The following is a 63,015-nucleotide window of genomic DNA, read 5'->3' on the forward strand; positions in this document are numbered from 1 at the left end:
CAAAATGATTTAGCCCTAAAATTTACACATGCTTGCAGCATAAAACACATTTGTTGTGCAGTTTCTCTTCAGTATGGTAATAGCCCAAGTGTGGATGGAAACCTGTTTACACATCAAAACAATGCAGTTGAGATGAAGTTTCAACTTCAAAATGTGAACACACCCTGACTGTTAATGTTATTCTGGTTTCACAAACAATCACCTTTTCACTGTGCAGATCACTGTTCTGTTAGAAGCCGACCCTACTGCAGCCACTCATAAAACCTATTGCACTGATGAAGATGGCCACCTACCAGGTAAGTATAATGCACTTGGGGGTCTCCTTCTCCAGTGTTTTTACATTACACTGACTGTGCTATCACTACAGTCATGGCCATAAGTTTTGAGAATGATACAAATGTTAATTTTTACAAAGACTACTGCATCAGGTTTTATAATGGCAATTTGCATATACTCCAGAATGTTATAAAGAGTGATCAGCTTAAAGGAAACCTACCACCACAAATCTACCTATAAAGGTAGATCGGGTGGTAGGTGAATCAATGGGACGTGAGGATAGCCCTTTTAACCCCTTAATGACCTTTCTACGGCGCCGCGTCAGAAGAAGATTTCGGGACATCGGGTCAGTTTAGTGCCGGTGTCGGGCTGTGATATCACAGCCCAGACCCGGCACTAACACCCGGGATCGGAAAAACTCCGATCTCGGGTGTTTAACCCCTTACACGCCGCGGTCAAGCATGACCGCGGCGTGTAAGCGTGTCCCCCGTGGATCGGACCCCCTCGGTGTGCTTACCGGGGGATCCGATCCCTCCTGCCGCTGCCCCGGGTCCCGACGAGTGACCCGAGGCTGTCGGCTCCTCTTCTTGCCGGGTCCTGCCTTCCTGGCAGGACCCGGCTGTAAGTAACTGAGCATGCGCAGCATGCTCAGTTACTTACACTTTACACTGCAATACAAGTGTATTGCAGTGTAGAGGCTTGAATAAGTGATCGGATGATCGCTTATTCAAGCCAAAATGTGGAAAATATGTGAAAGTAAAAAAAAAAAAAGATTAAATCATTTTATAATAATAATTAAATAAATAAAATAAAGTCCCATAATCTCCCCAGTTACACATATAATGCAAATACAGTATATAAAACACAAAAACACACGAAAAATGTACATATTTGGTATCACCGCGTCCGTATTAATCTGTACAATAAATCTAAATCAATATTGAACCCGCTCGGTGAACGATGGAAAAAAAAAACTACGAAAAACTTCCCGTAATATACAATTTTTCATCAAACACCATCACAAAAAATGTTCTAAAAAGTGATAAAAAAAATCTACGTTCCCTAATATGATACGACTGAAAAGAACAACTCTTTTCGCAAAAAATAAGCCCTCAACCAGATCTGACAACAGAAAAATGCAGAAGTTATGGCCCTAAAAAGTTGTCAATAGTAAAAACAATGCGATATTCTCCAATATTGGTTTTGCTCAGGAAAATTGAGCAAAGATAAGAAAAACTATATAAATGAGGTATCACCGCAATCGTAGTGAACCAGAGAATAAAGATAAAATATTATTTTTACATTACGGTGAGCGGGGGAAAAAAATGCTAAAAATCCAAAATAAAAATTGATGATTTTGTTTATGTCCCCCTTGAAATAGTTAATAAAATCTCATGAATAAGCCCCTAAATGAATTATCTATACATTGTATCTCATTCCGTAAATAATAAGCCCTCATATGTTTGCATTACCAAAAAAAATAAAAATGTATAGGTCGTACAATGTGACAATACAAATCTGCTGTACATGGCGCCTCCATTCATTCTATACTCGGCCGTGCGCCCGTACAGAAGTTTACCGCCACATATGGGGTATCGCTACACTCTGGAGGAATTGGGCATCAAACGTTGCAGTGCGTTTCATCATTTAATTTATTCTGAAACTGTCAGTTTGGCCTAAATGAATGTATTTTCCATAGTTTCTAAATCGCAGGTCCATATTGTTTTAACCCATGTGAAACACTTGAAGGGTTAATGGACTTAATAGAAGTTGTTTTACATACGTTGAGGGGTGAAGTTTCTATAGTGGGGTAATTTATGGGGTTTTACTATTATTTAGGCCTCTCAAAGTCACTTGGAAGCGGAGTTGTCCCTCAAAATGTGAGTTTTGGGGATTTTCATGAAAATGAAAAAAATGGCACCTAAAGTTCTGCGCCTCATAAAATCCTAGAAAAGTGAGAGGACGCATAAAATATCATCCCAACATAAAGCAGACATTCCGTAAATGTAATTTATCAAGCTTTTTGGGTAGTTTTACTTCCTGTCTGGAAAGCAGAACATTTCAAACTTGCAAAATAACGAATTTTTACAAACTTTTGCCAAATTTTCACTTTTTTTCAGAACGAAACTCAAAACTTATCACTTAAATTTTATAACTAACATGAAGTACAAAGTGTCACGAGAAAACATTCTCAAAATCACCGGGATATGTTAAAGCGTTCCGAAGTTATAACCAATTATCGCGAGACATGTCAGATTTGAAAAATCGAGTCTGGTCATTGAGCTGAAAACTACTGTCGGTGATAAGGGGTTAAGGGCTAATCCTCACGTCCCCGCACTGTTTTGCAAACTTTTATTACCCTAATATGTTAATTTACTTATGCAGCTACTGGGGCGTGGAGTAGCCGCATCTGAGGTTACACGAGGCGGCTACTCCACGCCCCGGTAGCCACTTTACCCCTCCTACTCACCATGTTCGGCGCGCAGCTGCTCGTAGCTGCGCGCCCTCGTCCGCCGATCCTGCCGTCTGCGCATGCGCAGAACAGCAGGCCCGCGTCTGTGCAGCCCCGGCTTCGGAGCAGTGACCGCGCAGGCGCGGGCCTGCTGTTCTGCGCTTGCGCGGACGGCAGGATTGGCGGACGAGGGCGCGCAGCTACGAGCAGCTGCGCGCCGAACATGGTGAGTAGGAGGGGTAAAGTGGCTACCGGGGCGTGGAGTAGCCGCCTCGTGTAACCTCAGATGCGGCTACTCCACGCCCCAGTAGCCGCATAAGTAAATTAACATATTAGGGTAATAAAAGTTTACAAAACAGTGCGGGGACGTGAGGATTAGCCCTTAAAAGGGCTATCCTCACGTCCCATTGATTCACCTACCACCCGATCTACCTTTATAGGTAGATTTGTGGTGGTAGGTGCCCTTTAACAGCAATTAATTGCAAAGTCAGTATTTGCCTAGAAAACTAACTTTTTCCCTCAAAACACATTTCAACTTCATTGCAGGCCTGCCTTAAAAGGAGCATCTAACAATATTTCAGTGATTGATCTCCAGCCCTGTCCTCATCAACACCCACACCTGTGTTACTGGAGCAATCTGTTATGATTAAGTAAGAATCACATCACTGGACACTTTAACCCCTAGGCGCACCAGGACGTTATAGTACGTCCCCGGGGCTAGATGCTTAGGATCCGATCCTCTTCTGGGCAGCTCCGAGGACTGGCATGTGCCCCGGAGCTGCCCGGTCTCCATGGCAGTCAGACCCCTTCCGGGTCGGACTGTAAACTGTCTGAGCATGCGCAAGCTTGCTCAGACAGTTTACACTGCTCTACAATAAAATAGTATTGTAGAGCAGTGTATTGAACTTAAACCAGTGATCAGAGCATCACTGTTTCAAGTTCTAGTATGTATAAGTAAAAATATGCAAAAACACTTAACACTACACATTATAATAAATAAAAAATAAATACATAAAAATATAAGCCCCTAAAATGTCACTTTCCCATAAAAACACTTAATAAAGTATAAAAACACAAAAACACAAAAAACCCCGCATATTTGGTATTGCCGCGTCCGTAACAAACTGTATAATAAAACAGAATTGTTACTGGACCCGCACGGTACACGCCGTAGAAAAAAAAACGCAAAAACGTTCCGAAAAAAGATAATTTTTTAATTAATACCCTATAAAAAAATGCTCTAAAAGTAATTTAAAAAATGTTATGCACTCCAAAATAAGCCCACTAAAAAGAACAACTCTTCTCGCAAAAAATAAGCCCCTAACCAGATTTGTCAGCCGAAAAATAAAAAAGTTATGCATATGAAAAGATGGTGATGCTAAAATGAACAAGATTTTCTCCAAATTGGTTTTTATTCAGTACAATTGAATAAAATACACAAAACCCCCACATATTTGGTATCCCTGCGTCCGTAACAATCTGCATAATAAAACAGAATCGTTATTAGATCCGCAAAGTGAACCCCGTAAAAAACAAAACAAAAAAAAGCTCCAGAAAAAAGATCATTTTCAATTAATACCCTATAAAAATGCTCTAAAAAGGGATTTAAAAAATGTTATGCACTCTAAAATAAGACCACTAAAAAGAACAATCCTTCTCGCAAAAAATAAGTCCTTAAACAGATTTGTGAGGCGAAAAATAAAAAAGTTATGCATATGAAAGACGGTGATGCTAAAATTAACAACATTTTTGCCAAATTACTTTTTATGCAGTAAAAATGGGAAAAAAATAAAAAATCTATATAAATGAGGTCTTTTTGTAATCGTGGCGACCCATAGAATAAAATATACTATTTTTATGGTATGGTAAACAGCCAAAAAAAAAAAAACCCATAAAAATCTTCCTGAAAAGTGATGATTTTCATTTCCTCCACCAACAAAGAGTTAATAAAATCTCACCAATTAGCCTATAGATTCCCCCAAATTACGTACCAGAAAAGTGCATCTCATGTGGCAAAAGAAATAAGCCCCTATAGGTCCACATTAAAAAAAAGAAAACAATTATAGCCTGTACAATGTGACATAGCAGATCTGCTCTGGATGGCCCCCTATAAAACACGTAAAGCGTTAACAAACTTCTTAAAAGTGGTTTTTCATACGTTGAGGTGTGTAGTTTCCACAATGGGGTAATTTACGAGTCTCACTATTATTTAGGCCTCTCAGTGTCAATTAGAAGATGAGCAGGTCCATCTAAATACAGGATTTGGTGATTTTACAAAAAATGTGAAAAATGATACCTAAATTCTGAGCCTCATAACATTCTAGTAAAATATGTGGAATCTTAAAAAACCATGCCAACATAAAGCAGACATTTGGGAAATGTAAGTTATGAATTTATTTGGGAGCTATGACTATCTGCATCAAAAGTAGAGAATTTAGAACGTTGAAAATAAAGAATTTTTCCAAATTTTTGCCAAATTTAGTTTTTTTTCATAACTAAACACAAAAGATATCATCCAAATTTTTAAACTAATTTGAAGTACAATGTGTCACGAGAAAACAATCTCAAAATCCCCTGGATATCTCATAGCGTTCCAAAACTATAACCACTTATAGTGACACAGGTCAGATTTGAAGAATGGGGCCGCGTCCTTAAGGCCAAAAGAGGCCGAGTCCCGTAGGGGTTAAAAGGAGGCTGGTGCTTGGCATCATTGTTTTTCTTCTGTGAACCATGGTTATCTCGAAAGAAACACGTGCAGTCATCATTGCACTGCTCAAAACTGGCCTAACAGGGAAGAGTATTGCTGCTAGAAAGATTGCACCTCAGTCAACAATCTATCCCATCATCAACGAGAGAGGTTGTTGCCAAAAAGGCTCCAGGGCGACCAAGAAGGACCAGCAAGCGCCAGGACCGTCTCTTAAAAGTGTTTCAGATTCGGGATCGGGCTACCAGCAGTGCAGAGCTTGCTCAGGAATGGCAGCAGGCAGGTGTGAGTGCATCTGCATGCACTGTGAAGCGGAGACTCTTGGAGCAAGGCCTGGTGTCAAGGAGAGCAGCAGAGAAGCCACTTCTCTCCTGAAAAAACATCAGGGACAGACTCATATTCTGCAAAAAGTACAGGGAGTGGACTGCTGAGGACTGGGGTAAAGTCATTTTCTCTGATGAATCCCCTTTCCGATTGTTTGGAACATCTGGAAAACAGCTTGTTCGGAGAAGACAAGGTGAGCGATACCACCAGTCTTGTCTCATGCCAACTGTAAAGCATCCTGCAATCATTCATGTGTGGGGTTGTTTCTCAACCAATCAGCTCTCTCACAGTCTTGCCTAAAACCACATCCATGAATAAAGAATGGGACCAGAATGTCCTCCATGAGCAACTTCTCCCAACCTTCCAAGAGAAGTTTGGTGATCAACAATGCCTTTTCCAGCATGATGGAGCACCTTGCCATAAAGCAAAGATGATAACTAAATGGCTCAGGGAACAAAACAGAGATTTTGGGTCCATGGCCTGGAAACTCCACAGATCTTAAAGGAAACCTACCAGTTAGAATGGCAGGGGTAAGCAGTAAGTACCGAGCACCAGCTCAGGGTGAGCTGGTGCCGGTACTTACTTTCGTTAGTGTTAATAACCGCTGTATTGCGGTTTTAACACTTTTTAAACTTTCGAGCAGAAGAGGCTTCGGCGCTGCGTGCGCACGATCTTGCGCGATCGCGATACAGCGCTTAATAACACTAACGAAAGTAAGTACCGCCACCAGCTCACCCTGAGCTGTTGCTCGGTACTTACTGCTTAACCCTGCCATTCTAACTGGTAGGTTTCCTTTAATCCCATTGAGAACTTGTGGTCAATCATCAAGAGACGGGTGGACAAACAAAAACCAACAAATTGTGACAAAATGCAAGCATTGATTGTGCAAGAATGGACTGCTATCAGTCAGGATTTGGTCCAGTAGTTGATTGAGAGCTGCCAGGGAGAATTGCAGAGGTCCTGAAGAAGAAGGGTCAACACTGCAAATATTGACTTGCTGCAATATCTCATTCTAACTGCCAATAAAAACTTTTGTTACTCAGAATATGATTGCACCTGTACATAAAAACCAGAGGGCAACAGATCATGCGAAAATAATATTTGTGTCATTCTCAAAACTTATGGCCTTGACTGTATACAGAGTGACCGGTGACATTACACTGCCTGTGATATCACTACGCTGTGTGGCCGGGGACATTACACTACCTGTGCCATCACTACATTGTGTGACCGGGGACTGACCATTACACTGCCCGCTGTGTGCCCTCCCCGTGTCTCCTCTAGCATGCATCCTCCTGAGGCCCGCGGACAGCTGTGATAGACCGAGAGACACGAGCGCTATCCGGCACCGCAGCCTCACATCCGGCCACTAATCCCAGGACAGGCGCTCAGCGCTCTCGTCCGGCCTGGGCTCCGCTCTCCTTTCTTATAGCAGGTAAACACCACCCGGGGGCGTGCCTCTCAGGGAGGGGCGTGTTCTCCGCCGTTCCTCTTCTTCTGGGTAACTTTCCCCGCCCACCTACCCTGTAGACAACCACTAGCATTGGGAGTGGGCGTCCGTTATAAGTGATAGAATAGGCGTGGCTTTTCTTTTCATTCCATTGACGGCCATTTTCCTCCCGCGCCTGCTCCATAGAGCCGATGCTGGGGCGGGGCTTGTCTCGCAGGCTACACCCACAGTCGCTGGGCGCTTTGCCTCGATTAGGGATTGGTTTCTGGTTTTGATGGGCGTCTGTGGGTAACCAATAAGCTGTCGCGCACGGTGGCGCCCTGTGCTGGGTGTCGGAGGCGGGATTTCCCCCGTGACAGAGAGAAACGGGTGGACGTTTACCGGAGCCCGGAACCGAGAGGATAATCGTAGAGCGAGGTAAGAAGCGGTGTGCGGGCTGCTGTGAGGAGGGCAGAGCAGGTGAAGGGCGGCTCCGGGATGTGTGGAGAGGCGCTGGGCACACTCCTGGGGTCTGGAAGGTGGCAAATGCCCGGCTGGTAGTGGCGGAGGCGCCGAGCCGTGCAGAGCCGGGGGGAGGTGCGGGAGCTGTGACCGGGCTGTGGGATGAGAACACGGCGGCGCGATACTAAATGGAGTGAAAAAGGGGGCGGGCAGCGGGGATGATGCGGCGGAGGGTGACCGGGGACAGCTGCCCTCTCCGCTCCCGGTATGAGCCGCACATGGGCGCAGGCCCCTCCATATGCTGCGGGCACTGGATTATGACGGGACTGGAGGACGGACGTGCGCCGTGATAAGAGATGGAAGCGCCCTACATATCGGGGCGACCCTGGGCGCCACATGTCCTGACAGGCGGATCATCCCCCGCGCCGGGCGCCCGAGCAGCCGAGGATTATGGGCGCTGTGCTGGGGGTGTCCTCGTACACAGAGCGCCGCTGCCTCATCTCTGAGAGGGATTTGTGGTCTGCGCCGAGGAGAATCTCCTCTTATCCCCTCGCATCGCCCTCGTCCTACTGGGACAGCGCTGCCTCCCCGGAGTGCGGCGAGGAGCACAGTACATGCACGGCCAGTGAGAGCACGCTCGCTCTCTGCCGCCACCATAACCACCCACTGCTGCTCTCCGGCCTGGACTCCCTATTTTACCATGTAAACACGACATAAGGAGGCGTGTCCTGCCTAGAGGGGCGTGGTTCTCTTCTGCTCGCTCGTACACAGCTGCAGTCCGTGCCCAGCTCTGTGCATGGCAACCAATACCAAATATAGGGGCGTGGTTACAGCTTTGATTGACGTTGGACGGGGAGGGATATTGCTTTTTATTCCATTGACGGCCATTTTCCGTTCGCGCTTGCCCGGTAGTGCCTGGGATCGGGGGGTGTGGCCTTTGTCTCCACCCCTTTTACTTCCAAAGTGGCTTTGCCTCGGCAGTCTATTGGTTATCTCTGGTGATGGACGTCGGTCACTGTCCAATAAGGTGTCGCGCCCAGTACGAGCAGTCGGAGGCGGGATTTCCCCCTGTGACAGAGAAGAACGGGTGGACGCTCACCGGAGACCGGAACAGCGCGGCTGATCCTGGGGTTAGGTACAATCGCTGTAGGCAGAGACTGTATGAGTGCTGCTAGTAGTAACTAAGCGTGCGGAGAGACCAAGTCCGGGGTCTGACATGCCCTTTCGTGGAGAGATGGCAGCACTTATGTCATCAGCCCGCACCCCTCCGCTACTGGCCCTGGGGATGGGAGCCTTCAGTAGCCCTGCTACCAGGGTCACCAGCACTGGGTTATGGAGGGTCTTCTGCAGAGAACCAACTTGTCTCTTCCAGTGTTGTGCCCCCCATGCGTGCCATGTCCTCCCCTCTGAGACATCCCCCCCCCCAAGAGGTGTAATCTGCTAAAAACAAACTTGTCCCCTCTGGCCCAGTGTGGTGCCCCTCATGCATGTGAGGTCCTCCCCTCTGGCCCAGTGTGGTGCCCCCCTGATATGTGTGAGGTCCTCCCCTCTGGCCCAGTGTGGTGCCCCCCTGATATGTGTGAGGTCCTCCCCTCTGGCCCAGTGTGGTGCCCCCCCTGATATGTGTGAGGTCCTCCCCTCTGGCCCAGTGTGGTGCCCCCCTGATATGTGTGAGGTCCTCCCCTCTGGCCCAGTGTGGTGCCCCCCTGATATGTGTGAGGTCCTCCCCTCTGGCCCAGTGTGGTGCCCCCCTGATATGTGTGAGGTCCTCCCCTCTGGCCCAGTGTGGTGCCCCCCTGATATGTGTGAGGTCCTCCCCTCTGGCCCAGTGTGGTGCACCCCTGATATGTGTGAGGTCCTCCCCTCTGGCCCAGTGTGGTGCCCCCCTGATATGTGTGAGGTCCTCCCCTCTGGCCCAGTGTGGTGCCCCCCTGATATGTGTGAGGTCCTCCCCTCTGGCCCAGTGTGGTGCCCTCATGATATGTGTGAGGTCCTCCCCTCTGGCCCAGTGTGGTGCCCTCATGATATGTGTGAGGTCCTCCCCTCTGGCCCAGCGTGGTGCCCCCCCTGATATGTGTGAGGTCCTCTCCTCTGGCCCAGCGTGGTGCCCCCCTGATATGTGTGAGGTCCTCCCCTCTGGCTCAGTGTGGTGCACCTCATGTGTGCTAGGTCCTCTCTTCTGGCCCCGTTTGGTGCCCCCTTATGTGTGTGAGGTCCTCCCCTCTGGACCAGTGTTGCACCCCTCCCCTCTGGCCCAGTGTGGTGCCTGCCCCATGCGTGTGAGGTCCTCCCCTGTGGCCCAGTGTGGAGCCTCTAATGTGTGAGGTCCTCCCCTCTGTTGTGCCCCCCCCTCCCCCATGCGTGCCAGGTCCTCCCCTCTGGCCCAGTGTGGTACTCCCCCATGCGTGCCAGGTCCTCCCCTCTGGCCCAGTGTGGTACTCCCCCATGCGTGCCAGGTCCTCCCCTCTGGCCCAGTGTGGTACTCCCCCATGCGTGCCAGGTCCTCCCCTCTGGCCCAGTGTGGTACTCCCCCATGCGTGCCAGGTCCTCCCCTCTGGCCCAGTGTGGTACTCCCCCATGCGTGCCAGGTCCTCCCCTCTGGCCCAGTGTGGTACTCCCCCATGCGTGCCAGGTCCTCCCCTCTGGCCCAGTGTGGTACTCCCCCATGCGTGCCAGGTCCTCCCCTCTGGCCCAGTGTGGTACTCCCCCATGCGTGCCAGGTCCTCCCCTCTGGCCCAGTGTGGTACTCCCCCATGCGTGCCAGGTCCTCCCCTCTGGCCCAGTGTGGTGCCCCCCCCCCCATGCGTGTGAGGTCCACCCCTCTGTTGCGCCCCCCTCCACCATGCGTGCCAGGTCCTTGTTAAAGTTTTTGAATCTGATGTACTCAGCCATCAGGACAGTGTTGGGTTGTGCCATATATAAGCCATGATGTACCCCTTCTGGAGGTGTAGGGGACACATACTGATGTGATGAGGGGAGATGGTTTACGAGCTCTATCTGTTTTATGTTCTGACATGTGCTGAACTGGCGCTTTGAAGAGAAGACCTGTTATAGCACAGAGCTGGATATGCTAATTATATTGGGGTTTATGTCATGGTCTCCAGGTAAATATATAGTTACAATCCAGTAGTACCGAACCGTGTTCATCACTGAAGCACTTGGGTCTAGATAGAAATGTATTATACACAGTCTCTGTACATACTCTTCATATGGGACATTCCAGGCTAATTGGATTCTTCGGATGCAGCGCTATCACCACGGAACCATCCGGATCTGTTTGTCATATTCAGGATATTTTCCTGTGACAGAGCAGAAAAAAAGGACCCAGCTGTAAACAGTCTGAGTTCAATTCCCTTTACATGGCTACTAACATCTAGTACAGGGGAACACATTAAAAGCACATAACAAAATAACTTTTTAATCTGTTTATTATTTTGATTTGCTTTACAGCAGCCCCATTACCATTGGCAGCAATAAACTGGAGGCGACTCATTGAGGTCTATGCTGAGTATACTAGGCAGATGGGTGTAACTAAGCTGTGACATCATTTATCTGTAGTGGAGGTGCAGATGTGTCATCTTCTGTTGATTTCCTGTCTGTGATGTAAATGTGATGGATGCTGCCTAGAAAACCCCTACAGAATTAGCATGTGGTACCGACCAAGTATTGCATGATATGGAATTACTTTTTTTTTTTTTTTAACGAAGTAGTCAAAAGATTTAAAAAAAACAAAAAAGAGCGTTAGCGTAAAAACTTTTTTTGGAAAAGAAGGGTTTTTAAGATTTTTTTTTTTCCCTACAAACTGTCTGGAACTACAAGTTTAGATAACCAATGTTTCAAATGAAAATCTTTGTCTTATCCTGCATTCAGGCTCTAGAACTTGCTGCACAGGATTTTGCCATGGGAAACTTTTCATGAAAGAAAATCCACCATTTGATTCTATGCATTATTAACCAAACATACCTTTAGAATGCTGTAGCTACACGGATGCAGAAACATATCTTGTTTAATCCCTGAATTGAGTGGTTTTGTAAAAAAAAAAAAAAAAAAAGTTATAATATGACGATGGGGTGAGGAGAATTGCCAAGCCAGCCACAGGAGCGCAATCTAATTATGCACTACTCCAGTCTAAGCCGAGAATACGTAGTCTCTGTGTTGTTGCCGACAGGCAGAAGTAAACAGTCGCTGCACCATCCTCCAGCTTCTGTGTGTGAGTTATCCAGCTCAGGTTGATTAGTCCTGTCTGGACAGTTCAAGTAGCTCTGTGTAATGTGTTTATGTAGGCACCCAGCTTTCCAAGGTCCTGAATTTTGTAATAGTTTTTTGAGCAGAACCACTCGGATCACAGATTTAAAAGATGTTCCTGCATTAGTGTAGCTACAGCATGCTCAAGGTATGATTGGTTCATATTGCAAACATGGTTCACACTGGCATACATATTCACGGTCCGTGTATCATCAGTGTGTGAAGTTCTTGCAGGTGATGCCAAGAAATGCTGTTGAAGCCGCAAACTTGGGCAGGAACAGCACCAGCCACAGTGCGGAAGCCAAGACTAATCACAGAGATAAAATCATATGGGTGTCAGCCCTGTCCCAGGGGGAAGAGGAGACTTCATGCATCATATATCACTATGATCCTTAGGGTGATGCCGAACATGGCGTTTTTAATTCGGTTTTAAAGCGTGCGTCCTGAAAATGCATCAGGTTTTTGACCGGTTACCATGCCTTTGTCTGCTTACAACCTATTTATCTAATAAGATAATTGGGGAAATACTGACAAACACATGCGTAATAACGGACTAAAAACTCCGTGTGTGGCATCACCCTCTGTCCCATGTTGCATTTTGGCGTTTCCATAGAAACGCTGATGCGATCGAGCCACGACCAGCCCCAGTGGGTGCTGTTTTGTTTGCGTTTGCAAACGCAGCCAAAACGCAACGCGGGACAGCGCCCTTATGGTGCTACCACATGTTCAGTTTTTCAGATGCAGTTTTTGATGCTCAAACCAAATGTAGTAAAAGTAGGAGGGGAAGTAGAACCTTTTAATTATTAGTCTCAACCAATTATCATTTTAAAACACGTTACAACAGTTGAGGAGAGGTTATTTGCCAAATTACATTACTGTTAACATTTGTATTTACAAAATGCGTTGTATACGCATGCGTTAACACAAGCATTTTGTTAGCGCATGCGTTAACACCGTTAACAAATGCACGTATAATTATTAACAAATACATAAATGTACACGTGGCGTTTTTGGTCTGTTTTTAAGAATCCAGTTTTAGACAGTTTAAAAAGGCACAAGTTTGTGTACTTAGAACCTGTTTATCTATTAAACAGGCATCTTGGATTTGATCACCGATCCCCCGAATGTCATTGGGGGGCGGTGTTCGGTTGCCATAACAGCCTCCGGTCTTCGTCAGACACGTGGCTGGTTTCTGAAGATTCGTTTTAATGAGCCAGTGGCTCATTGTAATGTATACTGTGCAGAAATGCCATATACTGCAATACAGCAGTTTTGCAGTATTTGGTAGGAACGATCAAGGTTGTAAAAAAAAAAAAGTTCAAAAATAACGTAAAAAAACTTAAGTTCAAATCATCCCCCCTTTCCCTGGAACTGATATAAAATGTAATAAACATTAAAAATCGCATACACGCCGGCCACATCCCAAAATGCCCGATTTCTCAAAATATAATATTTATCAACGGTTATTGCCGGGGGTGATCCACACAACGGAAAATAGCGACAAAATGTCTGAAACAGGACTTTTGCATCATTTCACATCTATTAAAAAGTGACCAAAATGTCGCCCAGGCCTCAAAATGGTATATGACCTAAAAAACGTATATAAATTTGATATCGCCATAATTGTACCGAACCAAACAATAAAGTAGACATGTTATTTGGAGCACACAGTGAAAGTCGTAAAAACTGAACCCACTAGAACAGTGATGGTGAACCTTTTAGAGATCGAGTGCCCAAAATGAGACCCAAAAACCATTAGCTTTTCCCAAAGTGCCAACACGGTAATTTAGGCAGTAACAAACCTATTGCCACCAGAATCTTTGAGCTCCAATCCGACACCTTCTCACTCTTCGGACAGGACGAAGCAGCACAGGATGGGTCACTTTAAAATAGCAGGGCACTACTTGGACTGCCTGAGACTGCAGGAAGATGCCATGTATGGCAAACTCTGTTCCTGGGAGACAGCCGTGTGCCCACAGAGATGCCTTCGAGTGCCATCTCTGGCACCAGTGCCATAGGTTCGCCACCACTGCACTAGAACCCACAAGCACATGCTTTTCTTTCCTTTTTTTTTTTTTTTTTTTTCTTCTATTTTTCCACATTTGGAATTTTTTCCAGCTTCCCAGTACACTGCATGGAATAATACATGTGACGGAGAAGTAAAATTTGTTACGCACAAAATAAGACCTCACACAGTTCTAGCTGGAGAGCTAGAAATGAGCAAAAAAAACCTGCGTCCTCAAGGGGTTAAAAGGATTGAAAAAGCATTCTTTAAAACGGGCAAAAAGGGTGGTTTCACAGGTGGCGTTTTGAAACAGTTTTTAGTCAGTTTTTATTCTTGCGTTTTTAGTCCGTTAAAACGCATTAAAACGCATCCGTTTTTTTCCGGTTTTCCCAATTACCTTGACGCACAAAAACGTATGTGTTTTCAAAAGAATGCATGTGTTTTTAAAACTTATGCGTTTTTTTTTAAGAACCGCATGACTTAAAACGGGTCAAAATGTCACCCTTGGGGCGATGCAACACATTCAGTTTTTTATATGCAGATTCAGATGTCCATAACAGAAGTGGGATAAAAAAAGGAGAGGAGCAGCTTCTCTCTATGATATGTTCTCATTCATTAAAATCCACACCTGCTTTTGGCTTTGAAAACTGCATCTGAAATGCTGAACGTCTGAACGCACCCTTAAAGTCCAGGCATATTCACTGTGGTTGATCCGTCATTGACCCTGTTGTGTGCTGCTGGCATAAGAGTGGCAGGTAAAGCATCTATGTCCAGTGAGGGTCTTGTCGTCGTCTCTTTAAAAAAAAAATCTACCATCAAAATCCATCTTGATAAACCAAGGACACTTATACATGGCTCCAGGTACTGTGACACTGGCAATCTTTTTTTTGTTTTCCATGGCTAAAAACAAGATATCATTAATATAAGCTCCTGGTTTGGGCATCAAAAACTGCATCTGAAAAATTGAACGTATGAACACACCCTAAATCTTTGTGAGTGTCTGATAAGGCAAGCGATAGCTTGCAGGTGGGGGGGCCATTGAGGTTCACAGCAGTTAATGTTCCTCAGGTGAGCTGGTAGCTAGTTGGGCATTGGCTGCTCTCCTAACAATGACTATTCTTTATCTGTAGGGGCATTGCTGGCACCCGACTATGTTTTCAGGATGAAGCGGAGACTGGATGACCCAGAGCCAGCAGCCTACCCACCCCAGCCAAGGCGCATCACTGAACCATTTGCCCATCAACATCGTGTCCTTGCTCCAGCCCCTCCTGCTTATGAGTCGCCGTCTGAGGCCATGCAGCCCGCAGCGGGCATCCAGTACTCTGTGACACCTGGTTATCAGGTAAAACATTTCAATGTTAAAGTACTATTTTTAATTTTTTTTTTTTTAGGTAGGGTGCAGAGGTATTTCATCTTTAAATTACATAATAATTTTGAATCTTTAGACAATTTGCCTATGGATTCCTCCTCTCCCTTCCCCCAAGAATTTGATTTATTTTCTTTGTACTGTAAAAAAAGAAACCCTCACAATAACAAGACAAAGCCTCTGACATGTGATTTGTACAATGCACTTTCCATGTTATGTAGCAGTTCAAAAGTTTATAACCATTTTTAGTTTACACCTGTCACAATTTAAAAAAAAAAAAAAAAAAAAAAGCACATAGTGGACTCAAGTGACTCCATGCTCTCTGCTATCCTGCAGATATTCTAATTCTTCATCCATTTCAATGAACATTCATTTCTTTTCAGGTTTCAACAGTGCCTCAAAGCTCCGGCAGCCATGGGCAAGCAGCTCTGGCAGCAGTACATGGGGCTCATCATCACAGCAATCCTGTGCCAGGTCATGGGGGACCGGGAGTTCAAAGTCATCCACATTCAACCCCGCCAGCTGCACCTGCTCAGGGTCAGCAATTTCAGAGACTAAAGGTACAGGAGTGAAAAATAGTGATATCATGTGTGACCGCATTGGTGGAAATTGGTGATGTTTGCTGTGTGGAACAGAAAAATAAAGCTTAAAATTTCACTTTTTTCAGGTGGAAGATGCACTTTCTTACCTGGATCAGGTTAAGCTGCAATTTGGCAGCCAGCCCCAGGTTTACAATGATTTCCTTGACATCATGAAGGAGTTCAAATCTCAGAGGTAAATAGGGCATGGATACATATTTCTTCTGTAAAATCTAGATGATTACCATATTTTTCAGACTTTAAGGCGCACAAAAAATCCTATGACCTTCTCAGAAATCAAAGGTGTCCCTTATAGTCCAGTGCGCCTTATATATGAATCATACTTACAGACAACAGCTGCCTTGAGCTGTGCACGGGTCTGCCACCTGCTGGTCATTTATCCTTATGATCAGGTGCGCCTTATATACGAACCTAGACATTTTAGCAGGCATTTATTGATGGTGCTCCTTATAGTCCGAAAAATACGGTATTGGTGATGCTCCTCCACCTGTACTATATATCATGACGTGGCATGATGTGACAAGGAGGCTGGAATATCAATAGTGAAAGTACAGACTTGACCTCTGTTGGTGAACAGAATGCTCATTATATCTTTGTTGCTTTCTTCCTAGTATTGACACTCCAGGGGTCATCAGTCGGGTTTCCCAGCTTTTCAAAGGTCACCCGGACCTGATAATGGGTTTTAACACATTTTTACCACCTGGGTACAAAATAGAGGTTCAGACAAATGACCTGGTCAATGTCACAACACCTGGGCAGGTCCACCAGATCACCACCCACGGTCTCCAGCCCCCTGTCCCACAGGTTCCTCCGCCTTCACAACCGTCCACACAAACTGTCCCCCCTCCAGTGCACCCAACTCCTCCACCAGCCCCAGCAAAAATTAGCAAGGTAAGTTTTGCAAGTGAGCTCATCAGTAAAAAAAATTTTCTTTATGCATATACATGCCATTTGAGATTGAAAATTGTTTCTGTTTACAGCCAGTGCCATCTCAGGCGCATACACCAACAAGTCAGCAGAGCACACCAATTCAGTACCCATCTCCTCGTTCTCCACCAGCACAGCCGCACACGCCAGGACCGTTGGCACATCCCACGCCACCATCTACTGCAGCTGCTCCTGCCATGCAAAATAACCAGCCAGTGGAGTTCAACCATGCCATCAATTATGTGAACAAAATAAAGAATCGCTTCCAGGGTCAGCCTGATATTTATAAAGCCTTCCTTGAGATCCTGCACACGTACCAGGTTAGACTCGTTCCTCCAAAATAAAATGGTAAATATATCATTTTAAAGCACTGCTTGTTAGAGAATATAGGTGCCACAGCTGTGTGGGGAAAAATAGCGCATTCTGCTTCTAGCAGATGGACCTGATAGCAGGCATGTCAGGTGGGTGTGGCTCTTGCTTGTGCCAGGCTGATGGGGATTGCTTGTGGACCTGCGTTGGATGATTTCATGGACATGGTGAGATTAGTGCAGCTGTTTATAAGTGGGTGATTAAATTTCAAATTTTCATAGTGACCAAACCACTTTTAAGAATATATTAAAATGTTCTCGGTTTTATGTTTACCTTCTACCTTCAAAATTTCTTTATAGAAAGAACAACGCAATGCCAAGGAAGCAGGCGGAAACTACACCCCTGCCCTGACAGAGCAGGAGGTCTATGCCCAAGTTGCTCGGCTATTTAAGAATCAGGAAGATCTGTTGTCAGAATTTGGGCAGTTCCTGCCTGATGCCAATAGTTCAGTAGTAAGTCATTTTATGTTATGTATGTTGGTTTAAGTGTTTGATCTGTGCATGTTGACACAAACCTTCATGAATTTAATGCATTTACTTTTTTCTTTAAGCTTTTGAGCAAAACCACAGCAGAAAAGGTTGAATCTGTCAGAAATGACCATGGGGGCACTGTGAAAAAACCTCAGTTGAACAACAAGCAGCAGAGGCCCAGCCAGAATGGTTGTCAAATACGCCGACATTCAGGACCCGGAACTACTCCACCGGTGAAGGTAAATCTAACGCAACTTGAGGAACAAATGACTAACAAACTTTTTTTTTTTTTAATTTTTTTTTTTTAATTGGAGTTAACTTTATTCTTTTTCAATAGAAGAAACCGAAAATACTTATTCCAAAGGACCAGTCCTTGGGAGATGCAAATAAACATGGTGCAGGTGCAGAGTCTCAGTTTTTCGATAAGGTGATTATGGCAGGACTTGCTTTCACTTGTAAAGTATTTCTTAATAGAGATGTACAGTGACTTCATGTATCGTATACAACTAAAATGTTGTGACCTATTGAATGAGATTTTTCCAATACTTGTGTGTTATACACAGGTAAACTAGAAAACTCTGGTGGTGAATTTAAACTTTGAGTACTCCAAATCGTTTGCTATCTGCTGTGATGGGGGGCAGGGGGTTTGTTGTTTCCTTAAGTATTAATTTGTTTTTTGAGAACTTTCAATAAAAAATTTAATTTCCTTTTAATTTTCCAAGGTCCGTAAAGCTCTGAGAAGTGCTGAGGCATATGACAACTTCTTAAGATGTCTCGTCATCTTTAATCAGGAGGTCATTTCACGAACAGAACTTGTACAGTTGGTGTCTCCTTTTCTTGCGTAAGTCGCTTTTCTTCCAGGGGTTCCTTGAAATTGTTTAGCTCCTTGCCCCACTACGTTGCCTATTCTCATCCTAAATGCTGTGTCAACTCGGCCTCAGCACATGAATAAGTGCTAATCGCTCCCTCAGATTGCAGTACAGGGGGCTGCTGTCACTATGCCCGGGCCAGTTGTGACCAAATGACAGGTAGCAAGTATTGGAATTAAAGGAAGAAAATGTTTCAAAATATCAAAACAGATAAAATGTACATAATTTCTTTGCCTATAATGACTCAACGTGCACAATAGTCATTTATTAGTCATTATTTATTAATAGTCATTGAAACCAATAGGTCTTTGAAAGCAGTGATGCAATGACAATTTTTTTTACTAAAAAAAAAAAATCATTTAGGAAGAACTGTAACACTTAAAGTTGCTATAGCAACCTAGAAATTTTTTTTGTTGCTTGATTCAGAATCTGTGTGTGTAAATGTGTGTATGTAATCTTTCAAAATGTCCTGAAAACTAGAAGCCCACATGTAGCTATAATGACGGTGAAATAATTATGGCTCCTGGTTTGTAATGGGAAAAAGATGGGTTAATGGGTAAAAGTCTGGAATGCCTTTTAATATGTTAATTCTTGTTTAATACTGTAATGTTTTTTATTGACTATTGTGAGTTTATTTTAAATCCTGTGAACTATTATTTTGTATACAGCAAATTCCCGGAGTTGTTTACCTGGTTCAAGAACTTTTTGGGTTATAAAGAGTCTTCACACTTGGAAAGCTTCCCAAAAGAAAGAAGTACAGAAGGCATTGCCATGGAAATAGATTATGCTTCATGTAAGCGCTTAGGTTCCAGTTACAGAGCACTGCCCAAAAGTTACCAGCAGCCCAAATGCACAGGACGAACCCCGCTTTGCAAAGAGGTACATTTTTTTCCATTTGTGAAAAATTTAACCTTATGTTAAAAGTTATGTTATGTTTTATCTGATTAATAGCATAGCAATGTTCTGTTGAATAGGTTGGACTTGGTGGACCTGTGTAATAGCATCTTCTTCTCTAGAAATTGACAGTTAATTCAATTCATCTGCCATATAAATACATTTCTTCAATCAGATGTTATTATATAAAGACCTTTACCTGTGTGGGGATAATTTCCCAAATATTTAGCCATGTTCTCCTTTAGAAATGAAATTTGTTGCCATTGGATATGACCACCTCTGCTTGAGTGATTGCACAAAGAAACAAATCGTTTTTGCATATGAGTTGCTGGGAGTTACTACATGACGCACAGCCATCTTGTGGGAATGAGTGCAGATTTATGGTGTCAGGCGGGATTGGACACAATAGCAATATGTGGCCGCCACTGCCAGGGGGTGGCCTTGTCCAAGGACAGCTTTCTTGTTTGTATCCTGCTTGCTGTGTTTTTAATACTAGGCCCATGGGTCATTTTTGCCACTTAGCTATTCTGCTGTGAAATGTCAGTAAAGTAATATAACTCTTATACCTGTACAAATCTCATGAGCCAGATGGAAGTGATCAGTGTGACTTGTCTCCCTAAGCCCAGCTGACTTTTAGAGGAAATGTTAATCTCTATGGCTTCATGCATTGTAATGCAGTCCTCTCATTATGCAGAGATAATCATTTTCTGTCTGCCATAGGTCCTAAACGACACTTGGGTTTCTTTCCCATCCTGGTCAGAAGATTCTACGTTTGTCAGCTCTAAAAAGACTCAGTATGAGGAACACATTTATCGATGTGAGGATGAGCGGTTTGAGGTAAGGGAGTGTGTAGGCTCACCCCATACACTTCTCCTTCACACGGCTGATGTCAGTCAGTATGTCAGCTTGATTTACCAGTCTGGACCCAGAACAGATGAACTGTGCGCAGCTGTTCAAGGTTAGGGCTGGTAAAACTTAATACAGTAAAGATTTGGCACGGTTTTGTGTTTTTTTTTTTTTTTTTTTTTTTTGTTTGGCTGTTGTAAGTTTTATAACAGCAAATTCATGATGTAACAGCAATCCAACTGTATAGTATAGTGTAATGTATGGGGCGAGGAGAGGAAATGTGGGCAAACGGCTTGAGAAAGCACTGGTTTGTCTGCGTTTCCTCTCCTTGCGCTATAGCCGTACTTCCGCTCTCTTCTAGACTACCTCTCTCTGTGTCTGATGAAGATCCCTTAGTCGATGGAAACATTACACTACACTATTGGATTGCTTTCATATCATGAAAAAAAATATTTTGCAAAAAAAAAGTGCCAAATCTTTACTGTATTGATTAAGAACAGGTTGGTTCCCTATTTTGTGCACCCAAGCTACAATTGGAGTTGCCTGTATTTTATCCTATAAAGGGCCTGGTAAAATTGGCCCAAACCTGGAGATCTACAGGGTTCCCAGGTATGAGTGTTATATGATTTTTGTATAATGGTGCACTGTTAACTGCATCTAAAATCCTTTACTTGTTGGCAGATCTTGTGGGTTAAAAGGAACCTGTCAGCAGAAATTGAACAAATAAACCACTAGCAGTATGTTGCCAAGCAGCTGAACACCTTCCAGGTTATGTTTTCTTTCATGACCCAGTGTGGTGACATTATCCAGAAAATCTACTTTGAAGTGAGATGTAAATGGACTCTATAAAGTCAAGGGGATTTTTAACGCCGTCATCGAGCTCTCTTCACTGTAATTGATGGTCCTGCATCGAGAGACATCACTGACCGAATCTCTATGATTTATATGACCGAGGAGGGAGGCATTTAGAGCTCCCCATCTTGACTTTAGTGTTAAACTCTCCTCCTTCACTTTATACAACCAATTTGCAGCGCACTTCAAAGTTGATTTTCTGGTTGCTGTCACCACATTGGACCATATAAGAAACAAAAACTAGATGGTTCTTGCTAATATTCTAGTAGTGGTTTATTAGGCCATTTGCTAATGACAGGTTCCCTTTACTTATGGCAGTACATTTGCAAACATGTTATATGTTGCTTAGTCACATATTGAAGTTTAACAGCATCTAGGATTCTAAAAAACTTAAGGTTCATACACTCTGCCGGTGACTAAGATGATGCCGCCTCTGCCACTTCAGAAACGGGAATTACTTTTTTCTCAGCACAAGGGAGCAGCTTAGTGGATACAATTGTATTTTCTGCAAATTAGTGCGATTCCCTATCACACTAATGTTCTTATTTTATTAAATCCTTCATAGCAACATGTTATTTACCAATACAGCACTCGTGTTTTCCTATAAAAGCAATAAACTTAAGTTATGTTTTTGATCCATTACAGCTGGATGTTGTTCTGGAGACCAATTTGGCCACTATCCGTGTCCTGGAGGCAATTCAGAAGAAGCTCTCGCGATTATCTGCAGAGGATCAAGCCAAGTTTCGTTTAGACAACACTTTAGGGGGAACATCAGAGGTCATCCACCGCAAAGCACTGCAGAGGATATATGCTGACAAGGCGGCCGACATTATAGATGGCCTGAAGAAAAATCCAGCGGTTGCTGTCCCAATTGTGTTGAAAAGGTGTGTATTTTAACACATTCTGCTACAAATGTGCGATTTTGAACTGAATTGCGTTAAGGCCATTAATTGGACATACATTTTCCTAATGCATGTTTTTTTATGTGCTCTCAGGTTAAAAATGAAGGAAGAAGAATGGAGAGAAGCCCAGCGAGGCTTCAATAAGATTTGGAGAGAACAGAATGAAAAGTACTATCTGAAGTCACTAGACCACCAGGGTATAAACTATAAACAAATTGACACAAAGGTCCTTCGTTCCAAGAGTCTTCTTAATGAAATTGAGAGCATCTATGATGAGGTTAGTGTGCTGTCATCACAGGTCTGGCTGCCTTCTAAAATATTTCTCTGTGTAATGCACACAATGGAGATCTTATGCCCTCAGTCTGTCTTTTGCATGGTGTTTGTCGGCTGTATGATTGGGTCTGAGGGGCTGGGCAATAAATTGCTTATTATTGAAATGTATTTTACAAGCAAAATTTATTTTTTAAATAAACTAAACAGAAAAAACCAACCCCATTGTATGGCCTTGTATGTTGACTAAGAATGGAAGTTTTGGCTTTTGGAAGGAGGGAGTGGAGAAAAAAAATCGGTTTTCACAGAAAGGGTCTCCACCTAGTGGTGAATGCGTGAATTGCATTAAACTTGTGTGGATAGGTTAAGAAAAAACTGTATTTGTTTTACACAGAGGCAAGAACAGGCATCTGAAGACAATTCTGGTGTCCCCACCGGACCTCATCTAACACTGACGTATGAGGACAAGCAGATTCTGGAGGACGCTGCCTCACTCATTATCCATCATGTAAAGCGACAGACTGGCATACAGAAGGAGGACAAGTACAAGATTAAACAAATCATTTACCATTTCATCCCAGATCTGCTTTTCTCCCAGCGAGGAGAGTTGTCTGATGTGGAAGAAGAAGAGGAGGAAGAGACTGCTGAAACCGAAGATGGGGTCAACAAGAAACACAATGGGTTGGTGGGAGGAGGGGCTAGTAGCCCACCAAAAACTAAGTTGCTGTTTGCAAACACTGCAGCGCAGAAGTTTAGGAGCATGGAGGACGCCTACAACTTATTTTATGTTAACAATAACTGGTACATTTTTCTGCGGCTGCACCAGATACTCTGCTCTCGTCTCTTGCGCATTTACAACCAAGCAGAAAAACAGGTCGAGGAAGAGCTGAGAGAAAGGGAATGGGAAAGAGAAGTGCTGGGCCTAAAGAGGGACAAGAACGACAGCCCAGCCATCCAGCTTCGTCTCAAAGAGCCAAGTAAGTGTGCTCGTATTTATAGAAACTTAATATTTTTTTTTTATAAAACATATTTTTTAAATCACTATTTATATTCAACAAAAAATTGATATATTCTGCTGATCTTTCACCCAGACCATTGGTCCATAGTAAGCAGACACGATAATACTCTGTAGGGGTTTTCTAATACTCACATCATGTACCTCACAAACTGGATTACACTAGATGATAACTCCATCATTGTCTCCACTACAAGATGGCAACCACCATAATCACAGAGGAAAAAGAAAAATGTATGTGTTGTTGAGTCAACATTGGCCAAATGTTACCCTGAAAATATGGGAGACCCAAATGGGCTAAGCATGGATTGTCTGTCAGTTACGATTTCTAAATGTTTTACTCTTATGCCTTTTGTCTTAAAACTTTATAAGATGTATATAGTACATTAAATGTTCATTACGAGGGCGATTTTCCTCCTTCACCTTGTGCTAGTACTTATATATCTCTTCTCTGTGCTACAGTGGACATAGAAGCTGTGGATTATTATCCGGCATTTCTAGATATGGTTCGTAACCTGCTGGACGGGAATATGGATTCGAACCAGTATGAAGACTCCCTGCGGGAGATGTTCACCATCCATGCCTTTATTGCTTTTACTATGGACAAGCTGATACAGAGCATAGTCAGGCAGGTGAGTTATTACTCAAGGTGGTAATGTAGACCATGCTAACTCGGGCCCCTTCTACACTCACGAGTGTGACTCAATGAACTCGCATCACACTCGCAACGCGCACTGCCCGGAACTCCTGGCCCGAACGCTGCAAACCGGAACTGAACTCTGCATGTTTGAATTATCTATCAGGGCACTAGCGGTAAAGAGAACACCTACTTAGGGTGATTATAGAGAATTAATCAGGATGTCCTTGCATAACCTGTCTCCAGTATATTTCTTATATTCTGACACCCAGTGGCAAATAAGAAAACTACAGCATTAACTTTAAAACCGTTAGAAGACTAAAATAAAGGGATTAAGATGAAACGCTCCAGCCAAAACTTTGTTCAATAATGTGAGATTACACAATTCTAACCAAAATATAATTGTGTGAGTTACAAGAAATCACTGATTTGTTTGAGCCAAGTAATCGCCCCAGGGTCTCTTTAATATGATCACGTTTTCTCTGAATTGGCATAATCACTGATGAGGGGGGATGCATAAGGATTTTGTTGTGATGAACATTTATATGATGTGTGTATATGTCCTCTTACATTTGTAGCTCCAGCATATAGTCAGTGATGAAATCTGCGTGCAAGTGACTGATCTCTACCTCACTGAGAGCAGCTGCAATGCAACAGGAGGTCTCTTGGCTAGCCAAGCATCCCGCACCCTGGGGGAGGCCAACTACCAGCGCAAAGCCGAACAACTGATGGCTGATGAGAACTGTTTCAAGGTGAGCTACGAGTTAGATGTTAGTCACTACAAGCTTCTTGGTTGCTCACCCTCACATATGTTGGAAACTTGTGGCATTTTTTTCTTCTTCCATAAGCTATATTCTTATCTAGAATGGGTTTACCTCTGATCACCTAGGAAGAAATGAAATGTAATTTTTTTTTTTGCTCTTTTGAAACTTTGTTGCTCTCCTATCCAAGGTTAAAAAAAAACCTGAGAGGTCCTCTATATCATATCCATGGGTTCCAGCTCCTGGCACCCCACTCCATCAATGCATACAAGGGGCTGCAGCCTTGGATAATCACTGCACCCTCATTGGGATAGGTCGTCAATAAATAATATATATTACCAAAACTTTTTACAGAGGAATTTTTAAATGCACATGGACACAAGTCCTTACACCACTTGTACTACTATGGTGGCAAAACCATGAAAAATATAAATAATTGTAATTTTATATGATGTTAGAAGACACTGGTATATCATGAGTATAACGTTTGTGACCTTGCTGTGTTTGGTATAGCATTTTGGTAAATAACAATAAACATTGTATATTGCATATATATTGGATATACATGTGTGTGTTTTTTTTTGTTTTACAAGGTACATTACCTTATCTACATAAGGTTCTGTGATTTAGAGTGGCATTTTTTGGAATACAGTCCTTTTTTATAGATAAAATTGTTCTTCATAAGTGTTACAGTATGGTCGGAAGTACAAAAAGCTCCATTCACAAAGGCCTCTTATTCTACTTTTGATTGCATGTATATTTCAATAAATGTTTGATCTTTTTTCCCTTATTTTTTTTTCTCTTTCCTTGTACAGTTGATATTTTCCCAGGGATGTGGACAAGTCCATTTAACAATTGAACTGCTGGACACTGAGGAAGAAAACTCAGATGACCCAGCGGAGACCGAGGTAAGCCCTACTCGTTCCTGAGGGGCTCTCGGTTACCGCCACCATAGGCAGGACCCCGACCTCCAGGACCTATTGGGGAAAGGGTCATGGGGGGGATGTGTGAAAACACCTAGAAAATCGCCTTCTGAGATCAAATCACAGCCCACCCCGGTCAAACAAAACCTGCATTGTGTGTACTATCTGAATTTTATATACCTGTACAGAATGTTACCAATCTGTGGTTTGTTAAAGAATCCAGAAAATACTTAAATTCCAAAAATATCTAAAAATAATTTTGGAAGCAGAATCAAATTGTAATATAATAAACTTGTTTTAACGATCCAGGGTGACTTAGTGATTTGTTCTGTTTTTTGTTTTGTTTTTTCCCCACTCTCCTTCTCCCATTAAATCTCTTCCATCAAGATTCCATTCTTCATCCTCACTTTCCTCCTGAATCACTAACCTCAGTGCTGCTCTTATTGTTTCTCGTATACTGTTTTGGTCAATTCATACTGACAAATCCTCCCAATGGGAATCCACTCGGAATATAGTGCAGGTCTGTCAAAACTCCTTAAGAAAGCCCACATGGAGCTTTTGACCTAGTATTTGACTCCGATTTTCAGAAAGAAAATCCTATTTAAATACCGCTGTGTGATCTGAGCTTTCATGTGGCAAAAATGACGTTTTAGAGCTGGAAAATGCCTGTTCTTCTAATATTGGATTTTCAACAATCCCCAGTGTTCAGTGGTGTCTGTTAATCTTAAAGGTGTGTTCCTATCTAAGACTTGTATGGCATACCCATACCCTCCATGGGAATACTCCTTTTTAACATATGGAACTGCAACCATGTCAACACTTGGTATTACATATCCTGTACGTCCATATCATCGTTTAGAAGCTTTCATAGCTGTGAACGTATGTGCTTCTAGATATTCTGCAGGCTCCACACAATTTTTAAAGGCATCTGTAAATATACTAAAATAACCTTTTAGAGCAATTTTCAGGTGTTCTATCCTCATTCCAGTCATAGCGCTCAGTCTGAGTCCTTTAGTTTACCCCTATCTTTGATTGGGTTTTCTGCTACTGTCAAGTGTGTTGGTGTCACATGTTGAAGTTATTCCCTCCAAAATTCCCTGTAATTTTTAAAGTTTTATTGAAATCCTTCTCCCCCCCCCTTTATTACTGTATGTGCTAGGCAAGGGAAGGCAAGTTGTACAAGAGAGTGAGATATTGTATCAATAAGTATTCAGTTACAATAAACAGCGTAAAACATCTGTCATAAGAAGAATGATGAGCAATCGGAGCAGAGTGATAGAAGAATTCCCTGCATTCTTGAATGGAGTAAGAAGCTTGTTTGCTGTTCACGCTAACTTGAATGGAGAGCACATGGCCAGTTCTACCGCTGCTCTAGTTAAAGGGGTATTCTTGTCTGGGTATTCACATTCAATTTCAGTATTCAGCCATTAATATACATTTCTTTAATGTTATTAAAAAAAAAAAAAAATTACCTGTGTGAAGATAATTTCTCATAAATGTAGTGATATGGTCCCTTAGAAAAAAAGCCTCTGTCCTTGGATACATCCGCCACTGCTGGAGTGATTGCACAGAGCAACAAAAAGTTTTTGTATATGAAATTTCTGGGAGTTACTGCTTCTCCTACAGCCGTTCTGTGGTAATGATCGCTGAATCCAGGAGGTCAGGCAGGACTCAATTGCGCATGTCTGGCCACTGCTGCCAGTGTGCGGGGTGGTCATATCCAAGGAAGATATCCTGTTTCTAGGGGACAACATGAATACATTTATTACAAATTATCTTCACATAGGAACTTTTTTTTAATAACCTCCAATTGAAGAAATCTTTACAATGGCAAATAATATAAATTAAATGTGATTGCCCAGATGGGAATACCCCTTTAAGGAAAAATTAGATGGATGCCAATAAATCTACATTCTCACCATGGGCGCAGGTCCTAGAGGTGGGACCAGCACCTAGTATGAGATTTGGAAAAATCCCTTAACTGTAAGACTGAGCTACTTCATCTCCTAAAAGGAAATCAAGTACCTCTTGATTTGTAGAAGAGTTAAAATCACCTATTCTGAACCACTTACATGTGTCTGGAGGACCTTAGATTTGGAAACACTGTGAGATATAATAATAAAAAGGAAGAACACTGCAGTCCAGTGGATTTACATGGTACATGTGATGGCGTCACCTCTCTAAGCAATCCAATACTAAAGGTAGCTGGTGCAGAAATGGCTATTTAATGCTGAAGTATCACCTCTAACCCCCTCATTGGATAAAACTGGATCCTGCAAAAGTGTGGTAAAACCAACTTCGGGTGTAATTTTTCTGCAGCAGCTTATCTGAAATGAAATGCAGTCTTTAAGAAAATCTCCCATCAAAATTAAGCTTGATAAACCAGGGCCATTACCACAGTCACAGTGGTTTATTATCCACTGCCTCATTCCTTCTAAAATACATTTTTAAAATGGGGGCATTACCAGAGCCCCTTATTGCTGCATATTCACAGGCTGTTACAATGAACATGTCTTACCCATGCCCCTGCGCGCTCTTCTTGTATAATTTAGCAGGAGCAGGAAGTGCAGGGCTCTTCAGACTCATTAGCAGAATTTTAAAAGTTTGATTTTAGAAGGAAGGAGGCCATGGGTAACAAATATAAGACTACCAGTCAGTGTCTGGATCCATGAGTGCCCTGGGTTTATAATGATGGATTTTGATGGTAATGATTGTAAAAAAGAATCCTCTATAATATGTTCTAGCTTCTCCTGTTTTATGTTTGGTGCAGTAAGTACTTTATTATTCCCCTTGTAACCATTCCAGAGCTCTTGTCCTGTCCTGGAAGCTGGAACCTCCCATTCACCCTGGTTACCAGTGATGTAGCATTATTCTGCAGGGATTGACTAGGCATTTATTTTTACTTGAGGGTTATATATAGGAGTACAGTACAGTTTTGGTGGTAAACACAGTAGTGGATCTAGAATACCCCAAATTGTGTTGCTGCAGAGTAGACTGTATTAAAAAAGGTGAGGTTCTCCTTGCCTCTTCTTTCTGCTATTCCATTCTTTTACACTGAGTTTGGAGAGATAATATCACTGATCACTGATGAGGTATAGCACACAAACACGCCTGTATGTCGCCGGCCACAAACAACCGTCCCGTGTATATCAAGAAAGAAAACCTAGTAAGCTTTCTATGATAAACCTATTGGACACGAAGAAGATCATCTTAATAACAACCACCTCGACAGGACAGCGCTGTGATATAACTGGATGATTGGCCGGCAGACAAAGCTTCAGATGTTTCTGTGCACTGATGACAAGGAATAAATCTAGTATGAGAATTTTTTTTTTTTTTTTTGCTTTTATAGACTGAGGATAGCTGTAGAGAAAATATACTTTATTCCTTGAAACTGCCAATTGGGTATTAAACAGCATTGCTAGGAGTAGTTTTTATTGCAGCAGTCTTGTTTTTTAGCCCCTCACTGCCACCAATGCCTTCTGCTGTTATGCGTTGTGCAAGTGTTATACATATAGACATATAGTTCATCAGCAAACAGGATTGTAAATTATTATATAAGTAGCTTGGTTTTCATTCGAACAAGAAAACTTGCATAATTTACAATCTGTTATGTACTCAACTTTTGATGCTAACCTGACGTCTTGCTGTGGGTCCAGCCAACGAAACCGCAGAAGCAAAGTTGTAGGAAGGAAACCGGCAGCGCTCACCAATGAATATGTCTTCAATATCTTCATAAAAATCCTTGCAGGGGGTCATGCTTGCTGCATCGCTTCCACCATCTCCGGATATAAGACTGTCCTATGTAACTGTAGTCTAAGGGTAGTGCCCCTACATTCTACATATAATAAGTAACTGCAGAAACCACTGCTCTCGGGATGTATCAGAGTGCACTTATCCTAATCTTGGTGTGCTAGACCATTTTTTAATGCTTTTGCATTGTGGCTCAGTCAAAAGTTTTACCCTTCTATTAACCAAAGTATCTGGGATTATAAATAGTGAGCTGATGACAAAGGTCTGAAGATCCTGCCAGACATCATATATAGCCGATTTTGGCTGAGGATGCACGTGTTCTGCTTGGGGAGAAGAAAGTAGGAAGCTACTATTAGAGAGCAGCGAAAGAGTTTGGAGGACTCTGACATTAACTATTTTTCAGATTAAGGTTTTGTCAACCTTCTATCAATTTAACACATTGTTTAAGGCCAGTTGTTTCATCAGTTGTTTTTTTTTTTGCATTGTTTATTGTGCAAATAAAAGAATAGGTGCTAGTCTTTCCTTTACTTATTACCTCTGCGTAGTGCCCTCACCTAGGATTGGCTCACAATAAGGCTACATCACACAACTGTGTGCTGGCCGAGTGCAGGAGAAGGTGTGAGTGCTCCCCAGTCTGGCAAAAGATTGGACATGTTCCTTCCGCCTGGCCAGGTCATGGTGCCGTCACCCATTGCCATAGACCTTTATTGTGGTTGTGATCTCGTGCGGCAACAATAACGGTCATGTGAATGTAGCCTAACGGATGAAAGAACTGACATGTGAAATAGCCCTAAGATGCATCCCTTAACACTATTATTCTATCACCAATGGCTCTTCCACACTTCCAAATGAGAGCATCCAGAGTTTACTAGAGGTGGATGTCCTTGTGGTGGTAGCTCAGCATACCATAATCTTATCCTTGGTCCCAGAGTATAATGAGCTGCAGAGTGTTGTAAATGGTGTGTAGGATAATGCTACATCCCTAGCATGGCCACAGGTTTAGGGACCCCAAGGAACAGCTTCTTGTATCGTTATGATGCTGTCATGTTTGATATTTAAACATGTGATCAGACTGGGACTTGTCTGCCCATATTAAACATGGTAAACCGGCCTTATCTATGATGACAAACATATTTTTTATTATAAAATGAAATTTTAGCTTTTGAGAAAAAAAAAATAGGATTAGCCGTTTTTTTTTTTTCTTTGCACAATCTGGTTCCTGTGGTTTTTGGTTCACAGCTTGAAAATCGCAACAAGACACTTAGTCTGAACTGAGCCTTAGTGTAATTGTCTTCCTGCTGCCCCTCCGCTGTGCAGTTCTTCTCTTGTTGTCTGCTTGCCTGTTATGGGTCTTGGCATTCTGGGCTGTGGGACTAATTCTGCACAAAATTGTCTTCTTTCTTTAAGCGCTGGTCGGACTATGTGGAAAGATACATGAACTGTGACTCTACTTCCCCAGAGCTGAGAGAGCATCTCGCACAGAAACCTGTTTTCTTACCCAGGTGAGCTCATCATCTGACAACTGTGCCGACGACTGGTTTAAGTCCGTAACCACATCTGCCTTTTTTCCTACAGGGCTTTCCTTGTTTTAGTCTCTACCACCTCTGTTGGGAAGCTATTCCAGTATTCTTATCTTCACATTTAGTCTGAACGCTTAACTCTTGAGCTTCAGCTTGCTTAAATTATTCGTGCCTAACTTTTGAAAGTGTTTTCCCCTTACAGATCAACATGGGAATTCAAAGTTTTATGGTATTTATAGATGTGTAACATTCCAGGTACTTTTATTGTTACATAGGAACCTGCGCAGAATCCGGAAGTGCCAGCGAGGCCGCGAACAACAGGAGAAGGAAGGGAATGGAAAGCGGACATTGGAGAATCTAGAGAGTCTGGACAAACTGCAGTGCAAATTCAAGCTGAACTCTTACAAGATGGTGTACGTCATCAAATCTGAGGACTACATGTACCGTCGCACTGCCTTATTGCGGGCACAGCAGGTGGGTGAAATGAAAGAACATAGAGAAATTTGTCCTGAGCAAATGTAAGAAATGCCCTAACATTTAGGGCTTTCACAGACCAACCCTAGTGTCAAGGAGACCCTTCCTTCTTCCCCACAAAAGAGCCGCGCCAACAGTATTAATGATTTGTAGGGAACATTAGTCCCCTCCTCTGCAATGTGGTCAGTTTGTGAAACCGGACACTGCAAGGTCCATGATTCACAGACCATCCTCAGCAGTGTGGAACTGCCCTTGCATGTATACACCTAGAAATTAATTGTATAGCTAAATAGGAGATAATGTTGCCTCCAATATGTTCTCAATCTGCGGAATTTTCTTAATGTTCCTTAAATAGTCTTGTAGATATCCAGCAAAGAACATGGGTCCATTTTGTTTGTGATATCAAAGTAAAAGAGGTTATAAAAAGACGTCATTCCATCAAGTCCAACCTATACGTTATATTGCGTTGAAGGCAGAAAAAGGCAAAAACCCTGCAAGGCTAATGCCAATTGGCCTAAAGCAGGGAAAAATTCATTCTCAACCCCTTATATAGCGGTCACATAACTCCCTGGATCAATAGAAACTAAACAAAAAGTTCTATTCCCATACAATGTTATATTTTTGCTCTCCAGAAAGTCATCTAGGCCTCTCTTAAACATGTACGTACATAGAGTCCGCCATAACAACCTCCTGCGGCAGAGAGTTCCATAGTCTCACTGCTCTTACAGTAAAGAACCTTTGTCTATACAATGTTGAGAAGAGAAAAAGAGGCGGTATCCAGCTATGTTAGTTTCCAAAAAGGATAAAAACACAATTTATTTCCAAAGTATTAAAAACATCACAATGCCATGGCAGAGAAAAATGTAAACTTCTGACGCGTTTCGAATCTTAACGTGGAGTCTTAGTCGACTAAGACTCCACGTTAGGATTCAAAACGCGTCAGAAGTTTACATTTTTCTCTGCCATGGCATTGTGATGTTTTTAATACTTCGGAAATAAATTGTGTTTTTATCCTTTTTGGAAACCAACACAGCTGGATACCGCCTCTTTTTCTCTTCTCAACATTGCATGGACTGACCCCGACTCAGCTTGCCCGCGCAGTGTTGCAATCTCGGACATGTAGCTTCTCAGGTGAGCTGTCTCCCTTCCACTCTTTCCTGGTCACAGGCCTAGGTACAAAAAGATCTTTGAAGAGATCCTTGTAATGAGGTCTCCCCTCAGTCTTCTTTTTTTTTTAAGTTGAATAATCCAGAATTTTGTAATGTCATTGTATTCCCCCCCATTCCCCTAATAATCCAGGTTGCTCTCCTCTGCACCCATTCCAGCTCTACTATGTCCTTTTTATACACTGGTGCCCAAAACTGTACACAATATTCCATGTGTGGTCTGACCAGTAAAGGGCAAAACAATTTCCTTATCATGTGAATCTATGTATCTCTTGATACATCCCATAATTTTATTTACTTTAGCAGCAGGTGCCTGGCTCTGATCACTGAAATTAAGTTTTATATCCACCAATATCCCCAAGTCTTTTCATAAGTTTTACCAAGAATTTTATAATTTATCACATAATTATAATTTTCATTTCCTTGACCCAAGTGCATGAAATTACTTTTATTTACATTAAGCCTCAGAAAACAAGGTTTAATCAGAGGCAACAGGGCTTCTTTACTGTGAGAACTGTAAATGGAATAGCCTGCCTCAGGCGCTGGTCACAGTAGGGACAGAAGTGAGCGCCAAGAAGGGTCTAGATGTCTTTTTACACCTAAATAACATTGACGATCATGTTATATAGAATTGTTTCCCCTAAATCCCTTCTTCATGCAGTCCCGCCCCTTCCTTGGTTGAACTTTATGGACATGTGTCTTCTTTTTTTTTTTTTTCAACCGTTTAAACTATGATACTATTAAGAGGTGGTGATTTCCATGCTCAAATAACTGAGGGGACTGGGTAAAACAACTAAACTAAACTGGGTTGGATGGGGGTTCTGTTTCTGCAGGACTGTAAGGAGGAAGATTTTTTTTTTAAATCAAATTAGAGGATATTTGTATTAATATGTGTAAAAAGTTTTAGATTTTTACAATTTTTTTTCTTTGTTTCCTTTAGTCCCACGAGCGAGTTAGTAAAAGACTACACCAGCGCTTCCAAACATGGCTGAGCAAGTGGAATGTGGAACATGTGAGCCGGGAGATGGCAACCGATACCAGAAAATGGCTGATGGGAGAGGGGCTGGAGGGGATGGTGCCCTGTTCCACTTCCAGGGACTCGGAGATACTACACTTTGTGGATATTAACAAGTATCGAGTAAAATATGGACCAGCCTTTAAAACCCCTTAAAAAAAATAAGACGTCCATTCCTTTCTGGAGGGACTTTTTTTTTTGAAAATTAAGATATTTTTTGTCTAAACCAGCAGGATCATTTACAGAAGCATGGGTGGTCCCTTTCCCCTCACCCGGGGGTCAGTTAGGCTCTCCTGTTGCCGGAAGAATTGCCGCTCTGATAAAAATAAAAATGGAGTTTAGTGTTACTGAGAATCTCCTGCCAATCTCCCTACTAGTGTAAGCAGACCTCCCCCACCCGTGGTATGTAAATACAAGCGTGTAAATACCGTTCTCCCAATCATCTCCTGTCCCATCCATTATTTTCTAGCCAGCGCCGTCTTAGTTTAACCTTCTGTTACCTTTATCTTTGTAACATAGTGATTGGGGGGAACATCTTAAAACCACAACCTCCTTTATTACTGTTTCTACCAAAGGGAGTCTATTGAGCGTGTGGTTTATATATAGAAGTACAGTATATCTGTCTGAGAACTGCGCCCCAGCCCCTCTCTACTGTATCTTGTCAGTGTGAGTGTTATATTTTATCTTTTACTCTTCTGTCCTTTCTTCTGCCCCATTTTTTTTAAACACTGTAAATAAAGAAAAGGTTTGGTATGACTTTGTTTTTCATGAAAGAAACCACAATAAGGTTTTCCTGTTATTGGGAAAGGGGACCCAGGGTTTATTAAGCCAATTTCTGATGACAGATTTGCTTTAAATTTGACTGTAGAACGACCTTGTAAAATGAAGTAACTTTTTTGTGATTCAGATTTGAGGGACAAATCTATTACGGTAATCAAAAAATCATCATCCAGATTCACTTTTGATGGTTCAGAGTAAATTTGAGTTCTGGACAGGAACTTAAAGTACAAAAAGATAATACAGTTTGCATATGGAGGGGGCCACACAGTTCTCCCTTCTCTTTTAATAGTGTCAAAGAAAATGATTTTCTATTAGAACCAGGATGAATAGATTGGTGTATAACTTGATCACCAGAGTATAAATTTGTGGTTGACGCACATAATTCCTTACTACCCTTGTGTCATGATATATTATTAGACCCAGTTCACACCTGTGTCTGGGCTTTCCATTACAACGGAAACTAAAATAGAAGAACGGTAAAAGGAAGGTCTTCTCTTAAGGGGGCGTGGCCTGATGCCGGACTGAGGAGACGTGCGCCGCGGAGCTCCCGGGACCCGACACCCCATCTCCCTCCTAAGGCAGCCATCCCTCACCTGTACCCGTTCCCTTCAGCTCTGGGGTGCCCCACACGCTTGCCGCTGTCCTCCGGTCCCAATTTGGAGGCGGCTGCGGACTCCGCGCCGCTCCTCTGTACTTCGCCGCGGCCGACCACGTGACCCGCGCGGTGGCCCGCTCCTAGCCGCCCGGTGCAGCTGTAACGATCGCAGCTGTAAAGATCCTCCTCTCTCCTGCAGCCTGAGACGCCGTTCCCACCACCGGAGGCACCGTGACAGCGCTCCAGCCAGCCCTTCATCCTGCTGGAGGCGCCATCCTGTGGGACTCCCCTGCGCTGCCTGAGGCCTAGGCGCGCAGGGTTAACCCTGACACTGCTGGACTGATCCAGGACCAGGTAGGGAAGTAATTCCCCTGCTGCTGCCCACCTCTGCCCTGGGGACCCCAGTTTGTACAGCCCAGCACTGAGTCCTCCATACTCCCAGTGATCCCCTGCTCCTGGGTTCTGTTTTATATTAACCCTTGCAGTGCCGCTGCAATACTCCACGTGGGTTTGGACTGTATCTCTGCTAACTACTGGACGCTAGGCTCCTTGATTGTTTATCACTGGCCCCCCTGCCCAGACGCCATGGGTAACCGGAGGAAGACGGCTAAAATGCTCAAAGCAGCGTCCGGGGTGTCTGCGCCTCCATCGGATGATGAATCCGTCCATGAAGATCCTCCATTCCAGTCCCTGGAACCCCTGGACGCGCAGGAATGCTCCACATCCCAAGCCGTTCTTGCACAGATACAGTCGAACGCTGCCAAAAAGTTAGGGAGATTCTCCCGCACACAGCCCTGCTCTCCTCAGGGGTCCCCAAACTCCTCTCCCTCCCTCTTTGAAGGCTCCCAGAGCCCGCCGCAGCTTGTAAGCTATGAAGAGGGTGCTGATCCGTCTGACGCGGCCACGGAGTTGGATCGGAAATTTGCAGAGGTGCTGGCGGCCATTAACGGATGCCAATCCAAACTGGTCACCAAGGTGGATGAGCTGCGACAGGACTTTGTTCTTTTAAGACACGATGTCCACAAAGCTAAAGAGCGAATTACTGAAACTGAACGCAGAATATCTGAGGTGGAGGATGTCCAGAGGCCTATGCCGACACAGATCAGAGAGCTTCAGCGCCAAATGTCTGCATCCATCGACAGAGCTGATGACCTCGAAAACCGCCTGCGACGGAACAACGTCAGAGTGGTTGGCCTCCCCGAAAAAGTGGAGGGGTCTGACCCTGTATCCTTTTTTTGAAAATTGGCTCAAAAATATGCTTCCTGCAGATACCTTCTCCCCGTTCTTCACAGTGGAAAGGGCCCATCGTGTGCCATCCTGCCCTGGCCCTCCAGGGGGCAATCCAAGACCCTTCCTGGCCCGGCTGCTGCACTTTAGGGACAGGGACTCTATCCTCAGGGCTGTCCGTACCAAGGGAGAAATTCTCTATGCCAACAGCAGAGTGTCCTTCTACCCTGATTTCTCTGCATCCGTCAGGAAACAGCGAGCACAATTCACCGAGGTCCGTGCCCGTGTCCGTGACAAGGGGTATAAATACTCCATGATGTATCCTTCCAAGCTCCGAATTGTGGACGGCCAGAAGACTCGGTTCTTCACCTGCCCAACCGAAGCCCTTCACTGGGCTGATGCAGCTCCTCGGGCTCCCGCTGCAAGGCCCGCACCTCCTGAGTGACTGGACTCACATATCCTTTTATCTGATGTGCTATGACAATGCTGGACTTAGTCCTGAATAGTTATCTAGGGGTCCCAAATCACTGTTACAGTTTTCTAATATTTGTTTACACATTACGTGCCTCACAAATGTACCCTGTGACTGATTTGCGTTCTCTCTTTGGTCATCTTGACCAGTGCGCCATATATGGCACTCCACTCTCTCCCTCCTCCCCTCCTTCTCCTTCCCCCCTCCCCCTTACCATTACCTCCCTGTGTCCCCCTCCCCTATTTCCTCTTGGTTCTCTCTAAATATGGCTGCCTAATAACCTCCTGATCATCTATTCATTAAGGGTTGAAGGTCCCGGGACAAATGGTGTAGGTTTGTCTTGAGTTAGGGACCACTGTTCTACTATTTGACTGTTAGTGGGTATAGGTCTGCACTACTGCTGTTAGGGTGTTAGACAGGGGGTTTATATTCTTGGGATTGTTAGTTCAGTTCTGTTATATTTGTTATGCTCACTGTTGTCTGTCTGTCTATGTCTCTGTGGTATGAAAGGATGAATGCTTGGTTGCTCACGTCTCCTTTCCCACACCCCTTTCCCTTCCGCTAAGATGTCTTCACTTAAGGTAATGAGCTGGAATGTGAGGGGACTTAACTCCAAATTCAAGAGGGCTCTGATGTTAGACGTCATTAAGCGTCAGGCCCCCCATATTGTATGTATCCAAGAGACGCACCTTACGGGTCAGAAGGTCCTCTCTCTGAAGCAGGCATGGGTGGCTAGAGGTTATCATTCCTCCTACTCTGTTTACGCCAGGGGAGTATCCATACTCATATCCAAAGCGCTTCCCATAGAGGTCATACAGGTAGCGCCGGATCACTTTGGCCGTTATGTGATCGTACATTGCGCCTTGTGGGGCTTTACCTTTACTATTGCGTCTATTTATGTCCCCCCTCCCTTTGATCCAGCTGTATTGCACCTAATATCCAGTAAGCTGGCTGCTATGCCTCCAAGTCCGATACTCTGTATTGGTGACTTCAATGCAGTCCCTAATCCCTCCTTGGATCGTACAAGTGGTCTGGACACAGGCTCGGTCCGTCTGAATGAGTGGCTCACTTCTCTAGACCTCGCCGATGTTTGGCGTAGTAAACACCCTCAAGAGAGAGAATATTCATTCTATTCCTCTGTTCATAAGAGCTTCTCTCGGATTGACCTGGCCTTTGTCTCCCCTGATATGATGCAGCACGTTGATCAGGTATCCTATTGCCCGCGCAGTGCGTCAGACCACTCCGCCTTGCTCATCAGTCTCCTTATAGGCCCCCCCAGCGACTCCCGCTTATGGCGCCTGCACCCGGCCTGGCTCCTATCCCCAGCGGTCCAGAGTACTGTTAGGGCAGCGCATAGCGAGTTCTGGGATGTACACTCAACCCATCCTGATCCTCTTCTAGTCTGGGACTCGTACAAGTCCTCGGTGCGGGGAGCATTCATGTCGGGGGTAGCTGGCCATAGGAAGTCCTTAAATGCCCAGGAGGAAAGGCTGACGGCTGTACTGGTGACTGCAGAAAAGGATTATCTAGAGAAACCTACTCCGGGGAATAAAAAGACTTGGGCTCAGGCGCAGAGGAACCATCTAGCTGTAGTGAAGGAGCGCACCAGTAAGCGCCTGCTAGCCAGGGAAGCGTCCATCTTTGAATTCGGAGATAAAAACGGGAAGCTGCTTGCGTATTTATCGCGGGCTGAACGCCCCTGTGCTTCCGTTCCCTCTATTATTGATGGTAACGGAGCATTGATCACAGAACCCCGGGCCATTAACATGGTATTTCATGAATACTATTCATCTCTTTACAGCTCCAGATTGTCCGCCTCTTCCGTCGAGATCTCCGGATTCCTTGATAGTCTTCCACTTTGGAGGCTCACGCAGGCACAGTCATCGGAGCTTGATGCTCCGCTCTCGGCGGAGGAGGTGGAACTGGCCATCCAATCGTTGCCCCCCGGTAAGACACCTGGACTTGATGGGCTGGGAGGTGAGTGGTATAGGGATAACTGTGAGAATCTGGTCCCCCTTCTCCTTAGCCTGTACTCCGATGCGCTTGACAGCGGTTCCCTTCCTGACTCCATGCGAGAGGCCCTTATCGTAGTTCTTCCCAAGCCTGGCAAGGACCCTCTGCTTCCTGACTCGTACCGCCCAATTTCCCTCCTAAACTCAGATGTAAAAATACTAGCAAAAATTCTGGCAACAAGGCTTAACAAAGTAATATTATCCTTGGTTCACCCGGACCAGACAGGCTTTATGCCTGGGAGGGGAACTGACATAAATATACAAAGACTACACCTGAACATAGCAGAGGCAGAGCGGTCTCCAGACCCTGGGTTTATATTATCCTTAGACAATTGTAAGGCATTTGATTCTGTGGAGTGGCCCTATTTGTGGACCCTTTTGCCTAGAATGGGTTTTGGCCCTCGATTTACAGCATTGGTTAAGCTACTGTATAACGATCCCAAGGCTAGGGTACGGACTAATCTTAACATCTCACCTACTCTCCCTATGGCCAGGGGCACTAGCAGGGTTGCCCACTATCTCCCCTTCTCTTTGCACTTGCCATTGAGCCCCTTGCTGTGGCGATCCGCCACTCTGAGGGCATTAAGGGCATAACTAGAGGTACTATTATTGAAAAGGTATCTCTCTATGCTGATGATACACTTGTATACCTTGGAGATGTGGGCCCCTCTCTGGAATCCCTTCTGTCCCTGATAGAACGTTATGGGGGGTTCTCAGGCCTTCGGGTTAACTGGGACAAATCGGTCCTCTTTCCCTTATCTGATGTAGGGGTACACTCCCTCCCCGTCCCAGTCCGGGTGGTGTCCACCTTTAAATATCTGGGAGTCCAGGTGTCACGCAAGGTCCAGGCATTTACGGAGTTAAACATTACACCCCTGATAGCTGCAACGGAATTGCGTCTAAAAGCCTGGTCCACTCTCCCCCTGTCTTTGTACGGGCGTATTAACATATTTAAAATGATTTTTCTCCCAAAATTTCTATACCTTTTTCATGCTTGTCCTATACTACTCCCTAAGAGCCTGTTTAAACGCATAGACGTCATTCTCAGGTCCTTCTACTGGCAGAGTGGTGCCCCGCGCTTCAGTTTAGCGCTGCTTCAGGCTCCCAAGGCTAGGGGTGGACTGGCTGCCCCGGATCTGTATCTTTATTACCTGGCTTCCCAGCTAGTATATGCCCAGTGGTGGATAGATATAGACATGGTTAATGCAGCTACTGCACTGGCTGGGGCCCTGGTAGGTTCCTACGAGGCCCTTACAAACCTGCTGTACAGATACAAGTCCCCATCTGATACCCCACTTCCCCTACGTACGGTAGCGGTGTGCTGGCGTAGGGCGCAATCCCTGGTAGAAACAGGCAGCCCTCCCCCTCCCTCGCCCAGGACTCCATTGTGGCTCAATCCGTGGCTCTCTCACTTCCTCTCCCTCCTGGGCTGGACAATGTGGGGGGCGGCGGGGGTGAAATTTGTAGGCCAGCTCTTATCCCCGGAGGCAGAATTACTCAGCTTCAACGAGATAAGGGAGAGACATACGGTACCCAATACGGCTAGCTTCCATTACACGCAACTGCGACACGCATTCAAAGCCCAATTCGGCTCCTTCAGCCTGACAGTGAAATTCTCCAAACTAGAGACTCTGATGAGTACCCCGGACCTCCTAAGCCACTCACTCAGTGCTATGCTCTCCTACAAGAGCAAAAGTCCAGACCGTTTGATAGAGCCTGTGAACGCTGGAGACAGGATATCCCTGACCTGTCAGATGATGACTGGAGGGAGGTCGAACTGTCCTACTTCACATCTGTAGTGAGTGCGAGGGACTTCCTGATCCAATCTAAATTCCTCCATCGAGTATATTTCACCCCTGCTAGATTATTCCGCATGGGAGCAATGCCCAATGACCTTTGCTTTCGCTGTCAGGCTGAAGTCGGATCCCTCCTGCATTGTGTCTGGTCCTGCCCTAGGGTCCATGTCTTCTGGTCCGAAGTGCTTGAGTTCCTTAATCTACACTTTGATTTCCCACGATTATTGTCTCCCTCTGTGTGTCTCCTCGGCATCATAAACGATGTTGTCAATGGCCACTATGACAAAATTTTCTTTAGGTTTGTCTTATACTACGCCCGAAAAGTGGTGGTGATGACCTGGAAGGACCAGGAGCCCCCTCCATTAAAAAGATGGATATTACTCATTAACAGTGTCATTCCTCACTACCGGTCCCTGTATGCCAACAGGAAGTGTCCCCAGAAGTTTGATCGCATCTGGTCCAGATGGTGCGCGACTCCCCATACAGCCTTATAATCACGTGTGATATACACTCCTCTCCATGATGAAGGAGACTGAGCGTGCTGGTATGTGTGTGTGTGTGTGTGTGACTGATTGTCCCTGTGTCAATAGTTATTTGTGTTGTATCAAGATGTCTGGCTACAGTATCCTGCTGTCATTTACTGTGTAATATCCCTCAGTTAGCTTTGAAACGCAGTAAGAACCTGAATGTTACCATGGCTGTTGTATAATAATCCTGTAATGGGGGGAAGGAAATATGTGACAGACAATCTTGTTCTTCGATTTTGTTTATTTTAATTGTATAAAATTTCAAAAAAACTGCAAAAATAAATACTTTTAAAAAAAAAAGGAAGGTCTTCTCTTCACCTTTTTATTTCTGAAAGACTCCAAAAGACCTTCCATCATTATTGCATAATTAATATCGCAAAAAAGATTCTGGCTGCTGTTTTTTGGAACCTTCTAAATAGATGTGTATCGGGTCTTACATCGCAAATTACAAGAACTTTTGAGATTTTATAAAGCCTTCAATAACTTTACAAGCCTACATTGAAACTGATGCCTGCATGCCTGAAAATGACATCAATTAGGCCCCTTTCTATTATTGATTAAAAAATTCTATATTTACCAAAATTGCATAAAGGTTTAAGAAAAGAGGCGACCGAATTATCACAAGCATTATAGTTGCACTACAACTCCCAATATACTCACTTGGAGACATTTACCATCATAAGATGAAAGTCCCTCCAGCGTGCTGGATACATTAGGAGGCTACGGACTCCTGATATATCCAGCGGCCACTCCCCTGTTGGCGTGGAGGTGGGGAAGAAGGGGGAGCAGTTTGCAAGGAACTGCGATTGTTTCTGGACCTGTACACCAGAAAATAGTACAAGCCCTGATAAATGTCCCAATATACCAGGCTAATTTGTCTATGAAAGGTAGTTGAGAAATTACTTTATAAAGTATCAATGGTCTAATATTTGTATTACCGATTATCTTTTATTGGTGATTTTGTCCTTATAAATCAACGAAACAAGGCAAGATGTTCTTTGACTATATAGTGTACTAGTTTATATTTTTATTTTTTGTTAATAATACGACTAAGGACCGGTCACGGTCCTAAACGGGTCAGAACTGTTATAGGACGTCCCTATGTTGTTTAATTTTTTCTAATAATGTGGACTTTTATTTGATCACCAACAGCCTGGATTCTGGACTATTCTTTTTCTAATTTTGGATTCCTAATTGAGAAAGTTTGTCTTCATCAACTTGAAAACTATGTAGAAATCTGGCTTTTGTAATAGAAGTTACTGTGGGAATTGTATTTTAAGATTAGTAGTGACTGAAGACATCTCAGCATTAATATTAACTATTAATCTAGGACAGTGATGGCGAACCTTTTAGACACCGAGTGCCCGAACTTCAATCAAAACCCACTTATTTGTTGTAAAGGACCAACATGCCAATTTAGGCAGTAGCTTATTTTTCTATGCTGCACCTCAGCTTTAAATCGTATAGGCGCCCAGTCTCAGGCAACCAAGAATGTGTTTTATCTAGGAATGCAGGAGGCGGCCATGAGTTCTGTCAGTCTGCGCTGGGGCAATGGCCTGGGTGCCCATAGAGAGGGTTTGAGCATCTGTGCCATAGGTTCGCCACCACTGATCTAGGAGTAATGGCAAATTGGCAAATGAATCCTATGAACCCTGCTAAATGGAGCACCCAGCAGAAGCTGCTGGGAGTGGGCTCATACAGAACCGATAACTACATTTCAAGGGTCTCCATTACACCAGCATTTAGTGCACTCGTGTCCAAAAGGAAATAGGGAGGTAGGAATTTTTGGTGTTGGAACCCACAAAAAGTTAAATTCTAAATACTTTGTTTGTCTATGTAATTATGATGTGTGTAAATAATTACAATATTGGCACATGAAAATAACATTATAGAAGGGACTGCAGAACAACAGGACTAGGGGTCTCTCATCTGTAATTCCTACTGTGCACATCCCCCATGTGGTCAGCAGCTACTGGTACAAATCTCTGTATGTGTATAAATGTTTGAGTATACAAATGTGTATATTGTCTGAGCGGGTAGTTGGGCCCCATTTAGGAGTCTACTATGGGGCCCTGCCTCTCCTAGTTACTCCCTTGCATACAGGTTCCATATGCAACATATTTTAGAGGATGTGAACAACTATTATCCTGTTGGAAATACCAATTTTGAAGCGCTGCCAGAGAGACCAGACCTGTGGCTGGAGGAGGCACTTCACATATCACGGAGCCATAGTACTAGGAGTCACTGGAAGTGTCTATGGGAGTGCTGGAAATAACTCAATCTGATCACATTGTTGGCCACTATACTAAGGAGTGAACATGTGGTCCAATAGAAAATCCTACAATACTATTTTTGCCTGCTGATAACTCAGGTTTGAAAACAGTGAAGGAGACTTATAGGTTTGTTAAGATGACATTATTTATGATGTACAAGTATTACGGGGTTAAGTAACGTCAAATAATGTTGGATAGATGTGTACACAAGGCATTTCAGGGTTGTCCTGTAATCTGCTCCTTACATCTTTCTCCTCTAGTGTATCTATAAAGGTTGCTGCCAATCCTCTAGGTGTTAGGATTGAGTTTACAGAAGCCAAGTTTCTAAACATAATTTCAGGATGAAATATTGGACTGTGTCCTAATAGAGAAGATCTTGCATTAGTGCTTGTATGTAGGATAGGAGTAACAGATATGAGCTGTGCTGTGCCCATAAATACAGGATAAGAGTAGTAGTACCATGCAGTGCCTTTATATACTGGATAGTAGTAGTTAGTGTGGCCATAAATGCAGGATAGGAGTAGTAGTTCTTTGGTGTGCCCTTATTTGTAGGATAACAGGAGTATTACTGATGTACAAAGTAGGAAATGAGTCACTAAAGAGACACACCTATCATCCATACTTACCCCACGCATCTCCTTCCATATGCCAGGCCTGCCTTTTAGGACCTTTGCTGGACTGTCACAGGTCTTGTCATGTATGCCAGGAGCCGGCACACATGTATAACCAGAGAGTGCAGTGTTGTGCCACTCACTGCTTGCAGCTCCATATACAATTACATATTGGGGCACATTTACTAAGGGCTTTGTACCGCTTTGCAATGCACTTTAGTCGGACGGCTCATGTTCTTCATGGCTAAAATGGCTTGCACAGATATGTAACAAGTGTCTGCACTGCAATTGTGTCACACCTGACCCTTTTGTGGCGCAGCTGCACCTGCCTCCATGTGACACAAATTAGGGGGCGTGCTGTCGCACAGATGACTGAATCACACGGAGCGCCGTATTTAACTTTCAAATTGTGTCGCATGCCCTATGCTAAAGATGGTGGACTCAGGTCAGGCCTGTGCGGGGAAGCGACACAATCGTGATTTCTGGCTCACGCAGCTTTATATATGGACAATGCACTTTCCGTGAACTCTAGTGACCTGCTAAGTAAATGTGCCCCCTTGTGTTCCAGAACAAACATAGAATCCCTTGTGGATTCCTATGGATTTTTTTTTTACCTGAATTTTGAGATCAAATGGCATTTCTTGCTGGATCTATATCAGATTTCTCCTGATCTATCTTATTGGAGAGGTCAAAAAAAGATGGAACAACTAATAATGATGTTATTCCAAATGGAAATGCATTTAACTGAACATAGACAATTTCTTATTGAACATGAAATCTGAGGAGCTTTCAGTAGGCCAGATATATGGAAATATCATAGTATGTTTCCTGCAGATCTATTGTCCTTTCTAGAAGAATTGTGACTTATGGACTCGATCTGGAACTTGTGGTCAGTTATCATCGTATTTAATAAAGGAAACTTCTGGAACTTCCTCGCTATCTTGAAGGAACCGTAGCCATTTCTTCCATATTCCTCAGCTTGTGAAGACATTCTAATAGAGCTTATTAAAGGATATCTACCACCGGGATGAAGGATTGTAAACTAAACACACTGACATACTGGTGTTTTCCCCCTCTGGTAGGATCCACTCTTCTTTAAAGGGAACCTGTCAGCAGAAATTGCCCTAATAAACCACTACCAGTATGTTGCCAAGCAGCTGAACACCTTCCAGATCATGTTTCTTTCATGGTCCAGTGTGGTGACATCATTCAGAAACTTTGAAGTGAAATGTAAATTGGTTGTATAAAGTCAATGAGGCGGAGATTTAACACTGAAATCAAGCTCTCTCTTCTGCAGAAAGCCCCTTCACTGTAATTGATGGTCCTGTATCCAGAGACATCACTAAACAGATCTCCTGAAGTCAGATGCACAATGTCAATCACAGAGGAGGAGGCGTTTAGAGCTCCCCACCTTGACTTCAGAGTTAAACCCTCCTCCTCCTTGACTTCATGCAACCAATTTACATCTCACTTCAAAGTTGATTTTCTGGATGATGCCATGTCAAGACACTAGTAGTGGTTTATTAGGTCAATTTCTGATGACAGGTTCCCTTTAAGCTTCCCCCTATGCCCAGGTTTTTTTTAAGGCTTTTAAATTATGAAAATAAGCCTGAGGGGCTTCATAGGAGTTAGCCCCTTATGCTCATTTGCATAATTTTTCAATATTTTTTTTCATAAAAACAAGGGCATAGGAAGCTTAAAGAAGATTAGATGCTGCCAGAGAGGACACAGCAGTATTTACAATCCCTCATCCTGGTGGTAGATAGTTAATGGACAGGAGTCCGGTAACCACCATATTTGGTAGCAATCTTTTAGAACCCATCTGATATAAGTTTAGGATTTTGTTGGTAATTCTTTACTGATTAAGTAAATTGTTGAAATTCTGCCTTCTACACACATGGCATCATGTCTTCCTCCTCATACATAATAAAAAATCTTTTGAATGGCTGAATACCCTGTAAACAATAGGGACCTGAAAATAAAACCACTGGAGACAAAGTACAGAAAAAAAAATATATATTTAGACTGGAGAGTTGTATTGGTCATTGTGATAACATTGGAAAGGAACAGGCAGCGTCTCGGGGATTACAGACCACTGGAAGCACTGAGCAGACTCTGGAGTCAGGACAAGCAGTAAGGCAGAAGGGAGGACATATAAGGGGGCTCAGTCATCACCACCACATAGGTTTAGCAGGGCGCGCTGATATTCGCCTTTTGTATCTTGCTGTAACAAAGAAAAGAAAGTTGTATTTCAGGTAAGCATTCATCTGAAATCCTACAAGGGGTAAGATTAAAAGACAATTTAAGTCTAAATGGAATTACATGTTGTGTGGTGTAAAAAACAGATTCATTTCTCTAAACTGTATGTAGAAGTTTAAGGCCCATCCCAAATGCAGTTCTAATGACCTAAGCTAGCAGGACCCTAGGGATCCAAGGTGTTGGTATCCATTTGTGTCAGCGGACTCCCCAATGCAAAAAGGATTTTCAGCCCTGTATAGGAGTAAGCTGCTCTGCTTCGATAAACCTCTGCTCACTGTGTGCAGGCAGACAAAGCGCTTCATATTGCATCATTGCCGTCAGAGTTATCCCATAGTATATCTGGTACACTATGCGCCTATGCCTATTATATGTATTGGGCAGGAGCACCATGAACCATTGTGTGAATACTAGTCATACGTATAAACTGCTCTGTCTTTTTGAGGTCTCCATTAAAAAATTGAAGAAACAATAAAACAATAAACTGTAGTTGCCAAACCTGGAAATTTTGATATTTACAAGTCCATCAATATTTGGTTCAGGGTTTGGGTGCTTCTCATGCAACCCAGACATGTTGCTGGATTGGTGGCTGAACAGCCAATACAGCAAATGTACGCCCCTGACCAACTAGCCATGGCTGTGATTGGCCAGGGGGACACCTCTGGCGAATCCAAACTAGAATGGAAAGTTTGAGTCTGCTCATCTTTACTTATAATCCAAAGAGCCAGTACTTACACCAATGAAGTAATTCAGAGATTTGCCATATTTCTTCTTGAACTCTGCTCTGATTTTCAGCATGTCCACTTCACTTCTGGAAACCATATTCCTGATCAAAACCTTATCCTTTGTGCCTTTGCCCTGATATTAAATCGAAAACACATTCAGTAATGATAAAGAGCAGGGCAGTTTCTAGGTAATTAGTTTTGGAGGGCGCCCCAAGGTTATTAAATCATAAACAATGGACCTGGATTTTTAACATAAACACACAAGTTAAAAATTATTAGAGACAAGCATTTATGTATGGTTTATAGTGTATGCAGCACTATCCCTTTCAGATAGCTTAGACATTGCCCCCTCAAATTAATTCTTACATATATATAGTGCCCCACTTTAATTAAAATGTACAGTGTCTTCCAAATTATAATATTGTGCTTGCCATGAATTATAATTATTATAGTGATTTACATGTATACGTCACCAGAACAAAGCTTAGTACAGAAGCACAGCACCAGGACCAAATCCTTATCGCACTACCCCCAATATATAGGCAGTCCAAGCACCCTGCAGCCACCCCTCTCAGTATATAGGTAGCCCCAGCACAATACAGTCACCCCCTTCTTCAGTATATAGGTAGCGCCAGCACACTGAAGTCATACACCCTCTCAGTATATAGGTATCCCCATGCAGTGCAGTCACCCCCTTCATTATATAGGTAGCCCCAGAACAATGTAGCCACCCACCCCCTTCAATATATAGGTATCCCCAGCATACTACAGTCATTCCTGCCGTCAGTATATTGGTAGGGCCAGCACACTGCAGTCACCTTCCCCCTGCTCAGTATGTAGGTAGCCCCAGCACACTGCAGTCACCTTCCCCCTGCTCAGTATGTAGGTAGCCCCAGCACACAGCAGTCAACCCCCCTTCAGTATGTAGGTAGCCCCAGCACATAGCAGTCACCCCCCTTCAGTATGTAGGTAGCACCAGAACACTGCAGTCACCCCCCTTCAGTATGTAGGTAGCACCAGAACACTGCAGTCACCCCCCCCCCCTTCAGTATGTAGGTAGCCCCAGCACATAGCAGTCACCCCCCCTTCAGTATGTAGGTAGTGCCAGAACACTGCAGTCACCCCCCTTCAGTATGTAGGTAGCGCCAGAACACTGCAGTCACCCCCCTTCAGTATGTAGGTAGTGCCAGAACATTGCAGTCACCCCCCTTCAGTATGTAGGTAGCCCCAGCACACAGCAGTCAACCCCCTTCAGTATGTAGGTAGCACCAGAACACTGCAGTCACCCCCCTTCTGTATGTAGGTAGCCCCAGCACAAAGCAGTCACCCCCCTTAAGTATGTAGGTAGCGCCAGATCACTGCAGTCTCCCCCCTTCTGTATGCAGGTTTTCTGAAGGCACTCCTGAGAGTAACATACAGTAACGCGTTAGGCCAGTGGTGGCGAACCTATAGCACTGGTGCCAGAGGTGGCACTGGTGCCAGAGGTGGCACTCAGAGCACTCCTTCTGGGCACCCAGGCCATCACCCCAGAACAGAGTTTCCAGACAGGACTCAAAACTACCTCCTGCAATCCCTGGCCACACAGGATGTGCTGTGATCCGTGCTATTTTAAAGCTACATATCCTTAGCTGCCTGGGATTACAGGAGAAGCATGGAGGTGCAGACAAGGCTGCATTATTGTTGGAGCTCCTGCAATTCTTCCTTTTCAGGGGACCCTGGAAGCTACAGAATTTCTCCTCTTTCTCTTAATTGTATTGGTGTCCTCAGGATGCCAATACAATTAAAAGCTGTTGCAAAACCGGTAGCAACATGTCACTTCTTAAATAGCCATGTTGGCACTTTGCATTTAAATAAGTGGGTTTGGTTGTAGTTTGGGCACTTGGTCCCTAAAAGGTTCGCCAACACTGCGTTAGGCTGTATGTTCAAAAGAATAGACTGGCTTAAAGATTCAGCAACATTAAATAAATGGAAGTCTTCAAGTACATAAAAATGTTCAAGGTTTGTGGTTTTATCAAGAAAAAAAAAAATAATACTTTACCTTCATGGATTCGTACAATCTGTCAGCAAAATAGAGTGGCTTGTTCTGAATACACTGCACTGAAAAAGGAATACATTAAGAAATGCATTAGGTGCTGATAAACGCCAAACATTACACATATCTATATACTGACATCTGGAAAGGCTTAGGGTGAAGGAGTATTATGTGAAACTTACCAAGATTCAGGAAAGCGTTCTCCAGGTCACCCTTCACTTCCTTCTTGATGCTCTCCTGCATGTCATAAGGACTGTAGCTCTTGTACCTCTCAAAGACTAGAATATTGAATACATTGCACAGTGAGTAGTCTGAATGTCAGGCCTTATACTAATGCTTTCTATAGATTGACTTTTTTAAAGCCCTTTGAAGCATTTGTAATTCTATCTGAAACCTAAACAGCTACATACGACCCTCGTACCTTTCTGTAAGTGTGGGATGCTACGTTCGGTCATGATTGTAATCCATTTGCTTACATCTGTTCCCTTCCTCTTTACTCCAGCCTCGTACAGTTCCTATAATACATAGAGTGTGGTTTTAATTTCCATTGAATATACTTACATGCTCTTTCTATCATGTTTCGGCCAATTATATCACATTAAAAGGAGATGAATGATTAGTGGGATTTACCAATACAGTAGTCATGTATCTGTTCATGGCAGTTGCTGGTCTTGTCTATGTCATATGAACGGGGATGACTATGTTATGTAAAATATTGGTAATTCTAAGAAGAAGATGCTGTAGAAATGTGAGTGAATCCTCCCAACCAAAAAAGAAAGGATCTCTCTGGAAACTGTTGCAAAGTATATTCAGGTCATAAAGGAAACGTGCACAGCCATACATCTACTTACTCTAGCGTCCTGGTCAATCTTCTCATAATCTACTACAGAACTCTCCCCTTGTCTTTTTCCCTGCAAGCATAAAAATAAAGATGAAGTAGGAATAACTCAGAGGTGTAAGTGTAAGGGTGGGTCTGCAAGGAATGTCATTTGCTAAATATCTAATTTAAAATCCACACTTCTTAAACGTATAGATGCAAGTTTGTAAATTCTAATTCACTTTGGCTCTTAGTTACTTAATTTAAGTATTCATCTTAAAAAAATCCTGAACATGTAGCTGAGCTGAATGTATTTTGTGATAAAGAACATGTACACAGATTTATCATTTCTGGATAGGCCCATGGCTATTTACTTACCTTGGCCAGAGCCACCATTAACTTTCTGAAGTCTCCTGAAGTGTCTGATACAATGTCTTTTTCTAATTCTGTCTTGTACACTGAAGAAGAAACATAGGAAATGATCAAACATACACTCTCACTGCTATTATATAGCTTCCAACCTATAAAAGTTTCCACCATATTCTTATGGACATGAGTATAGTATAGAAATAACACAGAATTGGCCATGTATTTTAAAGCTTTTGCTATTCCACAATCTGGCATTCCTTTTTGGGCTCTATCATAGGATCAGGAATGGAATGTAAGCTAGGGTGGCTTGTGAGGAGTGATGGACACTACCAGATCCCATTGTCTGACATAAAGTCTGTCATTCTGCTATATGACAGAATATGAACATGGTAAACATTTCATATAGTAGTAAAGTGGCAAAAGTGTCTTGTACCACTAGGGGGCTGCACTATCCCTACTAATGATGATATAGCATCGCTGTGGAGGTTGATGGAAAAACTGTCGGCTTAGGTAAAGTGTGAAATTACATTGATTTACACTCACATTCTCTGTAAGCTGCTTGGATTGCCTGGAGTTCTTGGTTATCCCGAGAGCAAATAATTTCAATCAGAGTGTCTTCATCTGTACCAAGACCCTGCAAGTATAACAAATTTTAGCCGAGAGTAAAAACATACAGTAGAAAATAACTTATCTTATAACGTTATTTCCACCATGTAGTAGTCTTTGATTACGTCCTTTTCACCTTTGGAGCTGCCTACGCATATTGTTACTTTGATTTTAAGGGACAATCTGGGAAGGGTGATGTTTTAGAGAAGATTTGTTAAAATCTCAAGCACATGTATGCCATGTGACATCAGTCTTAGGCCTCATGCGCACAATCGTGTGCATTTTGGAGGCCGCAAGTAATTGGCCACGCGTCGTTGTGAGCCATCTGGCATTGGTGGGTGAGCGTCTCTTAGCACGCTGATCGTTATCCATAACAACGGACTGTCTAGGCCGCAATAAGGGGCAGGAATAGGACCTGCCCTATCTTTTGCAGTGCAAGCAGTCAGCGCGTTCACAGTGGCTTGCAGTGCATACATCACATGATGAACATGCCCAATAGAAATCATAATAATACATTTATTATCCTCAAAACTATTTTTCTACCATGTGGTTGAGCTGGGCTTCTTGTAATAACTTCTACATGACTTGCCTTCATTGCGCCTTTCAGTTCTGAAGCATCATACTGAGGTGGTGTCTTCATCAGTCCGAGTAGTAAAGTTTCAAGATGTCCAGAAAGTGCACCTTTCAATGCGGATGGCAGATCCTACAAATGATTAAAAACAGAGCCTTGTCAAATTAGAAGCTCAAGAAAGTCCTAATGCAATAAAAGGATTGAACGGTCCATACAAACCTTATCTTGTATGAAAACTACTTCACATTTATGGAACTGCTATTTTTATATTGAGTACCTGAATATCTGCTTATAAAATAGATAGCCTGCTAGTCTGAATACCATATCTGTTTTTCAACTACAACAGTGCCCCAAGCTATGAATGAATTAACACAGGGCATGCACCAAGCAGTCACATGCCAGGGCATAGTGTATAAACATTCTTCCCTAAGAATAGTAAAGATACATTTACTGCAAGGAACTGAAGGCAGATCATCCAGAAGCACAGCAATAAGGGCCTGAATGCTCATAAACTGGGGCAGCAGCATATGGTCATATAAATCATTACTAAGAAGAAACTAAAGATTTTAAACAGTTACCTTCTTGGTTCTCCTCTGATAGGCAAATGCTATGTCCTGTCTTTGGTCATTGCTGCGGTTTGTTAAAATGTTGATGATGGTTAGTTCATCGACACCTGAAACATACAGAATGTTAGATAATAGAGAATGTTAGATTTATATATAAAGCAGTTGTAGAGGAAATAATACTATCAGAGGATCTCTTACTTCTCCCGACATGTCAGATTTGGTAGATAATTGTATTCCCTAAGAAATGTTGATAATGGAGCATGCTTCCTTCAGACTATTTTTACCATTCCTCAGTTATTGCTCCGGAGAGTATATGAATAAATTGATTCATATATGGAGGTCAGGAACGGAGGTCGGCAGTTGGGCTGAATGGAGCCTGTTTTGTAGCCTAGAGTTTATAGTGTTGTATGGACAATGGCTGCGCATGTGCAGTACACTCTCTGACCAGCAGGCTGCAGGTAGAGGATCAGCGGACCTCCGTTCCCGAGATCGGTCAGGGTCCACATCTATTGATACATGATAAATAGTTTATATGTAAAAAGTTACAGTTAACTGATGCAATTGCATAAAACATTTTTTTAAATATTATTAATTAGAAGAGAATTTAACACCTCATAAATGCCCCACATTGAGTTGCATTTTCTGTAACATTAATTGTTGCCATTAAAAAATCTATTTATTGCAAAGTGAGGGTTGGAAGATGAAAACTGTTCATGTCCTTCATTATTTAGGATACATTTGTACCACAATCTATTATAACAGTCATTACCTCATCTACAAATAGACTGGACATTGCTGGACCTATAGTGAGGCCAGAATTGAAAATAAGAGGTCATCCGACAGACCACGTAGGGTGAAGAATAATGTGTTTTATTTTTAGACAGATATAGTGTATGTGAATTATGCATAGAGAGTGCACTCTGTGCTCACATGTCCCTCCACTAAGCAAATAAACACAATTATCCTAAGGCAAAAGGATTATTGATCGCAGCAGATACAGGAACCACTTCTAATTGGGTTTAGCAGTGTAGTCATGAAAGCCAGACAAGGACAATGATGTCTACGATGTAAGCTTTAAGGAGGGGAGGAAAAAAAAAGCATTTCACAGCCCAATGCTCCGACACACCTCTCCCATTCTGGAATGTTCCACTCCGAAAAAAATAGTAAAAGTGAAAAGCACAGCCAAGAGGAAATCTGCCTCGCTTCCTCCATTCCTGAAACTTGTTTAGCTGCGCTCAGGTTATTCCTGGCACAGCCACAAAAGTTGGGTGTAATAAATTAGAAAGACAATTGGTTTGGGGTATAGATCTCTTGAGGCATTTTACAATTGTTACTATTTCCAACTATATGGAGCACCTGGCACCCGCAGGAAGGAAGAAATCAATGTGGTGGCGAAAACAAACCATAGACTTTGGGGGAAAGGGAATTAAGGAAATTCTGCAGTCTAGAGATTTATCAGTGGTAAGGGAGCATTTAGCCACATGTCAATACATATTCTGAAGGGCATTACAGGCAACAAATGAACAAACATCAAAAGAAGAGAGTATTCAGTCAAGAGCTTACAATCTAAATGCAGTAAGGCTACACTACTCCCATACACATTAATCTATTACTGAGAGTATAAGGTGTCACCACTATCAGACATAACAATGTTTTTTTGTATTTGTCAAATCTCCACCTATCCAAAGATGAGCAGAACAGAGATGTGTTAGGTCATGAAATCTTTTTCCATACATCAATTTCCATATGGCCATAAGGCTACATAATGTTGTGGAAAACAATTACACAAGTGGCCGTTCAATGCACATTAGAAGAAATATCCAGCTTGGTGAGGCCTAGTACACGCGTGTCTATAGTATCAGGACAAATAAAGCTCTCCAAAGGACTCCATTACAATGGTTGTCTACAGAGAGTATTATCTATATAGTTCTCCAACTTTCCTGACACTCATCCTGACATATTTGTTATAGTAAGTAATTAAAGGTGTAAAAACCAGATATTCCCAGTTGAGGGGGTCCTAAAATAGCCTGATACTGTCCAATAGTAAACCCCAAATGCCAATACCAACCTTTTGTCTTAATGGCAGTTTCAAGGGCTGCAGCATCTTTCTCTGCATCAAAGTTTGTGGAAGGTCTCACAGTACCACAAGTTGGGTGACTGGAACTGGATTGCTGGAACGGATGAAGTGGGAATTAAAAGTAGAAATAACAGATGCGCAAATATTAGGACTAGGAGTTTTCATTAAAGCAGTGTTTGGTATATCTCCATACATAACTCCACTAGCTCATCCCAAATAACTGTACTTACATTTCCTTCCAATTTGAGCTTGGATAGAATCTCATGGATACAAGCCATTACTATTGTCTCTGAAACACAAAAATAAAACCAAATAACAGTTAATGTTTAAGTATAACAACCACAGCATACACTAGAGCACTTCAATAAAAAGTAAGTGAAAGAACATATTTTTACATTCGTCAACTCTAGAGCCAATACACGCATGCCTCCAGTTTGTGTCAGTCATTGCAGTGGTTGCTCGTCTCCTTCCGTATACAGTTTAAAATAATAACCCTCATCCACAAAGCTCTGCATAATGCTGCACCTTCCTACCTCTCCTCTCTCCTCTCAGTTTATCACCCAACCTGTGCTCTTCGATCTGCTAGTAGTGTTACATTAATCTCTACCTTAATAATAATAAATTTTTTATTTATATAGCACACACATATTACAGAGCGCTGCACACAGCTTGCCAAATCAGTCCCTGATCCAAATGGGGCTCACAGTCTCATAAATTTACCAGTATGTTTTGGAGTGTAGGAGGAAACCCACGCAAACACGGAGAGGACATACAAACTATTTGCAGATGTTGAAGAACCCAGGTCCCCAGCGCTGCAAGGCTTTAATGCTAACCACTAAGCCACCATGCTGCCCGTACCTTAATTTAAACCTCTAACTCACATCTCCACAACTTCTCCAGAGCTGCACCAATTCTCTGGAAAGACCTACGCTATACTTATATCTTACCTCCAAAGTTTCAAACATGGCTTTAGACGCATCTTTTTAGGCAAGCCTATCACACTCACTAAATGCATGAAATATCAACTCTCACTTTGCTAACCCATTGTGCTGTTATCGGGCAAACACCAGATATCAAACACAAGGCTTCTCTACAGTCCCATTAACGTTGGACTTTGTATATAAGATGGCGGCTGATGGCTCAAGCAGCAGCATCTTTATATATTAAATAATTTTACTCTGTTCCCTTATAAATAATGGCTGGACCATTATATAAGCTCTTATACCTCCTGTGTCCCCCCCTTCATCATCATAGACTGTAAGCTCTTGTGAACAGGGCCCTCACTCCTATTGTTCTATATCCCTATTATTGCTCTGTAAGCGCTGCAGAATATGATGACGCTATATAAATAAAGATAATTATTGTTAGTCCAAGGTCAAGCTTCAGGGTAAAATTGCTTCATTTAGCCGTCCTCCTTGTGTGAATCATAGTTCTCAGTTATGAGATACAAGAATGTGACCTAAGTAACTATGTATTTTATGCTTACTGACAAATGACTGCTTCATTCTGACCTTAGAGATGCTACATAAGGATTTACTATGTATTTGACAAAATTTTCCAATAGATACATTATTTTACTGTGTGGGAGCTAGATCACCAGTATCGGCAGAGAACAAGAGGGACAGTCACATACTCCATACACATAAGAGGGACAGTCACTTACTGCATACACATAAGAGGGACAGTCACATACTCCATACACATAAGAGGGACAGTCACTTACTGCATACACATAAGAGGGACAGTCACATACTCCATACACATAAGAAGGACAGTCACATACTCCATACACATAAGAGGGACAGTCACATACTGCATACACATAAGAGGGACAGTCACATACTCCATACACATAAGAGGGACAGTCACATACTCCATACACATAAGAGGGACAGTCACATACTCCATACACATAAGAGGGACAGTCACATACTCCATACACATAAGAGGGACAGTCACATACCGCATACACATAAGAGGGACAGTCACATACTCCATACACATAAGAGGGACAGTCACATACTCCATACACAGAAGAAGGACAGTCACATACTGCATACACAGAAGAGGGACAGTCACATACCGCATACACATAAGAGGGACAGTCACATACCGCATACACATAAGAAGAAGGACAGTCACATACCGCATACACATAAGAGGGACAGTCACATACCGCATACACATAAGAGGGACAGTCACATACTCCATACACATAAGAGGGACAGTCACATACTCCATACACATAAGAAGGACAGTCACATACCGCATACACATAAGAGGGACAGTCACATACTCCATACACATAAGAGGGACAGTCACATACCGCATACACATAAGAGGGACAGTCACATACTCCATACACAGAAGAGGGACAGTCACATACTGCATACACAGAAGAGGGACAGTCACATACTCCATACACATAAGAAGGACAGTCACATACCGCATACACATAAGAGGGACAGTCACATACTCCATACACAGAAGAGGGACAGTCACATACTGCATACACAGAAGAGGGACAGTCACATACTCCATACACATAAGAGGGACAGTCACATACCGCATACACATAAGAGGGACAGTCACATACTCCATACACATAAGAGGGACAGTCACATACTCCATACACATAAGAGGGACAGTCACATACCGCATACACATAAGAGGGACAGTCACATACTCCATACACAGAAGAGGGACAGTCACATACTGCATACACAGAAGAGGGACAGTCACATACTCCATACACATAAGAGGGACAGTCACATACTGCATACACAGAAGAGGGACAGTCACATACTCCATACACATAAGAGGGACAGTCACTTACTGCATACACATAAGAGGGACAGTCACATACTGCATACACATAAGAGGGACAGTCACATACTCCATACACATAAGAGGGACAGTCACATACTCCATACACATAAGAGGGACAGTCACATACTGCATACACAGAAGAGGGACAGTCACATACTCCATACACATAAGAGGGACAGTCACATACTGCATACACATAAGAGGGACAGTCACATACCGCATACACATAAGAGGGACAGTCACATACTCCATACACATAAGAGGGACAGTCACATACCGCATACACATAAGAGGGACAGTCACATACCGCATACACATAAGAGGGACAGTCACATACTCCATACACATAAGAGGGACAGTCACATACTGCATACACAGAAGAAGGACAGTCACATACTCCATACACATAAGAGGGACAGTCACATACTCCATACACATAAGAGGGACAGTCACATACTGCATACACAGAAGAAGGACAGTCACATACTCCATACACAGAAGAAGGACAGTCACATACTCCATACACATAAGAGGGACAGTCACATACCGCATACACATAAGAGGGACAGTCACATACTCCATACACATAAGAGGGACAGTCACATACTGCATACACATAAGAGGGACAGTCACATACTCCATACACATAAGAGGGACAGTCACATACTCCATACACATAAGAGGGACAGTCACATACTGCATACACAGAAGAGGGACAGTCACATACTCCATACACATAAGAAGGACAGTCACATACTCCATACACATAAGAAGGACAGTCACATACTGCATACACATAAGGTCAAGCCAACATAAAAAGGTCATTGTGTGCATTGTGGAGTGTCAAGAGCTCTGCTCACAAGAGCTTACAATCTATGATCATAGAATAATAGACATATGCTGTTATATGCATTCACTAATCACATTGATGCCAGTAAGGATTATCTGCCCATAATAATACTGATTGGCAGAACACTAAATATTCCACAATGTCACAGCGCGTAAACTATGCCATGTTCAGGCAAGTCACCGATAGAGCTAATGTTTGTAGATGGAGATTGATCATGTGTGTGAACATGCCTTTCAGAAAACCAGCACCTCTCAGAGCCTTGCCTTGGGTGCGGTCCAGAATTATCACTATAGCCTGTTCTTCCACATCCAGGCTGAACAAATATGATCTTCACTTCACAAAACATGCAAAGATGTGATGTCAGCACATAATTCAACAAGTGACAGAAGGGGTCCAGGTACCCTGAGCTCAGATCCTGGGCAGCAGTGTCTACCATTCTTCAATGGCAACACCCAAAAAAACAGAAAGTCCTAGGATCTGATAGAAAATACAATTAAAATGAAGTCTGTGAACTGATCCAAGAAGTGTGGCGCAGGAACATGCTTTTTAATATCAAAATGGAAGGAAACTGTTTGATGGGGAGTAGGGGGGTATGAGCACAGAATTTAGTGGGCCTACCACAGTGCCAGGGACAGAGCTCCGAGCATCATAATGATATATAATACAAGGAGTCACCACTTCCCCTCAGATCAGCAGCTCCAAACTATAATCATGATCACAGAAATAAATCTCTGCCCCTATGATACGTCTTTATCTCATCACTGATAGATGAATGTTAGCAATTCCATCTCAAGGAGCTGTAATGCTGATGGAAATCCTCTGATATAACTGTTCTTAGATGTGGACATGAAAATATAGAAGACATGTCTACAATTGAGACATTGAAGAGTCTCATGACTATGTATTCTGCGTGGCTTCTCTCCCTAGCAGACAATATAGGAGGGTCCCACTGCCTCAGTATTGCAGAACTACTTGGCTTTTGGTAAAAATCCTCCCACTCAAGAGAAGTCAGAGCCTGCGTCAGGCTTGGTGCCAGTTTTTACTCCACCCAAATCATAAATCACTCTGCCACACCTATCCTCCTAATCCACAGTGCCTTCTCCTTCTGCAAGGCCTGGCGACGTCTGCTAGTTATTGAGCTGTAACAAAGAATCAGAAAACCTTACATTTATAGCTAAGTACAGTGGTTAGAAGAGAAGGATAGACTATGAACCACAGAGGGAAAGAGTGGATGGAGTCTGGTATATGCTATGTCAGTCTAAGTATATCATGGAGAGAGGAAATAACATCTGTCAATAGCCCAGACTGATGTATAGACAAAGATGAACATATGCATTGGCAATGTAGTAGCTATCCAAGAACTACTGTAACGTTGTATTTTCCATGTGGTCCTTGCTATAGGACCACACCTAGGAGTACTGGCATCATACCAATATTCAGGAACACTTTTTGCTGCAAACATATTTGGTATTTGTTGCCACATTTGCAATACAGACAGGAGTTGATCTTCATAAATGTCTACAGGGTCTGGAATTTTAGGTCAGAATGTTGGACCCACGCTCTGATAAGGAATGCAGGAACAGGGACAAATGTCAAAGGTCAGATAATGAAGACAAAAAGATAAAACACAGATAGGAGTGAAGTGTCCCTGGGTAAATCTAGGTAAACACTTGTATCCCACTCTTATTGTTAATGTGTGATATATGAACATGTGGCCTTGATCCGGGACAATACCAAGGACGAATCCCCCGGCTACGCCCCTTGTCTCATAGAATAAGGGTCAGATTCTTGCTGAAACCTGATAAAGCGTCTCTGGTGATAATCAATGTATCATTATAGACTGCTGGACCCTGTGCAAAGTGCATGGAAATCATCAGCAAGAAACATTCAACCTCAGAGATGGGTATGAGGTGTCCCCATATAGGGGGATATTTTTGGGTATCTTAAGTGAAGTACCTGTAAGTAGCACTAGTCTAAAACTGCAGGATCAAAGAAAACTAGAATGAATGAAAAACAACTGGGTGGAGAAGGGCTGTAATGACATTACTATTACTGTCAGCATTAGCTGATTCACAGGCCAGCACCCTGCCCCCCACCCCAGGGCACAGGCTGCTGCCTCTCTACTCTCCCATTCATTTTCCATGTTCTATTACATCACAGGTAAATGGGGATCACAATAATTTGGATTCATAAATAAGGAAGAACAAACAGTAGGGACTTGAAACCCATTGCTGTCTATAAGCACCACATACAAATATCCTGTAAACATATGATAACAAATATACATTACTACTAGAAACACAGGCTGCCTCCAGTAGGAGCACTGGAGAAGTGGCTGATAACAGTGAGAAATAGCTTGTGTGCAGTAGCACAGCAGATGGATAGAAGTCCAGTATAGAGTTTATATCGATAGTAAGTTAACACTACAGGGATCTACTACCCATCACACACAACTTCTATAACTAGTAGTATCACTAGAAGTAGTAGTAGTATCACTAGTAGGAGTAGCAGTATCTCTAGAAGTAGTAGTATCACTAAAGTAGTAGTAGTATCACTAGCAGGAGTAGTAGTATCTCTAGAAGTAGTAGTATCACTAAAGTAGTAGTAGTATCCCTAGCAGGAGTAGTATTATCACTAGAAGTAGTAGTAGTATCACTAGCAGGAGTAGTCTGTGCAGATAGCGGAGCCATGAGGAGGCAGAGCAGGGCTGGAGCATTACCTGAGGCGCCGCAGCAGCAGGAGGATGAGGCAGGAGCGGCCGCTGAGCGGGATGTACGAGCAGTGAGTGCGCACTCTGTCACCCGGGCGTGGCATTTATCGGGCGGCCACGTAGATGTGTGCCCCAGCCCTCCACTACATCCCCCGGTACCGCCCTGCTGCTCCTCACACCTCCCTCTGCCCGCAGCAGCACCGGGACGGCACCGCTATGCGTCCGGGCACCTCCAACCTGCACTCACTCACCGCTCCCATCTCTCTTATACTCAGGTATATAGCGACCACTTATCCCTCAGCCCTGAACATCTGTATCAGATTATAAACACTCACATGTAACAATGTTACAAATGTGAGCCCATAACGATATAATGTTTGTGGACATGCTGTATACAGTGCGCCATGGTGGCTGAGAGGAATCTGCACACCTGCTGCATGTCACACTTATTTACATGTGTCCTTGAATATGAGGATGTGCACAGTAAAAACTATCCGTGTGACCTGTCCCTTGTTTTAGCAGGAAGAAAGCAAAGCATGTCCGAGTCAGATCCGTTTTTCACCGATGATTCATGGACCGTAGTGCATGGGGATCCTTGGAAGGATCCGGTAGTGCAGGGGGTTTTGTGTGCTGGTAACCTTCATTGTAGTTAGAAGAACTTTGACAGATCCAGTGTTGGTCTACTTACAGGACTCCAACACCAAACAGTGGACCATTGTCAAAATGGGCCAGAATAGGAGCGGCTCCATCTTTTTTTTTGTCTGGGACAGTGGTCACATGTATGAGGCTGTGAAATGCAAGTTAAATGACACTGGGGCACATTTACTAAGGTGCTTGCGCCAGTTTTCTGTTGGACTTTGCACGTTCTTTTATGTGCAAACTGCTTGCACATGTATTTAAGAAATGTCTGCGCCACATATGTGTCACACACAACCCTGCACTATTCTTCATGCAACACAAATTTGTTTATTGAAATGGGCTTTCCTGTCCGGCAGAAGTGTGTTCCATGCCCAGGGGTGAACCAAGCGTTTCTGCTGCCCGAGGCGAGCTATAGAGAGACGCCCCCCCATATATGTAATATACCAGGGACCAGATGTGTCAGCACCAGATCCATCATATTGGTTTGATGTGAAAATAAAGCAACGTAAAATTCATATAGTGTACTGCCATGTGGTATAAAATGCATACAGCGGGCCGCCATGTAGTAGTATAAAATGCATACAATGTGCTGCCATGTAGTATAAAATGCATATAGCGTACCGCCATGTAGTAGTATAAAATGCATACAGCGTGCCGCCATGTAGTATAAAATGCATACAGCGTACCGCCATGTAGTAGTATAAAATGCATACAGCGTGCCGCCATGTAGTAGTATAAAATGCATACAGCGTGCCACCATGTAGTAGTATAAAATGCATATAGCTTGCTGCCATGTAGTAGTATAAAATGCATACAGCGTACTGCCATGTAGTGTTAAATGCATACAGTGTACCGCCATGTAGCACGAGAGAGATACAGCGTACCGCCATGTAGCATAAGATAGACACAGCATACCGCCATGTAGCATAACATAGATACAGCGTACCACCATGTAGTATAAAATACATACAGCATACCGCCATGTAGCATAAGATAGGTTTAGCATACCACCATGTTGTATAAAATAGATACAGCGTACCGCCATGTAGTGTAAAATGCATACAGCATACCGCCATGTAGCATAAGATAGATACAGCTTACCTCCATGTAGTATAAGATACAGCGTACCGCCATGTAATATAATATAGATACAGCGTCCCGCGTCAAATTCGGCAGCACTTTAAAAATACACACATATACTGCATATACATACAGCATATACACCCATACAGCATACACAAACACACATACAAGATATATACACACACATATATATGACAATCCGACGAACCCTTAAGAATTGACTGTAAGGGAGTGACCTCAACATTTGTTTTGGGTGATTGTTTTTGTCAGTGGGTTTGACGAATAAATCAGTTTGTAAAGTATCATTATCCAGCAAAACCTGTACGTCCAGAAATTGGACCGACTCGGTGGACCACACTAGTGTGAACTGCACGTTATTGTCTGCTCCATTCAGGAAATCCTTAAAGAGAAACAGTTCATCAGGTGTACCTTTCCATATGAGGAAGATGTAGTCTATGTATCTCCACCACCTCAGTACATTCCTGAAGTGGTGGGACACATAGACCGACATCTCCTCAAAGTCACACATAAAAATGTTGGCATATGTGGGGGCTACATTAGCCCCCATTGCCGTAACCCCTCAATTGTACGTAGAACGTGTCCTGGAAGAGAACGTAATTACAGGTAAGTACCAACTCTAAAAGCTCCATGATAAATGTAGTCACAGTATCACTGTAATCAGAGTTAAGCAATTTTCTCCTAACGGCTGCCAGGCCCTTTTCATGACATATGGAAGTGTAAAGACTCACCACATCGAATGAGGCTAGGATGACATTACCAACCAATATGTCCGTTGTCTCCAGCTTTTGTAAAAAGTCCGACGTGTCTCTAATATAAGACTGGGTATTGATAGCGAAAGGTCTTAAAATTTTATCCAAAAAGATGGCAATAGTGTTGAGGATTGAGCCCATACCTGCCACTATGGGTCTCCCCGGTGGATTAGTGAGGCATTTGTGGATCTTGGGCAATAAATACAGCACCGGTGTAACCGGATGATCCACAGTCAAATAATTATATAATGCTTCATCAATGAGGTTGCATTCACGGGCTCTATCAAGAACACATTT

At 43.2% G+C, this 63,015-nt stretch overlaps 2 protein-coding genes across 7 annotated transcripts; one reads left to right on the forward strand and one right to left on the reverse strand.

The window, feature by feature from the left end:
* Positions 1-7,093: 7,093 nt before the first annotated feature.
* On the forward strand, positions 7,094-34,278 carry SIN3A (SIN3 transcription regulator family member A). Of its 6 annotated transcripts, none has more exons than XM_072147875.1 (21): positions 7,094-7,191; positions 15,028-15,239; positions 15,647-15,823; positions 15,931-16,037; positions 16,474-16,753; positions 16,843-17,109; positions 17,458-17,610; positions 17,709-17,867; positions 17,966-18,055; positions 18,351-18,469; positions 19,166-19,376; positions 20,112-20,228; positions 21,735-21,973; positions 22,085-22,268; positions 22,656-23,238; positions 23,739-23,908; positions 24,492-24,665; positions 25,490-25,582; positions 30,758-30,852; positions 31,146-31,344; positions 33,451-34,278. In XM_072147875.1, the coding sequence occupies exons 2-21, from the start codon at positions 15,060-15,062 to the stop codon at positions 33,679-33,681; spliced, it is 3,828 nt and encodes a 1,275-aa protein (XP_072003976.1). In that variant the 5' UTR covers positions 7,094-7,191; positions 15,028-15,059; the 3' UTR covers positions 33,682-34,278. The 6 variants fall into 6 exon arrangements, with proteins under 6 accessions (XP_072003976.1, XP_072003974.1, XP_072003978.1 ...); XM_072147873.1 differs by lacking the exon at positions 7,094-7,191 and adding an exon at positions 7,465-7,623; XM_072147877.1 differs by lacking the exon at positions 7,094-7,191 and adding an exon at positions 7,465-7,623 and having other exon boundaries at positions 17,969-18,055.
* An 11,539-nt stretch (positions 34,279-45,817) lies between these two features.
* Positions 45,818-60,368, reverse strand: ANXA2 (annexin A2). Its single transcript, XM_072147879.1, has 13 exons — positions 60,236-60,368; positions 54,068-54,126; positions 53,829-53,931; positions 51,773-51,867; positions 51,213-51,326; positions 50,561-50,651; positions 50,027-50,106; positions 49,683-49,742; positions 49,253-49,346; positions 49,014-49,109; positions 48,838-48,896; positions 46,810-46,932; positions 45,818-46,042 (listed from the first exon to the last, which is right to left on the reverse strand). Exons 2-13 carry the CDS (start codon positions 54,113-54,115, stop codon positions 45,983-45,985), a joined length of 1,023 nt encoding a protein of 340 aa, XP_072003980.1. The 5' UTR covers positions 54,116-54,126; positions 60,236-60,368; the 3' UTR covers positions 45,818-45,982.
* Between the last annotated feature and the right edge of the window lie 2,647 nt (positions 60,369-63,015).

The sequence above is a fragment of the Engystomops pustulosus genome, chromosome 4, assembly GCF_040894005.1.
Source record: "Engystomops pustulosus chromosome 4, aEngPut4.maternal, whole genome shotgun sequence".
Lineage (NCBI taxonomy): Eukaryota > Metazoa > Chordata > Amphibia > Anura > Leptodactylidae > Engystomops > Engystomops pustulosus.

What these genes read in the sequence shown, in the direction of transcription:
- SIN3A (XM_072147875.1), top strand. Translation starts at nt 15,060, where the DNA reads ATGAAGCGGAGACTGGATGACCCAGAGCCAGCAGCCTACCCACCCCAG. An exon ending in CCCCAGCAAAAATTAGCAAG is followed by an intron (nt 16,754 to 16,842) that starts GTAAGTTTTGCA and finishes TTCTGTTTACAG; the next exon opens with CCAGTGCCATCTCAGGCGCA. An exon ending in GAACTACTCCACCGGTGAAG is followed by an intron (nt 17,868 to 17,965) that starts GTAAATCTAACG and finishes CTTTTTCAATAG; the next exon opens with AAGAAACCGAAAATACTTAT.
- ANXA2 (XM_072147879.1), bottom strand. Translation starts at nt 54,115, where the DNA reads ATGGCTTGTATCCATGAGATTCTATCCAAGCTCAAATTGGAAGGAAAT. An exon ending in AACTGAAAGGCGCAATGAAG is followed by an intron (nt 50,652 to 51,212) that starts GCAAGTCATGTA and finishes TTATACTTGCAG; the next exon opens with GGTCTTGGTACAGATGAAGA. An exon ending in GAACGCTTTCCTGAATCTTG is followed by an intron (nt 48,897 to 49,013) that starts GTAAGTTTCACA and finishes TTCCTTTTTCAG; the next exon opens with TGCAGTGTATTCAGAACAAG.